General features: G+C 37.8%; 1 protein-coding gene across 6 annotated transcripts; it reads left to right on the top strand.

Annotated features, from left to right (window-relative positions):
• Positions 1 to 20,692: 20,692 nt before the first annotated feature.
• LOC131396784 (zinc finger protein 345-like) lies at positions 20,693 to 54,982 on the top strand. 6 transcript variants are annotated; one of them, XM_058529184.1, is made up of 7 exons: positions 20,693 to 21,004; positions 21,812 to 21,866; positions 38,932 to 39,014; positions 40,338 to 40,464; positions 40,745 to 40,840; positions 44,550 to 44,603; positions 52,794 to 54,982. In XM_058529184.1, exons 3-7 carry the CDS (start codon positions 39,006 to 39,008, stop codon positions 54,542 to 54,544), a joined length of 2,037 nt encoding a protein of 678 aa, XP_058385167.1. In that variant the 5' UTR covers positions 20,693 to 21,004; positions 21,812 to 21,866; positions 38,932 to 39,005; the 3' UTR covers positions 54,545 to 54,982. The 6 variants fall into 6 exon arrangements, with proteins under 6 accessions (XP_058385167.1, XP_058385169.1, XP_058385165.1 ...); XM_058529186.1 differs by having other exon boundaries at positions 40,742 to 40,840; positions 44,553 to 44,603; XM_058529182.1 differs by having other exon boundaries at positions 40,742 to 40,840.
• Positions 54,983 to 72,089: the final 17,107 nt, after the last annotated feature.

Raw genomic sequence — 72,089 nt, 5'->3', positions numbered from 1 at the left:
TTCCATTCAAATGGAAATGAAAAGAAAACTTCTGTAGCTATAACTCATATCAGATGGAATAGATTTTAAAACAAAGACTGTAACAAAAGACAAAGAAGGGCATTACATAATGATAAAGGGGTCAATACAGCAATAAGATATAACATTTATAAATATATATGCACCCAACACAGGAGCACCAAAATATATAAAGCAAACATTAATGAATCTAAAGGGAGAAATTGAAAGCAGTACAATAATAAGGGAACTTTAATACCCCACTTACAGCAAAGGATAGATCATCCAAACAGAAATCCAATAAGGCTATCAGCCTTAAATGACACATTAGACCAGATGGACTTAATAGATATACATATATAGAACATTCCATCCAAAAGCAGCAGAACATACATTCTTCTCAAGTGCACATGGAACATTCTCCAGGATAGATCACATGTTGGGCCACAAAACAGGTCTCAATAAATTTGAGAAGAATGAGATCATATCAAACATCTTCAACCACAATAGTATGAAACTAGAAAACAATTATAAAAAAATTGGAAAACCACCAAAACGTGAATATTAAACAACATGCTACTGAACAACCAATGGGTCATTGAATAAATCAAAGGAAAAATTAAAAAATACCTAGCGATAAACAAAAACAGAAATACAACATACCAAAATCTATGGGATGCATCAAAAGTAGTTTTAAGAAGGAAGTTCATAGCAATACAGGCCTACCTAAATAAACACAAAATTTCAAATAAACAATCAAACTTTACATCTGAAGGAACCAGAAAAAGAACAAAGGAAGCCTAAAGTTAGTATAAGGAAGGAAATAATAAAGATCAGAGCAGAAATAAATGAAATAGAGACTAAAAGGGCAATAGAAAAGATCAATGACTAAAGAGCTGATTCTTTGAAAAGATGAACAATGTTGACAAACCTTTAGCTAGACAAACCAAGAAAAAAAGAGAGAAGGCTCAAATAAAATCGGAAATGAAAGAGAAGTTATAATTGATACCACAGAAATACAATCATAAGAGATTACTACGAACAATTATACACCACAAATTGGACAACCTAGAAGAAATGGATAAATTCCTAGAAACATACAATCTTCAAGACTGAATAATGAAAAAATAGAAAACCTGAATAGATCAATTACTAGTAGGGATTGAATCAGTAATAAAAATCCTCCCAATAAACAGAAGTCCAAGACCAGATGGCCTCAATGGTGAATTCTTCCAAATAGTCAAAGAAAATGTAATACCTATCCTTCTCAAACTCTTTCAAAAAATTGAAGAGGCAGAGGGAATGCTTCCAAACACATTTTATGAGGCCAACATTACCCAGATAACCAAACCAGAGAAGGATACCACAAAAAAAGAAAATTACAGGCCAATATTCTTGATAAACATAGATGCAAAAATTCTCAACAAAACATTAGCAAATCAAGGGCTGGCCCTGTGGTGTAGTGGTTAATTTCAGTGCGCTCCACTTTGGTGGCCCACCTGGGTTTGGGTCCCAGGCGCAGTACTACACCACTCGTTAAGCCATGGTGTGGTGGTGATCCATATATACAATAGTGGAAGACCGGCACAGATGTTAGCTCGAGGCTAATCTTCCTCAAGCAAAAACAAAGAGGAAGATTGGCAACAGATATTAGCTCAAGGTGAATCTTCCTCAGCAAAAAAAAATATATATATTAGCAAATCGAATTCAACAATACATTAAAAAGATCATACACCACTATCAAGTGGGATTTATTCTAGAGATGCAAGGATGGTTCAGCATCCTCAAATCAATCAATATGATACACTACATTAACAAAATGAAGAATAAAAATCATATGATCATCTCAACAAATGCAAAAAAATCATTTGATAAAATTCAACATCCATTTAAAAAACTCTCAATAGGTGTCAGCCTGGTGGCACAAGTGGTTACGTGTGTGTGATCCGCTGCGGTGGCCTGGGGTTCACCGGTTCGGATCCCAGGCGCGCACCAACGCACCACTTGGCAAGCCATGCTGTGGCGGCATACCATATAAAGTGGAGGAAGATGGGCATGGAGGTTAGCCCAGGGCCAGTCTTCCTCAGCAAAAAAAGAAGAGGATTGGCAGATGTTAGCACAGGGCTGATCTTCCTCACCAAAAAAATAAAAAAATAAAAATAAAAACTCTCAATAAAGTAGATATAGAGGGAACATACATCAACATAATAAAGTCCATATATGGCAAAGCCACAGCTACCATTATACTCAATAGGGAAAACCTGAAAGCTTTTCCTCTAAGATCAGGAACAAGACAAGAATGCCCATTATCACCACTTTTATTCAACATAGTATTGGAAGTCCTAGCTATACCAATTAGGCAAGAAAAAGAAATAAAAGGCATCCAAATCAGAATTGGAGATATAGGGCCGGCCCCGTGGCTTAGCGGTTAAGTGCGCGCGCTCTGCTGCTGGCGGCCCGAGTTCGCATCCCAGGCGCGCACCGACGCACCGCTTCTCTGGCCATGCTGAGGCCACGTCCCACATACAGAAACTAGAAGGATGTGCAGCTAAGACATACAACTATCTACTGGGGCTTTGGGGGAAAAAAATAAATAAATAAATAATTTTTTAAAAAAAGATGTAGACTCAAAAAGCCTTAAAAAAAAAGAATTGGAGATATAAAACTGCCACTATTTGCAGATGACATTAAATTGAAAGAAATTAAAGAAGACATAAATAAATGGAGAGATAATCCTGCTCATGGATTGGAAGAATTAATGTCATTAAAGTGTCCATACTACCCAAAGCAATCTACAGATTCAATGCAACCTCTATCAAAATTCCAATAGCATATTTCACAGAACTAGACCAAATAATTCTAAAATTTGTATGGAACCATAGAAGATCCCAAATAGCCCAAGCTATCTTGAGAAAGAAGAACGAAGCTGGAGGTATCACACTCCCTGATTTCAAACTATACTACAAAGCTATAATAATAAAAACAGTTTGGTACTGGCACAAAAATAGACACACAGCCCAATGGAACAGAATTGAGAGCCCAGAAATAAACCTACACATATATGGACAATTAATTTATGACAAAGGGGACAACAACAGACAATGGCGAAAGGACAATCTCTTCAATAAATGGTGCTGGGGAAACTGGGCAGCCACATGTGAAAGAATGAAACTAGACCACCATCTTACACCATAAACAATAATTAACTCAAAATGGATTAAAGATTTGAATGTAAGACTGGAAACCATAAAATTCCTGGAAGAAAACAGACAGTAAGATCCTTGACATCAGTCTTAGTGATGTTTTTGTGTATCTCACTCCAAAGGTAAGGGAAGCAAAAGCAAAAATTAACAAATGGGACTGCATAAAACTAAAAAGCTTCTGCACAGCAAAGGAAACCATCATCAAAATGAAAAGGCAACCTACTGAATGGGAGAAGATATTTGCAAATCATACATCCAATAAAGGATTAATATCCAAAATCTATAAAGAAATCATACAACTCAACAAAACAAACAAACAACCCAGTGAAAAATGGGCAGAGGATCTGAATAGACATTTTTCCAAAGAAGACATACAGATGACCAACAGGCACATGAAAAGATACTCAACATCACTAATCATCAGGGAAATGGAGATCAAAACCACAATGAGATATCGCCTCACACCTGTTAGAATGGCTATTATCAAAAAGATAAGAAATAACAGTGTTGAAGAGGATGTGGAGAAAAGGGAATTCCCACACACTGTTGGTGGGATTGTAATTTGCTGCAGCCACTATGGAAACAGTATGGAAAGTCCTCAAACAAGTAAGAATAGAACTACTATATGACCCAGCTATTCCACTACTGGGTATTTATCTGAAGAACATGAAAACACTAATTCAGAAAGATATATGCACCTCTACGTTCATTGCAGCATTATTTACAATAGCCAAGACATGGAACAACCTAAATGTACATTGATGAATGAATGGATAAAGAAGATGTGACACACACACACACACACACACACACACACACACACACACAATGGAACACTACCCAGCCATGAAAAAGAACGAAATCTTGCCATTTGCAACAACATGGATGGACCTTGAGGGTATTATGCTAAATAAAATAAGTCAGAAGGAGAAAGACACCCTCTGATTTAACTCACATGTGGAATTAAAAAAACCAAAACAAAACAAACAAACAAAAAAAACAAACTCATAGATATAGAGAACAGATTAGTGGTTACCAGAGGGGAAGGGGGTTGGGGAGTTGACAAAAGGGATGAAAGAGGTCAATTGTAGGGTGATGGATGCTATCTAGACTTTTGGGGGTGATCACTTTATAGTGTATACAGATGTCAAATTATAATGTTTTATACCTGAACCTTACATAATAAAAAGAAAGAAAAAAGAAAATGGTGTTTGACAAATTTACAGCTCTACGTTCATGTGTGTATTAGAATACTACAGAAATTTAAAATAAGATGTCATCATCATGGGGACATGAGAGGATCCCTCTGTCTCTCCTCATCAATCTACAAGTAAAATATTCATAACTCAAGAAAGGCTACATTGTCCAACACACTAGGATGCCAGAGAGATCCATAAATTGGTATATACAAAGGTGGGTGGATTGGAGCAAATAGAAGAGGCAAACTGGGGGAACAGCAGAGGCAGTGCTCAGGATTCTGGTCTCCCAGCCATGGCAGCTGAGTTCTCCTCCTCCAGCCCCAGAGAACCTGGTGGGCGGCAGCGGAGGCATGCATGCCACTCCAACCTCCTAGCTGCAGCATCACCAGCAGCCATGGAGAGCTGAGCAACAGTGGAGGTGGAGCCCCACGATCCTGGGCCCCCAGCCATGGCTCAGAGCCTAGTAGCAGCAGTGGAGGGGTGCACAGGACTGTACCCTCCCAACCACAGCAGTGCTGGCAGCCACGAGGAAACTGGCAACAGTGGAGGCAGTGCCCTGTGAACCTGGCTCCCTCCCCACACCCCCGCTCTGCCATGGTGGTGGTGCCTCTGACCCGGGTGACCCTGGATGCAGTGCAGGTGACAGTCATCCCTGTACCCCTGGTGGCGAAGCCAGCAACTGCAGTGACACTGGCAACAGCAAGGCATCAGTGACCCCTGGAGGCACAGGCAGCAATGATGATAGTAGTAGCGACACCTTTAATAGAGGAGGCAGAGAGTGGTAAGTGCTCACCCTCAAATATAGCCAGAGGTAGCTCAGGTAAGAGAAATCACAAACTGGTGCTATAGCGCCACCTACTGAAAAACAAAAGAAAGACATCTAATCTTCAACTGGTTGAATAGTTAGAATCAAAACAAACAAAGCTATACCTAAATAAGTGTCCACTACAACAAATGCGCCAGCTAAGGAATAACTCATCAAGCACCACAAAAAGCCACAGTAACATGGCATCACAAAAAAGAAAATAATAATTCTCCAGAAACCAAACATAAAGTCCTGGAAGATTGTGACCTAACTGATAAAGAATTCAAAATAGCTGTCATGAAGAAACTCAACGAGCTACAAGAAACTCAGAAAGGCAGTTCAATGAGCTCAGGAATAAAATCAATGAAGAGAAGGAATACTTTACCAAAAAGATTAAAACTCTAAAAAAGAACCAAACAAATTCTGGAGCTGAAGAATTCAATAAATGAGATGAAGAATGCATTAGAAAGCACTGGAAATAGAGCAGACCATATGGAAGAGAGAATTAGCAAGCTCAAAGATAGAAACCTAGAAATGATGTAGGTAGAAGAGGAGAGAGAACTAAGATTTTTTAAAAATATAAAAATTCTACAAGAATTATCTGACTTCATTAGAAAGGGCAACACAAGGATAATGGGTATCCTAGAAGAAGAAGAAGAGAGAGAAGGGAGCAGAGAGCTTATTTAAAGAAATAAGAGCTGAGAACTTCCCAAACCTAGGGCAGGAACTGGATATACAAATCCGTGAAGCTAACAGAACACCCAATTACCTCAATGCAAAAAGACATTCTCCAAGACACATGATAATAAAACTGTCAAAAGTCAATGACAAAGAAAGAATTTTAAAGGCAGCCAGGAGGGAAAAAACCTATAAGGGAACCCCCACTGGGCTATCAACAGGTTTCTCAGCAGAAACTCTACAGGCCAGGAGAAAGGCGAATAATATATTCAAAATATTGCAAGATAAAAACTGTCAGCCAAGAATATTCTATCCAGCAAAGTTATCCTTCAGATATGAAGGAGAAATAAGGGCTTTCCCAGATAAACAAAAGCTGAGGGAGTCTATCGCCACTAGACCTGCCTTACAAGAAATGTTGAAAGGAGCTCTCCTATCTGAAACAAAAAGGCAAAGGTATACAAAACTTTGATCAAGGTGAGAAATTACATCTCTGTATCAGAATAAGTTGGTAAACATTTAATTATAATATAAAGGTTAAAGGGAAAGGTAGCATTAAAAATAACTATAACCACTTCAATTTGGTAATGAACTCACAACATAAAAAAGGATAATTTGCAACAACAAAAACATAGAAGGGGAAGAGGAAAAGGATGGAACCTGCATAGGCAAATGAAGATAAGATGCTATCAGCAGAAAAAGGACTATCTTATCTATGAGGCCTTTTATACAAACCTCATGGTAACCACAAGACAAAAATTCAGAGCAGAGACACGAAACATAAAAAAAGAGGAAACTGAGAAAAACATCACAGGAAACTACCAATCTGAAATGACAGACAGAAATACAAAGAAAAAGAAACAATGAAAATATGCAGGAACCAGAACACAAAAGAAAATGGCAGTATTAAGTCTTTATAGCAATAATCACCCCAAATGTAAATAAACTGAATTGACCAATCAAAAGACACAGAGTGTGGGGTTGGCCCAGCAACGTAGTGGTTGAGTTCACACGCTCTGCCTCGGCGGCCTGGGGTTCACAGGTTCAGATCCCAGGTGCAGACCTACACACCGCTTATCAAAGCCATGCTGTGGCAGGCGTCCCACATAAAGTGGATGAGATGGGCACAGATGTTAGCTCAGTACCAAGCTTCTTCAACAAAAAGAGGAAGATTGGCAACGGATGTTAGCTCAGGGCTAATCTTCCTTACACACACAAAAAAAAGACAGGGAGTGGCTGTATGGATTAAAAAACAAGGGCCAACAATATGCTCCCTCAGGAGACTCATCTCAGCTCTAAAGACAAACATATGCTCAAAGTAAAGGGATGGAAGTTATACTCCATGCAAATGGCAACCAAAAGAAAGGGGTGTAGCCGTTCTTATATCAGACAAAATAGACTTTAAGCCAAAAATGGTCAAAGATGTACATTATATAATGATAAAGAAAACAATCCATCAAGAAGACATAACATGTATTACTATATATGCACCTAAGATAGAAGCAGCAATATATATAAAGCAATTATTAACACACCTAAAGGGAGAAATTGACAGCAACACAATAATAGTAGGGGGCTTTAATACCCCACTTACAGCAATGGATAGATCACCCAGACAGAAAGTAAATAAGGAAATACTGGCCTTAAATGACACATAAGACCAGATGGACTTAATAGATATATAGAGAACATTCTATCCAAAAGCAGCAGAATACACATTCTTTTCAAATGCACATAGAACATTTTCAAGGACAGACCATATGCTGGGAAACAAAACAAATCTCAATAAATTTAAGAAGATTGAAATCATATCAAGCATCTTTTTTTACCACAACTGTATGAAACTAGAAATCAACTACAAGAGGAAAGCTGAAAAAGTTACAAATATGTAAAGACTAAACAACATGCTACTGAACAACTATTGGAACAATGAAGAAATCAAATGAGAAATCAAAAAATACCTAGAGACAAATGAAAATGAAAAGACAACATACCAAAAATCTATGGGATGCAGCAAAAGCGGTACTAAGAGGGAAGTTCATAGCAATACAGGCTTACCTCAAGAAACAGGGAAAGTCTCAAATAAACAATCTAACTTTACATCTAAAGGAACTAGAAATAGAAGAACAAGTGAAGCTCAAAGTCAGTAGAAGGAAGGAAAAAATAAAAATCAGAGCAGACATAAATGAAATAGAGACTAAAATGACAATAAAAAGGATCAATGAAACTAAGAGCTGGTTCTCTGAAAAGATAAATAAAATTGATAAACCTTTAGCTAGACTCACTAGGAAGAAAAAAGATAGGGCTCAAATAAACAAAATGGAAATGAAAGAGAAGAAACCCCAACAGATACAAAAGAATTACAAAGGATTATAAGAGAATATGACAAAAGGTTATACACCAACAAATTGGATAACCTAGGAGAAATGGACAAATTCTTAGAATCACACAACCTTCCAAAACTGAATCAAGAAGAAATAGAGAATCTGAATAGACTGATCATTGGTAAGGACGTTGAAACAATAACCAAAACCTCCCAAAACAGAAATCTAGAACCAGACGGCTTCTCTGGTGAATTCTACCAAACATACAAAGATTTAATACTTATCCTTCTCAAACTCTTCCAAAAAATTGAAGAGGATGAGATGCTCCATAACTCATTTTATGAGGCCAACATTACCCTTATACCAAAACCAGACAAGGACAATACAAAAAAGGAAAATTATAGGCAAATCTTGCTAATGAACATAGATGCAAAAATCCTCAACAAAATATTAGCAAACTGAATACATTAAAAGGATCATACACCACAATTAAGCGGGAATTATTCCAGAGATGCAAGAATGATTCAACATCCCCAAATCAATCAGTGTGATACACCACATTAACAAAATGAAAAATAAAAATCACATGATTCTCTCAATAGATGCACAAAAACCATTTGACAAGATTCAGTATCCATTTATGATAAAAAATTCCAAATAAAATGGGTATAGAAGCAAAGTACCTCAACATAATAAAGGTTATATATGATAAACCCACAGCCAAAACCACACTCAATGGGGAAAAACTGAAAGCTATTTCTCTAAGAACAGGAACCAGACAAGGATGCCCACTCTCACCACTCCTATTCAACATGGTGTTGGAAGTCCTAGCCAGAGCAATTAGGCAAGAAAAAGAAACAAAAGGCATTCAAAAAGAAAGGAAGAAATAAAACTGTCACTATTTGTGGATGACATGATTTTATATATGTAAAACCCTAAAGAATCCACCAAAAAAAATTAGAAATAATAAACAAATACAGCAAAGGTGCAGGGAACAAAATCAACATACAAAAGTCAGTTGCATTTCTATACACTAACAACAAAATAAAAGAAAGATAAGAAAACAATCCCATTTACAATCGCAATAAAAAGAATAAAATACCTAGGAATAAATTTAACCAAGGAGGTGAAAGACTTGTACACTGAAAACTACAAGACATTGTTGAATGAAATTGAAGAAGACACAAAGAAATGGAAAGATATTCCATCCTCATGAATTGGAGGAATTAACATAGTTAAAATGTCCATACTACCAAAAGCAATCTACAGACTCAATGTAATCCCTATCAAAATCCCAATGACATTTTTCATGGAAATAGAACAAAGAATCCTAAAATTTATATAGAACAGCAAAAGACCCTGAAGAGCCAAAGCAACCCTGAGAGAAAAGAACAAAGCTGGAGATATCACATTCCCTGATTTTAAAGTATACTACGAAGCTATAGTCCTAAAAACAGCATGGTATTGGCATAAAAACAGACGCACGGATCAATGAAACAGAATAAAGAGCCCAGAAATAAACCCACACGTATATGAACAGCTAATTTTCCACAAATGAGCCAAGAACATACAATGGAGAAAGGAAAGTCTTTTCAATAAATGGTATTGGGGAAAACTGGACAGCCACATGCAAAAGAATGAAACTAGACTATCTTATACCATACATAAAAATTAACTCCAAATGGATTCAAGACTTGAATGTGAGACCTGAAACCATAAAACTCCTAGAAGAAAACATAGGTAGTATGCTCTTTGACATTCATCTTATCAGTATCTTTTTTAATATCTCCCCTCAGGCAAGAGAAACAAAAGCAAAAATAAACAAATGGGACTACACCAAACTAAAAAGATTCTACACAGCAAAAGAAACCATCAACAAAATGAAAAGATGACCTACTGATTGGGAGAAGATATTTGAAAATCATACACCCAATAAGGGGTTAATATCCAAAATATATAAAGAACTTATACAACTTAACAACAAAAAAACAAACAACTTGATTAAAAAATGGGCAGAGGTTGTGAACAGACATTTTTCCAAAGAAGATATACAGATGGCCAACAGGCACATGAAAAGATGTTCAATATTACTAATTATTAGGGAAATGTAAATCCAAACCACAGTGAGATATCACTTGATGCCCGTCAGAATGGCTATTATTGTAAAGACAAGAAATAACAAGTGTTGGAGAGGTTGTGGAGAAGAGGAAACCCTCATACACAGCTGGTGGGAATGTAAATTGGTGCAGCCACTATGAAAAACACTATGGATATTCCTCAACAAATTAAGAATAGAACTACTATATGATCCAGGTATTCCACTTCTGGGTATTTATCCAAAGAATATGAAAACATTAATTCAAAAAGATATATGCACACCTACGTTCACTGAGGCATTATTTACAATAGCCAAGACATGGAAACAACCTAAATGCCCATCAACGAATGAATGGATAAAGAAGATGTGGTATATGTATACAATGAAATACTACTCAGCCATAAAAAAGATGAAATCTTGCCATTTGCAACAACATGGATGGACCTTGAGAGTATTATGCTAAGTGCAATAACTCAGATGAAGAATGACAAGTACTGTATGATCTCACTCATATGTGGAAGATAAAAACAACAAATAAACACACAGATACAGAGAACAGATTGGTGGTTACCGGAGAGGAAGGGGATTGGGGGAGGGTGAAAGGGGTAAAGGGGGACATTTGTACAGTTACAGATAGATTTTTGGGGGTGAACACAATGAAGTATATACAGAAGTCAAATTATAATGATGTACACCTGAAATCTATATAATGTTATAAACCAATGTTACCTCAATAAAAAAAGAAAAAACATTTAAATAAATAGTTTCAAGAAACTAATAAAAATCCCAGAAATACCTTAAGACAATAGAATATATTTGTAAAAATGAAGGCAAAAATAACTAAAATACAGTAATGAAAAGTCTAAATGGATGAACACTGCAAATGGTGTTTCTTGACAGGGAACAACGTAGAAGTTCTGGTTAAAAAAATAAAGAGATAAGCATTATGACTGAGAAATTGATATTACCACAAATTAGAGATTTTTTTGAGTAACACATATATCTTTCTTGCTAATTACTTTAATATTATTCAAAAATAGAAATCTCCAGAATTGAGTCAAGAGAATATGAACACTCAGTAGTCCAATAAAAACTAAATAAAGCAATTAGCCACTTCTAAAGAAATGGCCTGAGCGTTTTTATAGACAAATTCCCAAAACTTTAAGGGGATCCTCATAGTATATTTAAACATGGACGCTTGACATTTATTTCTATGACTCTTGCATAACCTTGATTTTAAACTTAAAGAGTAATACAAAACTTCTGGTACCAATTAACATATCCTAAATAGATCAGTAATTTTAATTCATAAGTCTATTCAGGAAAATCTAGATGATTTTTCACTCCAGAAAAAGTTGAACAATATTTCTATAGTTTATATCAAGTCCAAAAAATCCTTTTTAAAAATGTTGATCCATCTGGTATAACTTTCCTTCTACATCAAAATTTTCTTTTAGCATTTATTTTCGTGCAGGTATCCTGTCAGTAAGTTATCTCAGCTTTTGTTTGTCAGAATAAGTATTTTATCTTAATTTTTGGAAGATATTTTCTGGGTATAGAATTCTAGGTTGAGAGAATATATATCCTATTGGTTCTGTTTTACTGGAGAACCCTAATAAGTCCAGGCTCTGAACATCTTTGGGGGGGGAGCATTATCCTGCCTACCACATGATGCCAGTTTTGTGAAGTGGCTATATCATTTTGCTTTCCCATGAGCCATGTAAGAGGTTCTATCTGGTCTACATCCTCATCAACAATTAATATCGTTAGTCTTTTCAATTTTAACTGTTTTACTGGGCACGTAGTAGAATTACATTGTAGTTTTAATTTGCATTTCTTTGAGAAGTTCTGACTTTCAGCATCTTTTCCTATGCCATTCGTTAGCCACTTAGATATACTCTTTTGTGAAGTGTCTGTTCAAGCCTCTTGCCCTTTTTTATTGGGTTGCTTGTCACTTTTTCTTATTGATTTGTAGGAGAGTTCTTTTTATATTTATGGTACAAGTCCAAATGTGTTACAAAGATCTTTTCCAAGTCTGTGGCTTTTCTTTTCACTCTCTTCATTGTGTCTTTTGATGAAGAACACTTTTTAATTTAATGAAGTCCTACTTATTTTTTCTTTTATGGTTTGTACTTTTTGCATCCTGTTTAATAAATCTTTGCCTATCCCAACAACATGAAGATATTTTTCTTTTTTTTTTTATAAACTCTTTTAGATCTCCTTTTTTTCCCCCCGCAAAGCCCCAGTAGATAGTTGTACGTCATAGTTGCACATCCATCTAGTTGCTGTATGTGGGACGCGGCCTCAGCATGGCCGGAGAAGCGGTGCGTCGGTGCGCGCCCGGGATCCGAACCCTGGCGGCCAGTAGTGGAGCTTGTGCACTTAACTGCTAAACCACGGGGCCGGCCCAAGATATTTTTCTATATATTCTTCTAGAGTTATATTATCTTAATTTTCCATTTAAGTCTATGAACATTTTTTCAAAGAATATCTTGCGTTAATTTTGTGTGCTATATAAAGGTTCTTTTTTTCCCTTTTGGATTTGTAATTGTTCCAGCATCATTTACTGAAAAGACCATCCTTTCTCCACTGAACTGATGTGGAATTATTTTTTTAATAAATTGACTATCATTTTTATTTTCTATTGTACTCTCTTTGTCTATTTTATAATCCTTGTGCCAATACAACACTGTTCTGATTACCATAACTGTGGTAGGTAGAATTCTAAGAAGGCCCCCATGATCTACACTCCCTGCTGTTACTTCTATGATTATGTTACAATACATGGCAAAAGAGATTTTGTGGATGTAATTAAGGTGACTAATCAGAGACCTTAAGACAGAGAGCTTATTTGGGTTTGCCTAACCTAATCTAACATGAGCCCTTTAAAAAGTGTTTTTTTCTGGGGCCGGCCCGGTGGCGCAAGCGGTTAAGTGCGCGCGCACCGCTGCGGCGGCCCGGGGTTCGCTGGTTCGGATCCCGGGCGCGCACCGACGCACTGCTTGGTAAGCCATGCTGTAGCGGCGTCCCATATAAAGTGGAGAAAGATAGGCACAGATGTTAGCCCAGGGCTGTCTTCCTCAGCAAAAAAAGAGGAGAATTGGCGGATGTTAGCTCAGGGCTGATCTCCTCACACACACACACAAAAAAAGTGTTTTTTTCTGAATGGTAGCAAAAAAGGAAGTCAGAGAGATGTGTTCTAGTTGGCCTGAAAGAAAGCAAACAAACATGTTGTGAACTGCCGTGAGGGCCATTTGGAAAATACCTGAGCGTGGTCCTCAGCTGACAGCCAGCAAGGAAATAGGGACTTTAGTCCTGCAACACAAGGAACTGAAATCTGCCAACAAGAATGAGCTTGGAAGTAGTTTCTTCTCCAGATTCACCAAATGAGAACTCAGGCCAGCTAACACCCTGATTTAAGCCTTATGAAACCCTGAGCAGAGGACCAGTCACATCACGCAGGACCTCTGACCTACAGAACTGTGAGCTAACAAATGGGTGTTGTTTTAAGATGCTAAGTTTTTGTTAATTTGATATGCAATAATAGAAATCTAAAACAGGTTTTGGTACCAGAAGTGAGGTGCTGCTGTAACAAATAACTAAAAGGTGGGAGCAAGAGTGGAAGGAGACTGGAAGAATTTTGAAGAGCATGATAGAAAAAGTCTAGATCTCCTTGAACACACTGTTAGTTCTTACAGATACTTGTCAAGCTCATGCATACAAGACAAGGCAAGGCCAAGGCCTATTTCAACCAGCAAAGTACTACAAGCCACCCTTAGACTTGGACGTTTATTACTTAGGCAGACAGTGAAAAGACTAAGTCAAGCTCCCCATAAGCCTTGTCCCAGACACCGAAAAGGATGACACTGGAACAAAGGGGCCAGGTGACTGCAACACAAGTTGTAGGATACCCCACCACTGAGGAGTCAGTCCTAGACGCAGAGAAGCAGTTTAATATTCTGCAGCTCTATTCTTTTGTTGTTGTTTTGCAGCTCTATGCGGGGGGGGGGGGGGGGGCAGAAAGCCCCATACTTCAACGGAACCGGAAGGTGATGAGAAACTGTCTCAAAATAGCCTCCCAAGGTACGACATAAGGAGGCAAATGGGAAATGGCCTGGTAGCAGCTCCTTACTGGCCTCCCATCCTCTTACGTCCTGGGAGAATCACAAGGCATTCTGCCAAGACTCAGAGAAGCTGTATTTCAAGCCTTTGCCCCCGTGGGTACATGCAAGGTGGCCATGCTGCCATGGCGGAGCTGTTCCCTACAACTCCACCCCCTGACCTTTCAGTATTCAGCTAAGAATTCTCAGGATCCTAGGCTACCCCATCAGATACTCTAATTAATTGTATGGATATGGGCTTGGACCAAATATGTTGCATTGTCTTAAGCAACATAGTGATCACAACTATGACTTCCAGTAGGCCTAAGCTGGAGCCAAGTCAGCTAAATATGTCCCAGCTGTCATCAGGATGAAACTTAGAGAGCCATATTACCTTCTTTCTAAGGTGGGTAAGGGGTTGCTCGGCTTTCCCTGATTCATTGATCCAAGTGTGGCAGGAAGTGTTGGCAATCGCACATACAGCACCTGTACTGGCCAGCGGGAAGTCCAGGGCAACACAGTTGTCTATTTCCACTCATCCTAGAGAGTTTAGAACAATCAATAGTCTGAAAAACAAGAAAAAAGTCCAAGAACAGTCTGAAGAAAATCATATCAGTGTCCAAAAAGTAAGCTTGTTCTGTCATTTCAAGTGGAGGCTGTTCCTTTCTGAAGTCAGCAGCTGTTGGAAGGTTTGTGATTAAGATTATTTGTTGGTCAACAGTTAAGTTGAGGTGATGCTGGCAGTTTGGGATAAATTGGCCAGATGCCAGACAGGGATAAGAGCTGAGAAAGACTAATGGTCCCTCCCTCTACCCCGACCTCAAAGGGTCTGAAGCGTTCTCTACCTCTGTAACAACGCTCTATAATCAGCGTTGTTCCTCCTCTTCCACAGCCATTTGATTGGTCCCCACCAGTCTCTGCAGCAACCACTCCATTCTTTTTCCAGTCTTCCCCATGTCCTACTGATACCATATGGCATAAGTCATCCCTAGGTGCCTCAGCAGGTTCTTTCTAGACCTTGTACCATCCTAGAACCTCTTCCACTCTCTTGATATATGGGTCATGGCAGCACCACCTTAAGAGTCCTCACCTCATGATTACGATCATTATCATCAATATCCATAATTGTTAAATTGAGGAAGTACAGCCAGGAGACAAAAGTACTAGGTTAGAGTTTCCCAACCCCCTGTTCTGCAGGGGTAGATGTGGGAGGAAAAAAGGTAGAGTGAGAAGTTAATTATGTGGATTGGGGTCCTGACAGCCAGTCTGGGCCTCTTCCCTCCTCTCCAACCTTACAATTAAACATTCTATTTAAATGGAAGGTACCGTTTTGGGGGAATTACCACATTTAGAGCCCAAACTGCCTGTCTTAACTGTGTGCTCCACTGGGAAATGAGTCTTGGTTGTCCAATTCTCTTTTTCAGTTTCTCTTCTAAGAGTCCATTCCATCTTTCAACGGCCCTTGCTGCCTGTGTATGATATGGGGCATGAAAGGTCCAATGAGTATCCCAGGTAGCTGCCTGCTGCTGCATGTTTTTTGTTATAAGGTGGCACTACTGTCTGATTGGATATGGGAATCCAATCAGGGAATCCAAATAGAAAACAACATAACCAAGTCCATCTAAGAGCCCTGGAATAGTATGACCCCCACCTGCTGTGTGGACAGTGATGGCAGTGCCATACCCTGAAAAGGTGTCTATGGCAGTCAATGCCCAGCAGTACCCTTGAGTGGTGGGTAGAGAGCCTATATGATCTATTTTCCAGGACTGGTCACATCTGGTACCCCTGGCTAAGTGTCCCAGAGTTCTCTTTGCTATTCAACTGCATAGCTGACAGCCTGGGCATATTTGCCGGGCTTTCTTGACCTCTTGTGCTAAAATCACTATGTCTCATTTTGAGGCTTAGTCCTGAATTATAGATGGATTATCATCCCCTGTGTGATAGTGTAACCAGGTAGCTATGGTCTTTACCTTCCTTATCTAATCATCTCGTAGGTTCCATTGATGTTCATCCTCATAAGGTCCTTTTCCATAGGCATCCACATGGTCACAAACAGGAGATGTGGGGCCTTGTACAACCTGCTACCATAATGCTTCATCCCCACAGAGGCTGAAACATGGTCATCCAGTTGTCCCACTGCATCACACCACAGTGCCCCTCCATTGGCTATTGCCCCTGAGTCAGTGAAAATGTAACAAGGTGCATTTCAGGGGATATTTTCCAGGGGAAGCACCACTGCCTGCAGCTCCTCCCCTTAAGCAGAGTTCTCTTTTCCATGCATGGCTCCAAGCAGTTTTCTTTGAGGCGGCACAGCAGCAGTGGCCCACTACATCCCGTCTGCCTTTAATTCGCTGATATGTTCTTGAACCAGGCCCAGGAATACTCAGGAATCTGAGTGTACTGAAGCTCTCAAGAAGCCCAAGGTGCTGGCACAGACACTGCATCTGACATTAGCTGCAGCTGGGGGGTGACTCCTCACTTATTCATGGAGATGTGAGATGCCATGAATGACCAGTTTGCTTCCTCCTGACTATACCACTTCCACTTAAAATGGACGCTTGGTATGCAATACTTACTTTGTTGGTGTTCTCATTTCTAACCCATAATAGGGATGTCAGGGTGTAACATACCCTGCTGTTGCTTTGTTGGTCTCTCAGCATCAAGCGACCAATAATAAGCCAATAATTGTCTCTCCCATGGAGTATATTTGATGTACTAGGTTGAATAGTGGCCCCCCAAAATTCATGGCCACCTGGAACCAGAGAATATGACTTATTTGGGAATACAGTCTTTGCAGATATAATCAAGTTAAGATGAGGTCATACTGGATTAGGTGGGCCCTAAATGCAATATGACTGGTGTCCTTATAAAAAAAGGGAAATTTGGACATGGAGACACAGCCACATGAGAAGAATGTTATGTAATGACAGAGGCACAGATTGGAATGATGTGTCTACAAGCCAAGGAATGCCAAGAATTGCTAGCAACCACTAGAAACAAGGAAACGGCCAAGAAGGATCCTCCCCTAGAGCCTTCAGAGAAAGTATGGTCCTGCCCTGATTTCGGACTTCTTGTCTTCAGAACCGTGAGACAACAAATTTCTGTTGTTTTAAGCCATCTAGTTTGTGGTACTTTGTTATGGCAGCCCCAGGAAACTAATATATTGGTTGATGGTGGCAGGTACGTGCTACGTCCAAAACCCCAGGGGATGCCATTGCCTAGTGGCCACATCTCTTTGCCACAGGCTCCAGTCTGCATAAGTGTCAGTCACTGACACTTGCAGTTCAAAAGGCTAGTTAGGGCTGACTGGCAGAGTGGAAGTGGAAACTATATCTTGTTGGATAGTTTCTAGGGCCCGTGGTTGGCCAGTGCCCCTTTTGAGTGATTTTATGTAATGAGTGCAGCTGGATCCTCATGTGAGGTATGAAGTTCCTCCAACACCCAAACAAGCCTGTCAGATGTTGTGCCTCATTTTTGTTTGTTAGAGGTTTTAAAGCCAACAGTTTTTCTTTAACAAACCCAGGGCTTTTTCTCTGGGCATCATCAGCCCACATGGTTCCCAAGAAGCTTACTTGAGTGGTTAGCCCCTGTATCTTGTTGGGATGTTAATCTTCCAGGCCTGGTTCAGATAATGACTCATCTTATGAAAGGCAGTCTGTATGTTATCCTTAGCCCTTCCAATCAGAATAATGCCATCAATGAAATGGTACCAGGACACCTCTGGTGATATTTCAGCCTTTTCTAGGTCTCAGCCTATCCACCAGTAATGTTTAGGCAGCCTGTGGCAACATGATAAAAAATAAAGGTAATTAGAACTTTGTGAAGGCAAATTGGCTCTGATCTTCAGGATGCAATGGGATGCTGAGAAGGCATTAGCAATATCCACGACTGCAAAACAGACACTTTCAGCGTGCATTATGGACTCTGTGATTGTTAAAATTGGAACGGTGTGTGAGAGAAAGACTACTGTCACATTGAGCTCGTGGTAGTCCACAGTCAAGCAAATAACATTGTCTTTTTCCACTGGCCACTGAGGGCTAATATGTGACATGGTTTCTTTAAGCATCTCTGCCTCCGTTAGCTCCTTGATCAGTATAGTGACCTCTGACCTCTTCCACTCCCCCTATCTCCCTTCCCCTGCATCCTATACTGCTTCACAGTAACTACATGATTATACTGGAGAAGTCTAGTAGGCTCCACGTTGTGTACTTGTGCCACTACCACTGTTCCAATCGTGGCCTTTCCCTATTGGGAACATCCCTTATGATCAAGAGAATTATTACCTATAATTAACACATCTATTCCCACAATACATTCAGCAGTATCAGTGACAACCACTTGAGTGGCTATTGCCCCCAAAGAGCCCACCTATAAAGTTATACCAATCCATTGTCCAATCTGAAAATTACTTCCAAATCCAGTTCAAGTAATTTTTTTGACCATGCCCAAGGGCGATTCCTAGCACCACAGAAACTTACGTTCCAATGTCCAGAAGGGCTTAAAATGTTTAGCAACCTTGGTCATTGTCAAGTCCTCAACATACCTTGACCAGCACATGTGGCCCTGGGTCCCTCTTAGGGAAGGACAGACCTTTGCCTTTATTCCAGTCCTATTTGTTCTTAAAGTAGGTAAGGTCTGGAAAGAGGCAATATTGAAGGCATTGGATCAACATCAACCCAAACAGCACAGACCTCTGCACGGGGATCTAGGTCCTCTTGGTCCTCTTCCCGTTTGTCCACAATAAATGCTAAAGCTGGCTGGCTGGGTACCTCCCCTTTACAGAAGATATACAAATGGACACATCAGGGAAACTTAAATTAACACCACCACACACCCACCAGAAAGGTTAAAAAGGAAAAGACATACAATATTATGTGTGTTAGGATGCAGAGCCACTGGAACTATAATACATAGCTGGTGGATTTGCAACTGGAAAACCACTTGGGGAAACCACTTTGGAAAACTGGCAATATATACTGAAGCTAAACATATGTATAAGCTATGACCCAGCAATTCCCCTCCTAAGTATACATGCAACCAACATGCCTATATATACACAGCAAAAGATACAGACAGGAATGTTCATAGAGCACTATTCCTAGTAGCCCCAAGCTGAAAACAAGCCAAATACCATCAACAATGAGAATAAACAAACTTCACTGATTAATCTCACAAACAGAATATTTGGCGAAAGAAGTCAGACCAAAGGGGAAAAAAGTACATTCAACATGATAACATTTAAAAAGTTCAAAATCAGGCAAAACTTATCTATGTTGTTGTAAGTCAGATGAAGGATACCTTTGCAGGAGACCAGTAGGGGTCTTCTGAGGTGCTGCTCACATGGGTTTGCAACTTTATCCAGCTTTACTCTAATGATTTGGGCACGTTTTGTATGTTATATTCAAAAACTGAATTTGATACCGAGCAATGGGCTCACTCTGCTCACCACGATCTGAGCCTATTAATCACAAGTTAGAGATCGAGAAACAAAGTTTAATTAGATTGGCTGGCAAATCAGAAGACAGGTGACTAATGTCTCAAAGACCCATCTTCAAAGATTACAGAATCTTGAGGGCGTTATATGGGGAAAATGGGCAGTAAGGAGGGAGTCCAGGGATGTTGCTCTCCGGGCATCACATTGTTCCATTCTTCTGTCAGCTGTGATGGATACCTTGTAGTTGTATTTCCTGCCTGCAGTCAGCCTGTTCCTAGAGAGAAACTCATAGAACAAAGTTTTAATTTATCAAGCTATTGGGCAGTACATATCTAAATAGAGGCCACGAATCAGGAGAGCATGTGAATTTTTTGGAGTATGTGCCGTGCAGCGAGCAGTCACACGGAGGAGTGGCTGGAGCCATTTAATGTAACAAGATGGCCTCATTTATGCTCACTTACATACTTTAAACACTTAAAAATTTTTTATTTAAAAAAAATCATAAAAAGTCTCAGGCACGGCAGCACAATCACACCCCAATGTCACAAGCTGAAGCAAACGCCTTCAAACCAGCAGTAAAGAGTCACCCTCCTATGCCCTCCTCCCCCCCAGGCCTGGCTGCGGTCAGGGCCGAGGATTCCCCTCCTTCAGGCTCCTCAGACACCGCTCTATCTTCCCCTCCGCCGGCCGGGTCTCCTGGCCTCCACCACTCTGCGGCGGCATCCACGGCAGCCAGGCCTAAGCGCGAGCTGACAGATCAAGACTACCCGCTCCGCCCTCGGGGGTTCCCAGGCCGCACTACACGTCCCAGAAGTCCCCGCGGCGGAAATAAACTTCCGGCTGGAAGGCGAGATGGGGCGCCGCACCGCAAAGCCGCGCCTGCCGCGGGTCGAGGGGATTCGCCTTAGTGAGCCGCGGACCCGCAGGTCGCGGGCTGGCACCGCCGGAGGATGGCCGTGCTGAGAGGAAGCAAGAGGCTTGGGGTGCGGGCTCTCTCCCGGCTTCCGTGTTCTGGACTACATTTCCCATAGGCCTCCGGGTGTCACGTCACTTCCTTCTGCGTTGTCTTGGCTGTTGTGCTGGGCGAGTGGAGCGGCGCGGAGGAAGCGCGGCTTGTTGGTCTGTGTTGCGACAGCCGAGACCGGGCCGGATTACAGGAGAAGCGAGAGGTGAGGCGTGTCTGAGCCTGGGACGGAGACCGGCGGTGTCTGGAGCCTCAGGCGTTAGCACACCAGCGTGTGTGTGCGCGATGTGTCTGTGAGGCTGCATGCTTGTGTGTGTGACCACATGAGAAAGTGCTAATTGTGTCTCCAGCCGAGAGAGTGGTTGTGTGAAGCTGTGCGATGACCCAGTGACCCCAATGTCATTGACTGTCTTTATGTCCCTGTTCCTCCTCAACCGTGCCCAGCCAGGAGCCGATACGGGGCGGGCAACAGTAGGGTGAGAATTGCTCACACTGAGGCCATTTGTGAGTTCGAGGGTTTCTGGAAGCTTACGGTTGTGAGGTCTCTGTGGCTGACTGCTCCCTCTACTTGTAGCCACGGGGTCCCAGATTCCCTAGAAATGGCCCCGCCCGATGTGGGACGATAGAAAGGTGAGTCCCAGACTAAAGATTTCAGATAAAGAAACGTGTCTCCAAGTCGCGACCTGATCTCAGAATGAGAATTGTAGAGCCAGAAGCAGCCCCAAGTTCGGGGGGCTGAGAAGAAAGGAGGGAAAAATCGAGGTAGTAAGATGCCGCTCTCTCCCCTCAGGAGTCCACTTGGGGAGCCCTTGGGGATTCTCGACCTCCTGTGGTGCCCAGAGAGGGCAGCTTTGCCCAAGTCTCCCTCTGACCTTCCGCTGAATGGCTGCTTTAGCTCAAGGGGGTGGAAGTAGAAGATGTCTGTTTCTAACAAGTCAGGCTGGCCTCAAAGAAAGGCTTGGTGTCTCAGGATTCATTATCCCTTACCTACTAATGGCCTTCTCCTACACAGGCGACCAGAGAGCAAGGGAAGAGCAGCTGTTGGACAACTGAGAGTTTTATCCGAGGTGTGTTGTTATTTTCTTTTCTATCTCCGAACCGCTTTCTGGTTTTTTCAAGATAGGCGAACATTTGGATCCTTTTAATGATCTGGTCCTTGGGCCTTGCTATTCCAAAGAATAATGGGGGCAGAGGGAATGGACCCAAAAAGGCTCTTCCACTCCATTTCCGTCCTTTTCACCTGAGGTGCACATATTCATCTGGCAAATATTTCAATTCCGTCTCGTACTTAGTCTTTTTCCAAGATTTTTGAAGGAATAGAACACATCCCTCAGAGTGAAATTTGAAAGCCTTTATTTTTAGTATTTTCTTTTCAATTTTATTGTTTAAGAGATAATCCTCTTAAGTATTTAAAAGGTTCAGAAGAGTACACAGCAAATTCGCCCTCTCAGCCCTGCCCCTAGTCATGTGGTTTTCCCACTTCAGAGGCAACCAGTGTGTCTAGTTTCTTGAGTACTTCCAGGGGAATTCTATACATACATTAGGATATGAAGGGCTTCTTCACTTTTTATAGCTGCACAGTATTCCATGCTTCTATAATTTTTAAAACTGACCCCTATTAATGAACTTTCAGGTGGCTGTCAGTCTTTTGCTATTATAAATAATGGTGGGATAAATATTCTTGGTATATATGTCATTTAGCTCATTGATGAGTTTATCAGTAGCGTGAATGCTGGTTTCTGGGCCAACTTACATGTGGACATCAAATTTCAATAATTTTTGCTATATTGTCCCTCAAGGAGGCTGTACCATCACTTTCCTAACCAATATTTTCTGATTTTATGTTTTAGTCAAGGTATTTTGCTGGTTGTTGGAAAGTTTAAGGAAATTATTAATATGCTCTTAACAGAGTTTTTCAAACTATAGGGTTATTACCTGATTTTTTATGTATGGTAAAATCAATTTACTGAGCCATGATCAGCATTTTCATTAACTTTTTATTATAAAAAATTCAAACATGTACAAAAATCGACAAAATAGCAATGAACCTCTATGTACCACTTTGCTCAGCTTCAATAATGATTGACTCATGACCATTCTTGTTTAATCTATACCTCTGTCCACCCCAGGGTTATTTTGAAGCAAATACCAGACATTGTAGCATTTCATCTATAAATATTTCAACGCATATATGAATGATAGAAAGTCTTTTAAAAAGCTTAATCACAATACCATTATTCTCCCTAAAAAAAGTGAATAATACTTCCTTAATATCAGATGTCCAGTTACTGTTTGGATTTCCCCACAGGACAAATAACTTTTTTTTAATTTTAAGGTTTCTTTGAATCCAGGTCCAAATAAGATCCATGCATTGTGATTGGTTCATAAGTCTTTTAATAAAATCTTTTTAGAAGTCTGTAGTTTCTCATTCTCATTCTTTCTCTCTCTCTTTCCTTGCAATGAATTTGTTGAAGAAACTGAGTGATTTGTCCTGTACAGCTTCCCACAGTCTGGTATCATTAATAGATTTTTCTGTATTTTCTGTAGTTAGAAGTTATATCTAGAGGCTTGATCAAGTTCATGTTTCTTATTTCTTTTTTTTTTTTTTTTTGGCAAAATGACTTCAGTGATGGTAATATATACTTCCATTAAGAAGTACATAATGTCTGCTTATCTCTTTTTGTGATGTTTGCTGTTATTTCATTAAGGGTAGCTAAATAGTTATATGCTAATTCATTAGTTCATATCTTGATAACTGGAATACTTCTCTAAAGTGAAAATTCCCTTCATCACCTGGTTATACTGAGGTACAGACTGTTCCAGGTAAGCAGGACAGATTCTTTCTCTTAATTTTTAAGTTTTCAAACTGAGGAAATAGTGAACAATAATGAAATAATGGTTTGCTAGCATCCTCTCCTGGGGACCAGTGATTTTTATGCTTTACTATCATTATGAATGTATGGATTTCGATAAATTTACGTTTCAATCTATTGCAGTTGTTTTATTTCTGTGTACTTAAATTAGCAATTTTTTATATTTGACCAGTTGGAGCCTATTCAGTTTGGCTATGGGTCCTTTTGACTTGGTCCTAGTAGTCTTTGATAGCTGTCTTGGTTTTCAGTATATCTTTTTAGTCAAGAGTTGACAGGGGCTGGCCTGGTGGTGTAGCAGTTAAGTTCACGTGTTCTGTCTCGGCAGCCTGGAGTTCGCAGGTTCGGATCCTGGACACAGACCTACTCACCACTCCTCAAGCCATGCTGAGGCAGCGTCCCACATAGAAGAGCTACAGCTCTACAATTAGGATGTACAACTATGTACTGGGGCTTTGGGGAGATAAAAGAAAAAGAGGAAGATTGGCAACAGATGTTAGCGCAGGGTCAATCTTCCTCAAAAGAAAACAAAAAACAAAAACTTCTCTTATTCCTCAAAAACTGTTATTAAAAAAAAAAAGAGTTGACAGACTTTTCTGCAAAGGGCCAGGTAGTTAATATTTTAGGCTTGTGGGTCTCAGAGTCTGAGTTGCGACTACTCAGCTTTGTTGTAGAGTGAAAGCAGCCGCATATAATATGTAAACAAAGGCATGTGGCTGAGTTCCAGTAAAACTTTATTTCCAAAAACAGGCAGTGGGCCTACCAAATAGGAGCAGAGTTTAAAAGGTGAAATTTGATATCTAATTTAGTGGATGCTAATAGAGATGGTTTAGTTTTTACAAAGAATAGGTCCCAGCTCCAATTTTTAAGTAAACACCTCGCACATGCACACCTTCTCACACACACTTAATGGAAATCAAATTCTCTGGAACACCCATGGGAGAGAAATGCTATTACTGTTTCCAAAGCAGTTGTCAGATTTCTGGTTAATATCTCAAATAAGAGCCTCACGTTGTATGTGAAAAGGCCTCCTATAAACTTGATGATTTGTTCAGGAAAACAAATGAAATGGATAGATGGAATTTATTTGGAGTTAAATTTGAGAGAAAAGGAGAAGCAGAAGGCTCATTTTATTATGTGTTATTTTATTCTTATGCATTTTTATCCTGTTGGTGAGGTCATTGGCTGAGTAATGCCCCAAATAGGACTGGTCTCATTGCAGGTACCCAGAGTACTTGAATTGTATTGACTTAATGTTGAAAACAAAAACAAAAGCAAGCAGTGGGCTAGATTTGGCTAAGAGACCATTATTACTCTGTTCTAGACTCTCATACATTTCCTGATTCAGACTCCTTTACGTTAATGGGAAATGGTATTTCAAGACTATAGTCTAGTTGCTAGGATCTTCATTGTTACTGGGTTGTTCATTGTTTCTATGGCTTTACAAAGCTAATATATAGGTATTTTTTAAAAGATTAAAAAATAAACTTTCACAGCCCCAAGGAGCCTAAAGAGGCATGATGGCTCAATGTAATGTGGTATCCTGGATGTGAGCCTGGAACAGAAAAAGGACAAAAGTCCTCATTCTTTATTCCACACTTTATGAAGAATACTCAGAATAATAAGACCGATCAATGATTTGATTACTGAAAACAGTTTTTCGATTTTGTTTGTTTATTACAATCTTTTTGCTCTTTAGGGTGTATCCCACTAGGGAGGTGCAATAAAATTGCTGTATTTTAAAGTCATTTGGAATAGTTCCTCTTGAGAGGTTAAGCCACCAATTGGAATCACCAGTTTGTTTGTTTCACTTTCACTTTTTAGAGATTGGTCTTTTAAAATTATAATTTTGACCTATAATTATGTAAAGTATTTACATGGCCCCAAAGTCAAATATGCAAAATAATGTTTAATTCTATGTCTCTTCCCCCATAGCCTTACTTTCTACCTATAAGTAGCTATTGTTTTCTATTTTATAGTTTATTGCACCTTTTAAAATATATAGGAAAGTATATAGTATACAATGCTATAAGAAAGCATGAGTGTGTATTTGTGCAGCTGCTGTGGAAAGTAGTCTGGAGGAGTGATGACTAATGAGTGCAGGATTTCTTTCGAGGTAATGAAAATGTTCTGAAATTGATTATGGTGATGGACTCTGAACATACTAAAAGCCAATGAATCGTACACTTAAAAGGGTGAATTTTATGGCATGTGAATTAAATCTCAATAAAATTGTCTTAAAAAGTGTGCTCTTAAATAAAAATAAGGAAAAAAGAGTGGTGCACTCACTATCCCCACTTCTGTTCAATGTTTACTTCACATTGTAGGCACTGCAGTAAGACTAAGGGGAAAAATGGTAAAAAGTCTAACCATTGAAAAGCAACAGGAAATTGATGAGCAGATAATATGATTTTCTATAGGGAAATAACAACAAAAAATATGAAAGTATTCTAAAAATTAAGAAAAGAAAAATCAACAAATATATAAATAAGAAACAAAGTTCAGTGGCATTTATCTTTTGGAAATGTTGCCAGCTTATTTTTGAAAGGAATTGCTAGGAATGGAATACCTGGATCAATGGATAAATGCTTCTGTAATTTCCTAGTTACTGCTAAATCCTCCTCCTTTGAGGTTGTACATTCACTCAAGCAACATTTTGGTGCTGGTTTTCCCACGGGTCCTCCCACAGACTGTACTGTCAAACTTTGGGGTATTTTCCAATGTTATTGGTCTTTCAGTGTAATTTTAATTAGCATTTCTGTCATAATGAGCAAGGTTGAGCATCTCCTTATATACTTTAGTGTATTTGCATTTGTTTTTCTGTGAACTGTCCTTTTCTGTTTTTAAAGCTATTTCATATATTATTTATGTTACTCCTTTCTCTGTAATATAAGTTCCAAATGCCTTTTCCCATGTTGTCATTTACCCTTTTCTTTTACTTATGGTGTTTTTCCATTCAATTAAAATAAATTTTTTGTAGTTAAATATCCATCTTTCTCTTATGACCTGTATATTTGTCTCATGGCTAGGTAAATTTCTCCAACTCCTAATTTCAGAAAAATCCAGGCATTGTTTCTTCTTGTACTTATATGATTTCAATTTTTACATTTCTCTCTCGGCCCCATCTGAAACTTAATCTGATGTGTTGTGAGGAGTAGTGCAATTTCATGATTTTTCGTATGACTATCTACTTATCCCATCATCACCTTTTTAAAGGTCCATATATTCCCGAGTGATATGAGATGCCACTTTTATCAAATACAAAATTTCCAAATATTTGGGTCAATTTTTAAACTTTACTAATTTTCACTGGATTTTCTCGCTAGTATAATGAAGGAATTTTTAAAAATTAGGAGGGCTTCTGAAGGTTCCCATAGGATACCTAAATCTATATCTCCCCACATATCCTTTAAAAACCATACAAATGAACAAAGAGAACAATTAAAACTGCATGTAACAGCCTACACCTATGGCCTAATTCAGAGCTAGATGTTACTATAAACTTCGGTTTTTATGTAAGTGGAGAAATACATACCCAAAACAGGCAGACCTAGCTCTGGTGTCCACCCCAAACTGCAGAGTCAGGCAGAGACTTTGAAAAAAGGGATGTATTGCAGTGCTGCCAATGTTGGAAAATGGCTAACTTAATCCCCAGGAAGACAGAGTTCCCCCTTGAGTGGGGAAATATTAACATGACTGAGCCTGTTGGATTAGAGCATTGCCTTTTGGGGAGTTAAAAGGAAGATTCTTGAAAATGGTGAGATGAAATGTGGCAGTCTTAGGAAGTGAGCACTTCTGGAGGAGAGGGAAAGCAACATGAAAAGAAAAAGCATGCCTTAGGGGCTGATGGTGAAAGGAAAGAAGGAATCAAGTGATGGAAACTAAGTGCTCTTCAGAACCAAAAAAGTGTCACAGAATCAGAAGAGCCAGAATGTGTACAGTGAAGAATTTGGCCTTGTCCAAAGAGAGGCCTGGTCTTGTTTCTAGGCTTTTGGGAGATAATCTCCAGGCCCTTGAAATATGATGCCTGATTGGAGTCTTTGTTTGCCTGGAGGCCTTAGGTCACACAGTATAGTCTAACAATGTGATTTAGAATGGGAACTGGCCACACCTGTATAGTCTTAGGGTAGGGGCTAGCCATGCACGAAAGGACAACAATGTGACCTAGAGTGGGGGCTTTGGTTCACATGGTACCAGTTGACCTGGAGACTGACATCAACCACATAGTCAATTAATCAGTCATTCCCACTTATGGAGCCCCCATAAAAACTCTGAAAATTGAGGCTCCGGTGACCTTCCATGGTTGGCAGTACTTCATGCATTTTGTCACACATTGATGCCAGGAGGTAATACATCCTGACTCTATAGGAAGACGACATGGAAGCTCCATGTTTGGTATTTTTCCTGGACTCTGCCCTATGTGCTTCTTCCCTTAGTTGCTTTTAATCTGTATCCTTTTCCTTTAAACTGTAACTGTGAGTGTAATAGCTTTCTGCAAGTTCTGTGAGTCCTTGTCATCAATTATTGAACCTGAGGGTGGTTTAGGGAGCTCTCAGTTTGTGTCAGTTGCCCTTAGTTGGTTTTGGGAGCTTGCAATTGGTGTCAGAGTGAGGGCAATCTTGGGGACCTGTGCTTTCTAACTTTGTGATTGGTCAAAACTCATACAAAATCCCACTCCAAAAAAGAGACTAGTTACTAAGAACATTGCACATCATATAATCAAAGAAGAAAATGCCCTTGGACTAGAAATTCTATTAAACTACCCAAAACTTCACATCCTTCTTTAATAATACCTGTTATGCTGGTATAGAAAAATCTAAGACTTTAAAAAATCAACAGAAAATGGTAAGAAATATATGTGCAAAGCTACTAAAAATTACTAAAAGAAAACAGAAAATGAGAATCAAACCATTTTTAGCTACTAAAATACTCTGTACAAAACCAAACATGAAAACAGAGGAAAAGTAACAATCTTCTGGTATGAGTTAATATCAAAAAGGCTTTTATAAATAAGAAACAACACTTAAATCAGAAATTCAGAACTTCATAAAACACATGGAACAGGAAAACCAGGAAGAATAAAACAAGAATTGAGTGAATGATTAATGAAATTAAAGCAGAAACCAAAACAATCTTGATATTAAGACCTGATTATAAGGTAGCAAGCTTAGATTTTACATTTGAATGAAAAAAATTCAAAGAAATAATGGCTGAAAAACTTTCAGATCTGATGAAAACCACTGATCTAGCCATCCAGTAAGTTTCATGAACACCAAGTAGGATAAATGCAGAGATGTACACCCAGAGACATCATAGTCAAAATGTTGAAAGCCAAAAATAGATAATCTTGAAAGTAGTAAGGAAAAATGACTCGTCACATACAAGTGAACCACAATAAGATTAACAGCTGACTTCTCACCAGGAGTCATAGAGGCTAGAAGGCAGTGTGACAACATATTTAAAGTGCTGAAAGCAAAAAACAAAAATCCTGTATCCAGCAAAGCTATTTTTTGAACATGAAAGCAAATTAAAGACTTGCCCCCACACTGGAATTAAGTTAGTATACATCTGAAGTAGAGTCTGAGAAGATGGATATTGTAATGATTACCTAAGAGCAATCATTAGAAAATCATTTAAAAATATATAGTTTTAAAAATCATTAAAGGAATTAAACTGACGCGCTAGAATATATCCACTTTAGACAAAAGGTGGTAAAAAAGGAGAAACTGAGGAACAAAGTAGTAATGAGACATATAGAAAACCAGTAGCAAAATGGCAGACATATTCAAGCATATCAATAATAATATTAAAAGTGAAAGGATTAGACAATCCAATCAAAAGGCAGAGATTTTCTAACTGAATTTTAAAAATAAAAAGATGCAGCTCTACACTATCTACAGGAGATACTCTTTAGATTCAAAGACACTAATAGGTTGAAACTGTAAAAGGATAGGAAAAAAGATACACAGTGCAAACTGCAACCTTAAGCAAGCTGGATTGGCTATATTAATATCAGACAAAATAGACTTTAATGGGGCCAGCCTGGTGGCGCAAGCGGTTAAGTGCATGCGCTCTGCTTTGGCGGCCCGGGGTTCACAGGTTCGGATCACAGGCGCACACCAACGCACCGCTTGGCAAGCCATGCTGTGGCAGCGTCCCATATAAAGTGGAGGAAGATGGGCACAGATGTTAGCTCAGGGCCACTCTTCCTCAAGAAAAAAGGGGACGATTGGCATCGGATGTTAGCTCAGGGCTAGTCCTCCTCACACACACACACAAAAAAATAAACTTTAAGACAAATACTGTTATTGGATAAAGAAGGACATCTAACCATGATAAAAGAGTCAGAATGTCAGGAAGGTATAACAGCTACTAACAGGGCTCTAAAATACATGAAATAAAAATGGAAGTATTTCAGGGAAAATAGACAATTCAACAATAATAGCTGGGGACTTTGTAACTCCACTTCAATAATTGATAGAACTAGACAAAAAATAAGGATATAGAGAACTTGAACAACATTCTAAACTATCTAGAGCTAACAGACATCTATAGAACATTTCATCCGAAATTGCAGAATATACATTCTTGTTAACTGTACATGAGACATTCTCCAGAATAGGCCATATGCTAGCCATAAAATGAGCCTCAAATCATTTAAAAGAATTGAAGTAATAACAGCATATTTTCTGACCATAGGGAATTAAATTAGAAATTAGCAATAGAAAAAAATTTGAGAAATTCACAAATATATCCGCATTAAACAACACATTCATAATAACAAATGAGTCAATGGAGAAATCACAAGAGAAATTAGGAAATACTTTGATATGAAGGAAAACAAAAACATTATATACCAAAACTTGGGATGCAGCTAAAGGATTGCTTAGAGGGAAATTTATAGCTGCAAACTTCCAAGAGGAGAAAAATCTCAAGCAATAATTTAAACCTCTGCCTCAGGAAACTAGCAAATTAAACCCAAAGCAAGGAGAAGGAAGGAAATAATAAAGATTGGAGTTGAAGATAAATAAACTAGGGAATAGAGAAACAGTAGGGAAAAATCAACAAAACCATAAACTTGGTTGTTTGAAAAGATCAACAGGACAGACAAACTTCCACTAAACTGAAAAGTGAAGAGAGAATAGTTAAATTACTAATATCAGGAATGAAAGGGCATATCACAACCAATCTAACCAAAATAAGTATTATAAGGAAATACTATCAACATATGTATGCCAATAAATTTGATAATTTAAATGAATAGACAAATTCTTAGACAAATTACTGAAGCTTCTGACTTAAGAATAAATTTAAAAATCTAATTAGGCTTGCAACAAAGTTATTGATATTATAATCAAGAAACTTCTCACATAGAAAAGCTGAGGTGTAGGTACCTTCACTGGTGAATTCTATCAAACATTTAAAGAAGAATTAACACCATTCTTTCACAAACTCTTCAGAAAATAAAAGAGAGAACACTTCCCAGTGAAGTCTGTGAGACCAGTGTCAGCCTGAATCCAAAACCAAACAAGACATTGCAAAAAGAGAAGCTCACAGACCAATATCTCTTATGATTATAGATGCAAAAATCCTCAAGGAATGCTAGCAAACAGAATCCAGCAAACATGAAAAGGATTATGTACTATAACTAAGTGAGATTTATGTCAGGAATGTAATGTTGGTTTAACATTTGGGAAAAATATATATATATATCATATTAATAGAATAAGGGGTAAAAGTCATAATCATCTCAATAGATGCAGAAAAACCATTGACAAAATCCAGTGCCCTTTCATGATGAGAATACTCACCAAACTAGAAATAGAAGGCAACTTGACCTGATAAAGGGCATCTATGAAAAACCCATAGCTAGAGTGTCTTATTTAATGGTTAAAAACTGAATGCCTGGCCGGCCCCGTGGCTTAGCGGTTAAGTGCGTGCGCTCCGATGCAGGCTGCCCGGGTTCAGATCCCGGGCACGCACAGACGCACTGCTTCTCCGGCCATGCTGAGGCCGCGTCCCACATGCAGCAACTAGAAGAATGTGCAACTATGACATACAACTATCGCCTGGGGCTTTAGGGGAAAAATAAATAAATAAAAAATTAAAAAAAAAAAAAAACTGAATGCCTTTCCTCAGATCGGAAAGAATATGAGGATGTCTGCTCTCACCATTTCTATTTAACATTGTTCTTAAGGTTTTAGCCTGGGCAGTTATGCAAGAAATAGAAATAAAAGGCACCCACACTAGAAAGGAAGAAGTAACACTACCTCTATTTGCAGATGATATAATCTTTTCTATGGAAAATCCTAACGAATCTACAAAAAAAACTATTAGAGCTAATAAATGGGGTCAGCAGGGTTGCAGGATGCAAGATAAATATGCAAAAATGAATTTTTATCCAGTAGCAGTTAATAATCTGAAAATGAATTTAAGGAAAGAATTTTATTTATGATAGTATCAAGAAGAATAATATATTTAGAAATAAATTTAACAAAAGAAGTCTAAGATTTGTATACTGAAAACTACAAAATATTCTTATAAGAAGTTAAAGACCTAAATAAAGGAATGACATCCCGTGTTTATGCATTGGAAGACTTAATATTGCTAAGATGACAGTACTCCCCAAGCTGATCTACAAGTTCACTGTAATTTCTATCAGAATCCCAGCTGGCTCCTTTGCAGAAATTAATAAGATGATTCTAAATTTCGTACGAAAATTCAGATAGCCCAAACAACCTCAAAAAAGAAGGGCAAAGTTGGAGGTGTCACAATTTCCCATTTCACAACTTATTTCAAAGCTATAGTAATCAAGACAACATGAGACTGATATAAGGATAGACATATAGATCAATGGAATAGAATTGAAAGTCCAGAAATAAACTCTCACATTTGTGGTTAATTGATTTTCAGCAAGAGTTTCAAGATAATTCAATGAGGGAAAGAATTGTCTTTTCAACAAATGGTGCTGGGAGGACTAGATATCCACCTGCAAAAGAACAAAGCTGGCTCTGTTGTATAAGATTTCAAAATTCTTTTGATGGTAGGAAACAACATAAAGACGCTTGAGTAGGTGAAAGATGGAACTTTGTTACTTACAGCTGCGAACACCAGAAGGCTGCCACGTAAGGCCACACAGGGAGTTGCACCCAGGAGCAAACTGGAACTGTAGGAGGCCACTTATGTATAGCAAGTGGGGTGGGGTTAGCTAGGTTTTGTGGGCTTCCTAGGGACTGGATATTTTGTGTAATTCCGTGGGCCCAAGGAAGAAGGGGCCATCCTTAGGTTAAACATCTGGGAGGCTCTGGCTCTTGGGTAGATGCGTATTATAACCCAGGAGTGTTGGAGCCTGATAAGGCAAGTAGTTGGGTGGGATTTTAGCAAACTGCCTGTAAAGGGCATTAAGAGTTTTTAGCCATGACTACAAAACTGAGTCAAGACAGCGCTTGTGAAATATTATAATTGACCCCTTGATCTCTTTACATCAGTTGTGAGTTCAATTATTTGGGATATTTGTATGGCTCAAATGGTGGATGAGACTTCTAGGGAATAGGGCAAATGCCATCGTATAAAACAGTGAAGAAAACATTTTATTATGAGAGGAAAACAAGTAGAAATATATGAAATCCTTGTAGGCTGACCTGTAACCACCAAGTTGTGGTGTTCAAGGTTGGTGATGCAGGGTGGGAGGTTGTGGTGGAAAGCTGGAGGAGGAGGGGCAGTAGGAGAAGGTGCCAGGGAATGGAAGGTCCTCTTCCTAGGGGGTTTAGGGATGGATTGATATGAGGCGGTTACTTCTTGGGGGCAACAATAATCTCCGTTAATTGTTGCTTCCTGGGGGAAACAGTAGTCTCCATTAATTTTAATAGTGGCACAGATAGTAACTTCTACAAGACTTCCCTTTAAGTGTAGGAATGTGGGGGTGTTAGCAGGTAGAGTGAGAGAGGCATTGAAGAGACACTGTTTTTGACCCAATAGGGTTTACAGTGGATTAGGGTAGTTTCAGATTCATGGGGATAGAAACTTAGAGCAGGAAGTATAACAGAATCATGGGCTGAGCAAAGAGCAAGCTCAGGAAATGTAACAGAATATATGATGTAAAAGGAAGAAAAGCAGTAAATGTCCTGTGTCCAATTTGTCAGACCTTGGGAGAGGCACCCCATGGGTGTCGAGGGGGAGCTGGTCTCAGTGCCTGAGGTGAAGTTATCTCTGGTGCAGGCCCAGGGAACCCCTCCCATGTAGCCATCCGTTGGGTTTGCTTTGGGTTATGTCTTTGTGCTCTCTGGTTATATATAGGTTTTGAGCCATTTGTAGAACTTGAAGGCAGTGTTGGAGCTCTCTTTAACAGATATCTTTTAATTCAAGGGGCTTTGTTGGTGCACAGTTAGCAAAAGTGTTGCCAGTGTTTTTGATGTTGCTATAGGTGGACCAAAGTAGCTGGGCCATAACTGGCACAGTTGAAGCCCCATTGATGGTAGCTGAATCTCAGAGTTCCTGGCTGTCCAAGGTTTTGCCCAGATAAGTAATGAGAGGGGATTTGCTGCAAATGGGTTTTAGGTCATGTAGTCTGATTTGGGTGCATGTGGTCAATAAGATTTTAGACTGATTTCCACTTAAGATATCTGTAGCTGAGATTGGAGTCCTGGCACTAGCGTGTAGGCAGACCCTTCAACGTTGCCTGTCATTATGGGTCTTTTGTTTTAAGTGCTGGTGTGATTGCTGGTGGGCAAGCCAACAGGGCCTTTGGGCTGTAGGGCTTGTATTAGCTACACTCAAATGGCCTCAGCATTTGCCATGTTTGGTTCAAAAATGGCTTCCTTGGAGGGTTTGGGCCTCCAGATTGCAAACCGATGCGAGCACCCAGACCATTAGCAACAAGACCAATAGCCAACAGAATGGTGTGCAGTTTCACTTGACAGGCTTTTGCCAACTGATACTGATTTTCCTCTGGTATCTATTATCACCAAAGAGGATTCATTTGGTTTCATCGTTATGGGATATGCTGTTGATTTTATTATCTCTGAATGTGATTTTCATTTACTAAGTGGAGTTTTCTATCTCCCTTCTTGGTAGTCCACTCTGTCTATGGGAATAGCCCAGAGCACTAGTTTTAATTTCCTGGAGGGGATCAGGAGGAGAGCCCAGATTAATTTTCAGCCCCTTATAACCCAAATTTTGGGGAAAGTTTCTTGGGCAGGGAAAGTTCAAGCTCACATGGATCACATACCAAGTGGACACATGTCTGGCTCATGATAATCTATGATTAATGGTGCCAGGAGAGTATGCGCCCTCGATCTGATCTCCAGCCTTTATGAAATGGCAGCAGGATTGAAAATCCGTAAGGATAGAGGGAGACATTATTAAAGGGCCTCATATGTGATGAGTCTTCATACACATGGAGGGCAAGATAGATCCTTCTTTAATATAGGGCATGGTGATAGGGAGGTTTCATAAAATTTCCGTGAAATGTGAGTCAGCCAAGGGGCCTTAAATTAAGAGAGATTAAGACTTGGGACAAAAGAGAGACACGTTTGGGGTCCTTTTGCCAGACTGGCATTTAAGAGGGAGCTATTTGAAGATACATTATGTCTCTTAATTAAACCAGCTGCCTAGGACCTATTGGGAGATGAAAGCTCCATTGAATGCTTTTCCCAGGGGCCCAGCATTGTGTATTTTGAGAAGTGAAATGTGTGCCTTGGTCACTGTCAGTAATGTCTGGAACTCTGAAGGGAATAAGGAGTATCCTGGTGAGGCCTTGTATTGTAGCCTTAGTGTATGTAGAGACGTGTGCGGCTTTGATTTATATTTTGAGTATCTGTGAGGTGAGAGATTCCCAGAGTTCTTTACCCTTAAGGATGGGAAACTCTTAGGCCCAAGAGTTTGGAAAAATATGCAGATAGGGCCATTTGTTGGCTAGGACGTTTAGTGCTAAGATGACTTCCTAAAGTTTGACCACTTGTGCTGGCCCTTGGATCCCATCCTTTATCAGGGACATCCTAGTTAAGGAATGGAAAGCAGCAACATTCCACTGAGCTCCATCCCCTATAGCAGTGGCAGTGCTGTCCATACAGTCTGTGAACTCGCATTGCTGTTTACTCAGTTAGTCCCAAGGGCCTTCCCAGGTAGTCCGGGGGCCTGGGGAAGAGGTGACTTCCTCTAGCACCATGACACAGGCAAGAGACTAAGGATAGGAGAGCCCACTCCTTGCAGGTGGAATATTCCAGAGGACTCAGGTTTGGCTCCATCCTATAGGATGTATCAAGGAGGCCTCAATACCTGTGCTGAGCTTGTGGAGTGCTGCTTCAATGATTGCATAATTCCATGAAGCAATGATTCCATGATTCCATGATGGCATAATGGACAGCTGGGTTCAGAGGGTCCCAGGCTCAGGGTCTGTGAAAGCCTCTATTTCCAAGAGATCTCAGCATATGGCCAGCTAGTTGTTACTCTAATGATGTATACTACAGGGCCAAAAAGGGCAGTTTCTTGAATCATAAGCCCATGGGCAACTTATGGCCATCATAGGTGGTTCAGAGACTCCAGAGGCATGCGAGGAGGTTGCTACAGCCTCTACAGTGAAGGAGTCTCTGAGGGCACTAATAGCAGTGACTGTTGATTTTAATTTGAGTGGATTCTGGAGCCTTTTGTTGGAGGGGGCCCTGTTCAAGGTGGGATAATTTGTAAGTAACAGCATCAGTGAGGTTAAGTAAAATTTGTAAATGAGGATTATGTTGCCTCCAGAACCCAAATAAGCCTAAAAGACATTATGGGTGCTGAGTGGTTTAATTGGAGTTTTTCAACAGTGTTAGGGATAGAGCTGTCCCTTTTTACCAATAATTTTCAGGAATTTAACCAAAGTGTCAGGGCTTTGCACTATGTTTGGGACAATGGCCCATGCCTTTTTTGTAAGTATTTGTATGTCTTTAATGAGTATGTTCAATGAATCTCCTCAAAGGAGGATGTCATCAATGTAATGTCTTACCTGTGTTCCTGGAAAAAAGTGGATGCAGTTAAGATCTTGCCTTCAAGATTGCGTACAATGGCAAGGCTACTGAGGTATCCGTAGGTAGCCTGGTAAATGTGTATCATGTTAGGTCCTGATAAGGGAGATACTTAGGATGGGAGTTTAGTAAACTGCCTATGAAGAGGAATTGAATTTTTAGACATGACATCAGAATTGGGTTAAGACAGCCCTTATGACATGTTTTATCACAGGCTTATACTTCATGCCACACACAATTGACTCAAAATGGACCATTGACCTAAATGTAAGAGCTAAAACCATAAAACTCTTAGAAGAAAACTCCATCTCCATTACCTAGGTTAGGCAGTGGTTTCTTTTATGTGACACCAAAAGCACAAGCCATCAAAGGAAAAGAATACCTAAACTGGACTTCATGAAAATAAAAGACCTTTGAGCTTCAAAGGACACCATCAAGAAAGTGAACATATAGCACACAAAATGAGACCCAAAATGTGCAAATCATATGTTCATTAAGGGAATTGTGTCTTAGGATATATGAGGAATTATTACAACTCAACAATCAAAAGACAACCAAATTTTAAAAACGAGCAAAGCATTTGAATATACATTTCTCCAAAGAAGATATACAAATGGCCAATAAACACATAAAGATGTTCAGTATCATCATGGAAACACAAATCAAAATCACAGTGACATACTACTTCAAATCCACTGGGATGACTATAATCCAAGAGATGGCAAAGGTGTGGAAAAATTGGAACTTTGATATATATATATTTGGTGGACTTGTAAGAGGATGCAGCTGCTTTGGCACAGCGTTTGGCAGTTCCTTAAAATATTAAACATAGAGTTACCATATGACCCAGCAATTCTATTCCTAGGTATATATCTAAGAGAAATGAAACGTATGTCCACACAAAAACATGTACGTGAATGTTCTTAGTAGCATTATTCATAGTAACAAAAGGTGAAAAGAATGCAAATGTCCATCAGCCGATGAATGGAAAAAAAGGTGGTGTATCCACACAGTGGAACATTATTTAGCAATATAAAGGAATGAAGTACTGATCATGCTACAACATGGATGAACCTGGAAACATTATACTATGTGAAAGAAGCCAGTCACAAAAGACCACGTACTGTATGATTTCATTTATATTAGATGTCTACCTAGAATAAGCAAATTTATAGATAGAAAAAATAGATTAGTGGTTGCCAGGGTCTGGGGAAACGAGAGAGTGGGAAGTAATTGCTAATGGGTATGGGATTTTGTTTTTGGGGTGATGAAAATGTTCTAAAATTAGATAGTGGTGATGGTTGCACATCTCTGTGAATATACTAAAAACCACTCAGTTGTACTTTTAAAAGGATGAGTTTATGGAATGTGAGTTATATGTCAATAAAACTGTTGTTATAAGAAACAAATAGGAGGAAGATGCTATAGCTAGTGGGGGTGGAGAATGGTGGTAGTGGTGGTTAAATTCACAGACCTATTTGCTGATCAAGTAAGTGTTAATGTGTATAAAGCATCCGGCACATAGTATATGCTCTGTGGAAATTATTTGTTCTACAGCCGCTTTCACAGGTGATCCACAGCCTTACATTTAGAGGCAGAATGATGTTAGGCAGGATAACTGGGAGGTGCTGCTTCCAAAGTTGCTGAATTCAGGTGACGCTATGACTCAATACAACAGGCAGTTGTTTTCTGTTAGAGGATGCTTTGGACTTGTTCCTTGGTTACTTGATGAGTCTAGTGTGACTTCATGTAGCCTGGATGAAGCCTATGCTTTGGACTCATAATGCTTCTTGCACCTGGAATGTGAGAACCAGCCAGGGAAGTACCTGAGGTGTTTAGTGTGTTGGGCCTGGGGGAAAGAGGCAGATCTTAGTTGTGGGAAGCGTTTGCACCGGAATTGGCCTACATGGGTACGACCATTTCCGGGCCTGAGAGCCCCATCAGTGTCCTTGAGCTGGGTACTGTGTGGATATATTTGAATCAGGGCCCCCTAGGCCATAAAAGATGAACCACTCAGACCAGGTCAGAGAACCCCAACTGCATCACAGGGATTGGGTACTGCTTTAGCATAAATTAATTCTTCTACATCTGTGTTTTTGGGATTGGGGAAGAGATGAGATTGTTTAGACTTCTGCAGATCTTCTCAGTATATATTTTGGGACATGGAAGTGACCAGGTGCCATGAAGAGGGGAGGAAATATTTATCTCAACTTAGTCGTTTAGAAGCAGGCCTGTTCTCATGGTTTCCCGTTTCTTCCCAGACTGTCTTCTCAGGACTCTGCACTTCTGCACGAGAAGAAGCCAGAGGAGGACTCATAAGTTGCATTTCTGAGCCATGCCCCATGTGAGTTGGTGTTTCTTTTTCCCTTCATCAAGTAGTCATTGTTTTCTAAGATATGAATGTTCAATATCCTTATCTCCAGCCTTTCTGCCTCACCAAGTGTCTGCTGTCCTCCTCACTCCCATTCTAGTGAATGACAGGAATGAGCCCCAGGCCTTCCTCAACTGCCCCTGTCTTCTCTACCATATTTAGGGATCTATTTGAAAATCAGGAAATGTATTTGAGGAAAGAGTAGAACCTCTCCTGTCATAATGTGGTTTGATGAGAGGGGACTACACATGAGAAATTTGATCTTTCTCATTGACCTGAATTTTCTGGTTGATTAAGATGGAAATTGGTGTTAGTGTCAGAATGTGGTGAGATCTCCTGCTGTGTGAAGCTTTTAAGACTGGAAATGTGATCAAATGCAGGATTGAGAACAGAGAGATAGAGCATTGTGTCAGGGAATACCTCAGAGATTAATGCCAGTGACAAGGTCCATTTTGAATTTGAATAGTATGTGTAGGTCAAGGGCCACATCCATGTGAGTGTAGCTCATCTTTCATCAGCTTTCTCTTGCTCTAAATAATCAGAAGTGTACTGTGAGCAATGATGAGTGATCATATGATCATCTAGATGATTAAATGGTTGAGAATTTTAGAAACAGAACTGTGAAGGATGTTAGAGGAGGAGTACAAACTACCACAAAGTAAGAGAATGATTACGATCATAATGTGGAATATTATGTAGACTATAAAAATGATATCTGTGAAAGGATTTGCCAGGACAAGGAAGAATATTATTTCTAAATTATTCTGAGACTTGACTTGGAAAGAAATTCTTAAATTACATGTAAATCTTATTTTCTTTTTCTAAGATAAACATTTTAAAACACATTTTGGAATGTACCCATTAGGTTTATTTTTTTCTCCTTCCCTCCCTCCTTCCATTCCTACCTTCTTCCCTTTCCTCCTTTCTGTTGTTTTCAGTTCTTTAAAGGGAAAAGCGGAGGAAGGAACTTGCAATTTATTTGAAAATTTGCATGTGTTGTGTGCTTACACACATTATTTCATTTAATCAGAAAACTCCACTCACCTGGCTTTTGTTCGTTACCATAGCTGTTCCCAAGAGGCTGTGATAGAGTGATAGGAATGTTCAGGAACTGTTCAGGCGCTCTGCATTTATCACACTCACTTCCTTTCTGTTACCTACCCACATTGCAAGCTTCCAGCTTCAACATATTCGCTCACTGTTTTGGCCCCTTTATGTAATACTTCTCTCTTCCCCTCATTACTTCTAAAAAATATTTCTTTATTTTGCCATTAACACTTGGGTTTGTCATTTCAGAGGTTAGTGTTGTTCGAGGATGTGGCTATAGACTTTTCTCAGGAGGAGTGGGAATGCCTGGATTTGGAACAGAAGGATTTGTACAGAGATGTGATGTTGGAGAACTACAGCAACCTGGTCTCACTGGGTAAGTGTGTCTTCTCTTAATAATTTGACTTCAGTTTTTGTGAATTTTGGGAAACATATGTGCCTAGCTGAATTTCAGACCCCTAGTCCCAAATAAATTGTTTGTGCCTTATAGACTTTGATATGGACAGCTCCATTGGCTACCTTTATCTTCTCTATTCTCAGATATCCTTCCTCTGACCTTTTCTCTAATTGACCTTCTTAACTTGATGAAAAATGGACTCAATTTTAATTCTGGATAAGCAGAGCATAACCATATCCATTTCCATTCTTATCAGCAGGATTTTGCATTTTTAAGGCAGATGTGCTGTCCTTATTGGAGCAAGGGAAGGAACCCTGGAAGGTTGTGCAGGATGTGACAAGAAGTCAGAGCTCAGGTGAGTAAGAGATGGTCAGGCAAGGGGAGGCCATTGTGGGTAGAATCAAATTGCTTAAAAAGTTGGCCACACCTTTGAGATATTAGCTGGAAAGTTTCCACAAAGACCCAACCAAGGCCTGTGGAGTAAAAGCCTGAGCCCTAGAGGGCAAAACTGTCATCAATTACCAAAGGAAACCTCTTCTTCACCCCGTTTACCACTTCCCTGCTTTTCTTTCATTTTCCCCTGTATTTTCAGACGGGGAATAGCCTTCCATTTTACCTGTATTTTTGATCCAGTGAAACCTGTATAAGAGTCTTTATCCAACAAAATATTTTTTAAATGCCCTGTATATTCTAAGTATTGAGAATATAGCAGTGAACAAGAAAAATTCCCTATCCTGTGGATCTTTCCTAGCAGAAGAAAGAGTAACAGATAAGAATGTACAAGGAGTGATAAGTGTTATGAAGCAAAACAAAAAGCACAGAGAATAACGGAGTAGTTGGGGGAGGTGTTCTTCTAGAGAGAGTGGTCAGGGATGGCTCTCTGAGGTGCTGGCATGGGAGGAGAGACGTGAAGCAAGTGCTGGAGTAAGCCATACAAATTCTGAGAGAAGAGCACTTAAGGCAGACTAGCAGTTGCAAAGGGACTGAGGTAGGAATGAGTTTGATGCTTTTGAGGATTAGCAGATAAACAAGTGTGGCTAGAGTGAGTCAGGGAGAATGGAAGTAGTTGAAAATGAGGTCAGAGAGGAGGTGGGGCTAGATCACATAGGGACTCGTAGGCCATGACGAAGAATTGGGATTACAATTAAAGTACCATGGGAGTGATGGGCTGATTTCGAGCAGGGGAGTGATGTGATGATGTGATTAAACTTGTTATTTTTTAAAGCAGTGTGCTCTATATTAAGATTTTTTTGTGTGTTTTTTATTGGGTTTTTTTGAGGAAGATTGGCCCTGCGCTAACATCTGTTGCCAATCTTCCTTTTTTTCTTTTTTTTCTCCCCAAAGCCCCAGTACATAGTTGTGTATCATGGTTGTAGAGTTGTAGCTCTTCTTTGTGGGCCACTGCCTCTGCATGGCCTGAGGAGCAGTGAGTAGGTCCACGCCCAGGATCTGAACCAGTGAACCCCGGGCTGCTGAAGCAGAACACGCAAACTTAACCACTACGCCACCAGGCTGGCCCCTAAACTTGTTATTTTTAAAGAACGCTGTGGATACTGTATAGCAAATAAACTGGGAGCAAGAGTGAAGCAGGAAAACCAGTTGGAAAGCCATTTTTTTAGTCCAGATTAGAGATTATGGTGGCTTGCATGAGGGCAGTAGGAAGTGAAGGTGACGTGAAGGGGTCAGATTCTGAGCAGATTTTAAAGGTAGAGCCTCTTGCTGATTAATTGGAAATGGTGTATGAAGAAAGAGAAATCCAGGATAACTTCTTAGATTTCTGCCTAAGCAACTGGATATCCTTTTCTTAGGGAAGACAAGTGTTCAAGAGTTGTGTTGTGTTTTGGACATGATACTTTAGAGATATCTATTAGAAATGGGAAGAAGTCAGGAAATGACCTAGAAAGAAATAATATAAATAGTATTTAAACTTTAGGCTTAGAAGAAATCATTTATGAAGTTATAGTAGTTATAAAAGAGAAGGACCCAGTGTGCTCTGCAGTTTGGTCAGAAAGAAGGAGAAGGTTCAGCAAAGGAGATGAGAAGGAATATCCAGTGAGCTAGTAGGAAAATAAAGAAAATGTGTTATCTCAGAAGCCAAGTGGAAAAAGTTATTTAAGAAGGGCAGGGTCTTTCATATCCGAGAACACGAGTAAATTGAAGACTGAGAATTGATCACTGGAGTTGGTAATGAGGGAAAAGAAAGCTATAGATTGGTTCGGATAGAAGGGAAGAGAGGAAAATGGGAGATAGTGTAGCATAGAGGATGATCGGAAGAACTGGAGTCACATAGACCAGGGTTTTAGCTCCAGCTTTTTTTTGTGTGTGTGAGGAAGATCGGCCCTGAGCTAACATCTGCCAATCCTCCTCTTTTTGCTGAGGAAGACTGGCCCTGGGCTAACATCCATGCCCATCTTCCTCCACTTTATATGGGATGCCGCCACAGCATGGCTTGCCAAGCGGTGCTTTGGTGCGCGCCCGGGATCCAAACGGGTGAACCCCAGGCCGCGGAAGCGGAGCGCGCGCACTTAACTGCTTGTGCCACCAGGCCGGCCCCTCCAGCTTTTGTCTTAAGCAAATTACTTTACTAGACTTGAACACCACCACGACCCCCCATTTCCTCATAGTTTAAGAGGAAAAGAACACCTAACTGATAAGGTTATAGAGAAGATTTGGAATACTAAATGCAAGTACATCGCCTTAAGTTCTCAATAAGAGATAATTTTTATGGAATAAAAATTAGTAGAAATGGGAAAACTACATTTCTGCTGCATTTTGAAGTATGGACTGAAGATTTCAAAATAGAACCTGGCAGAATAGCTCCCATCAGAGAGCTAGAAGACATCCTAGGGGATGCTCTCTGCTGTGACTACCCTACAATCAAGTTTTTCCTGATGATTCTCCTAACTAAATACCTCTTGATTCTGTGTGCTCTCCCCACATCCACTGGCAGCACTTCAAACTAAGCCCATACTATTTCTTTTTTTCTTTTTGTTTTTTTTGTGAGGAAGATCAGCCCTGAGCTAACATCCGTGCTAATCCTCCTGTTTTTGCTGAGGAAGACCGGCTCTGAGCTAACATCTATTGCCAATCCTCCTCCTTTTTTTTTCCCAAAGCCCCAGTAGATAGTTGTATGTCATAGCTGCACATCCTTCTAGGTGCTGTACGTGGGACGTGGCCTCAGCATGGCTGGGGAAGCGGTGTGTCAGTGTGCGCCCGGTATCCGAACCCGGACCACCAGTAGTGGAGCTCGCGCACTTAATCGCTAAGCCACAGGGCCGGCCCCGAGCCCATACTATTTCTAATCTGGGCTACTACAGTAGTTTTCTAACTAGTCTTTACACAACAGCTAGAATAATATTTTAAAAAAATAGAAATCAGATCACATAATGGTAAAATCCAAACTAGAAAGCCCTGCCTAATCTGGCTCCTGCAGACCTCTACACTCGTACCTTAGACACCTCTCCCCTCTCCCATTAGGCTCCAGGCACAGTAGCCGTCATTCATGACCTCAGACACATCTAGTATCTGTGTACCTGGTCTCTAGTATATGCCCTTCCCCATTAGGGCACTCCCTCTGCCTGGAATGCCCTACTCGCCTGACTAACTGCTATGCTTCTTTAGGTCTCAACCTATATATCATTACATCCTGAGAAGTCTTTCCTGACCCTACTCTCAATAATAATAACCTGGTAGCTTTTCTTATAGTAATTTCCAAGCTATAATTATATAATTCTTTTCCTAGTAAGACTGTCACTCCTTTGGCTGCAACACTACACGTTACTATCTGTGAAGGAGATCTGCAGAGCTCTCTGTGCTCCTAATTAAAGCGAAGCCTTCAAAATCTCACATGATCCTGGTAAGACCAGCCCGACAGGCCTCAGCACTGCCCAGCAGAGTTTACAGGAGATAGGGTCACTTCCTGTACTAGCATGGCAGTATCTTTCTTACCACTAGAACTGTCTAAGAGACCAATTCCCATTAGCAAAATTATCCACCTTCCCCTAAGAGATTATTTAGGACTAATCTCAGTTTGTCCTACATCTTTGATTGCCTCACTCGCCCAGAAGTCCAGTCTTTCAAGGACACCAGTCATCAGCTGAACTCTTCTCACCATACAGGTCTGTATATGTATCTCCTAATCAGACTTAATTCTCCACCATTTCCTAACACTCAAATCCCTTTCACCATACTGTTTGAAACTCTGTAAGATATATCTCAGACTCTGGATATTCCTTTCACCTTTTGGCTTCAATGAACCCTTAGCCATGCCATGAACATACAACTTTCCCTTGGAACACTTGATAATGGTGGTGGTTTTGTTTTCCTCCACAGTCCATTATTTTGCCTCATCAAAGCCCCCAGCTCCTTTAAAGCACTTCAAAGACTGAACCACCCACTGTGCCTTCTTGTCCCATCATCTCCCAATTTCCTCTCCTTGAATAGACTAAGATCAAAACACTTGGCCCACTGACTTTTTCTCCTCCACTACACCTGTCACCATTCTTGGTGACTTCAACATCCTCATAATAATACATCTCAATTCCTTAACCTCATTTCAAATAATCTTTCTCCTCCAAATTCCTTCACTTATTCACTACCATAAGTGATACATAAACCTTTCAATTACCAGCCCAAAATCTCTGTTTCAGACATTCCCTCTCTCTGAGAGCTACTTCCTAACTTTTCAGCTAACTTACTCTTGTACCGCCACTTCAACCCATATGTTGTGATGTCTCCCACATTAAAAAAATAAATTGTGTTTGACCAGGTTACATTTTCTGTTCCATTACTTTGCTCTCCTCATAGCTGTGAATTATCTATACCTTCTCACTTTCCATTTTCTTTCCTCTTTCAGCTGTAGTTATAGCCATTGCTGAGTGCCTTTTCTCTTCCTCCCTGGATGATTTTATAGCATGCTCAAGAAAATGCTTTTTTTTTTTACTAGATTGCAAACACATTTCATACTTTAGACATGGTATAATTCCTCCATCCCTAATATATGCCAGAATCATTCAACAATTTGGATATCTCTTAGTCTAATTCTTTGTATGGATTGCCATCTCTTTACTTCTTGTTCTACTACCACTTTGGGCCAGCTCATCAGTTAGAGGAATACAAGCATTGGGTTCCAAGTTTGCCCTGGACCCTTACAGAGAGCATTAGGAGAGTCCAGGGTTTTTATTTACAGAGTTTTCATTTAGGGAATTTTGTTAACATTTAGAACAAAACTGTACCAACCACATGATTTTTAAAAATGTATTGTTATAAATATACAGAAAAGTACATAAAACGTGTACAGTTTGGTGAATAACCACCCATCACAAGAGATAAAACATTGCCAGCACTCCAGAAACCCCCTTTGATTGTATATATTTATTACCTATATATACATTTCTAAATAGGATTATTTAATTTTGCCTGCTTTAGGATTTTAGATGAATGACATCATATTATGTGTATTCTTGTGTTCTTTTGTGTCTTGCTCCTTTCACTCGGTATTATATTTGTGAGTCATCCATGTTGGTAGCTCTAGTTCATTCATTTTTTTAGAATTTCATTGTTTGAATATACCAAAACTAACTTTCGATTTTTAACTCTCAGTCTACTCTTGGTTAAAATTTGGGTCATTTCTAATTTTAGCTGTTATAAATAATGAAGCTATAAATGTCACGAGACATATTTACTCATATACCTGAGCATGGGATATACCTATACCTAGGTAGGGATATCTACCTAGGGGTAAAACTGCTGGGTCAGAGGTATATATATCTTTGATTTTACTAGATAATGCCAAACTCTGTTCTAAAGTAATTGTACCACCATACGTTCCTATCAGCGTATATGAGAATCTGGTTGCTCTACATCCTTAACTACACATAATACTGTCAAATTTTAAAATTTTTGCCAATCTAGTGGGTGTGTATTTGTGTCTCATTGAAATCTTATTTCCATTTCCCTAATTACTAATGAGTTTGGGCTCTTTTTAATATATTTATTGGCCATTTAGAACTTTTGTAGATTTCTAGTCAAGTCTTTGGCTTATTTTTCTATTGGGTTGTTAATCTTTCTCTTATTGACTAGATGGGTTCTTTATGTATTATAGATACTAGTTCTTTCTTAATTATTTGTGTTTCACATATCTTCTCCTGCTGTGTGGCTTGGCTTTCCACTCCTTTTCTAGAATCTTTTGATGAATAAAAGTTCTTAATTTTAATGTAGTGGAATTTATCAGATATTTCCTTTATGATGGAATTTTTTTTTTGTGATCTATAAAAAATTCTTCTGTACCTTACATTCATGAACATATTTTTCTATATCATTATTATTTTCTAAAAGCTTTTTAATTTTGCCTTTCACATTTAGGGTTAAAGTTAATTTCACTCATCATGTGTGAAATAGGGGTCCAGTTGTTTGTAGTTTTCTTGGCAAGATTAATTGTAAAGTCCATTTTCTCCCCACTGATCTAAAGTGCTTCTTCAGTCAAGTATAATTTCTATTTTTATGTGGGCATATTTCTGGACTTTCTATATTTTAGCTCTGTGCTAATAATACATTGTTTTAATTATAGTTGCTTTTAGTGCATCTTGCTTCCTAGTGGAGAAAATATTCTCACCTTCTTTTTCTTTAAAATGTGCTCACTTTTCATGGTCTTATGTCCTTTTAATTAGCTTGACAGCCCTCTCCGCTCCAATGTGTTTGGATTTTGATTAAGATTGCATTGAATCTACAAATCATTGTGGGAGAGAACTGACATGTGAACAATTTTGAATTTTCTCCATATTTTTCTTAATAATGTTTTCATATGTTCTTTCAATAATGTTTCATAAACATTGTATCTCTCTCCGTTTATGTAGGCTTTACTTATATTTCTCACTAAGGATTTAAATTATTCTCCATACAGGTCTTTTACATCTTTAGATTTGTTCCTAGATAATATTTATTTTTATGCTATTTTAAATGATATTTATCTTTCAATTTTCTACTATTCCATTTCCTTTTTCATTTGTTGCTTGGATAAAGGAATAGAATTTTTATTTGTATATTTATTTTGCGTCCAAAAAACTCTTTTAATTCTCCTGTTAATTTATCTATAGTTTCTTTGGGATTTTTTTTAAGTGTGATATCATCATCTATGAATAATGATGTATTTGTTTCTTCCTTTCGGAATTTTATTTTTCTTGTTTTATTGCACTGGCTAGGAACTGCCAGAGAGTTCTCTGGGATCTCTTTTATACAGGCACTAATCCCTTTCATGAGGGCTCCACTCTCATGATCTAATTACGTCCCAAAGACCCCATCTCCTAGTAAAATCACATTGGAGGTTACGATTGCAATGTGAATTTTGGAAAGATATAATCATTCAGTCCATTGCACCTAGGTATATCATATTCAAACTGAAAGAATCAAAGACAAAGAAGAAATTGTGAAAGAAGCCATAGGGGGAAAAATACTTTACCTACAGAGGAACAAGGGTAAGAATCAGACTTATCTTCAGAAACCAAGCAAGCAAAAAAAGAGTAGAATGAAATATTTAAAGTATTGAAAGAAAAAAACCCCATTCTGTAGAATTCTGTATCCAACAAAATTATCCTTTGAAAGTCAAGGAAAAATAAAGACTTTCTCAGAAAATAAAGACTAGGAAATTTGTTGCCAGTAGACCTGCTGTGCAAGAAATGTTAAAAGAAGTTCTTCAGGGAGAAGGAAAATGATATAACTCAGAGACTTTGATATACATAAATAGAGAGAATTAGAGAAGGAATAAATGAAGGTAAAATAAAATATTTTTCTGACTCTTAATCAAAGAAATAATAGTTTGTTCAAACTAATAATAGCAGCAATATATTTGATAGTTATATCTTATGCATAAGTGAAATGAGTGAATGCAACATTATAAGGTACAGAGGGAAGAGTGAGAAATACTATTAAAAGGTACTTGCACTACCTGTGAAGCAGTATAGTGTTATTTGATAGTGGACTTGGTTGGATTGTAAGTATATATTGCACACTCAACTACAAAAATGTTCTTAAAGAAGTATAATTGATATGCTAAGACAGGGAGGAAAAATGGAATCATAAAATACTCAAGTAAAACCAGAGAAGCAAAAGAGTAGAAGACAAAAACAAACACAAAACAAAGAACAAGGGCAACAAATATAAAACAGTTACCAATGTGGTAGATAATTAATCCAACTACATCAATAATCAGTTTCAATGTGAATATTCTAAATACACCAGTTAAACAAAAGAGACTGTCAATGTTGATTAAAAAAAAGACCCAACTATATGTTTTCATCAAGAAACCCATTTTAAATATAAGACATACATAGATTAAAAATAAAGGGATGGGGTGCTGGCCCGGTGGCGTAGTGGTTAAGGTCGCATGCTCTGCTTTGGTGGCCTGGGGCTTGCAGATTCAGATCTCAGGTGTGGACCTACGCACTGCTTATCACGCCATGCTGTGGCAGGCATCCCACATGTAAAGTAGAGGAAGATGGGCACGGATGTTAGCCCAGGGCCAATCTTCCTCAGCAAAAACAGGAGGATTAGCAACAGATGTTAGCTCAGGGCTAATCTTCCTCACCAAAATAAAATAAAATAAAGGGATGGCAAAAGATATACTATGCTAACACAAATCAAGAGAAAGATGGAGTAACTATGTTAATTTAAGACAAAGCATATTTCAGAGCAAGGAAAAATTATCAGGGATAAGAGAGGAATTACATAATGATAAAGGGGTCAATTCTCTAAGAAAATGTAATAATCCTTAATGTTACATGCCTAGTAACAAAGTATCAAAAAACATAGAGCAAAAACAGGTAAAACTGCAAGGAGATATAGATTGATTAATCCACTTATTATAGTTAGAGCCTTCAACACCACTCTATCAGTAATTGACAGATCCAGCAGGCAGAAAATCAGTAAGGATATAGTTGAACTAAACAGCACTACCAAGCAAGTGGATCTTAATTGACATTTATAGAATACTTCATCTAACAAAAGCAGAATACACATTCTTCTCAAGCTCACATGGTACGTTCACCAAGATAGACCACAGGGCTGGCCCAGTGGCATAGCGGTTAAGTTCCCACTTTCCACTTCGGCAGCCCAGGGTTCACTGGTTTGGATCCTGGGTGTGGACCTACTCACTGCTCATCAAGCCAAGCAGAGGCGGCGTCCCATATAGAAGAGCTACAACTCTACAACTATGATACACAACTCTGCACTGGAGCTTTGGGGAGAAAAAAGAAAAAAAAAAGAGGAAGATTGGCAACAGATGTTAGCACAGGACCAATCTTCGTCAAAAAAAAAAGACCACATTGTGGGCCATAAAACCCACCTTAACAAGTTAAAAAGAATAGAAAGCATACAAACCATACTCTCAGATCATAATAGAATTAAACTAGAAATTAATAGCAGAAAGGCAACTGGAAAATCTCAAAATACTGAGATTAAACAACACACTTCTAAATAACATATGGATCCAAGAAGAAGTCTTAAGAGGAATCAAAAAATATTTTATGCTAAATGAAAATGAAAATACAACTTATCAAAACTTGTGGGAGGCTATGAAAGCAATGCTTAGAGGGAAATTTATAGCATTGAATGCATGTTAGAAAAGAAGATTTAAAATCGATAATCTAAGCTCCACTGTAGGAAACTAGAAAAAGAACAGCAAATTATATTGAAAGTAAGAAAAAGAAAAGAAATAACTGAAATTAGAGCAGAAAGCAATGAAACTGAAAACAGGAAAAGAATAAATAAAATCAATGAAACCAAAAGAAAGTTCTTTGAAGAGATAAATAAAAATAATAACCTACTAGCCAGGCTAACCAAAAAAAAAAAGGAAATTACTAATATCAGAAATGAAAGAGGGGCCATTGTTACTGATTCCATGGACATTAAAAAGATAATAAATGAATATTGTGAACAACTCTCTGCCCAGAAATTTGATAACTTAGATGAAATCAACCAATTTTTTTAAAAGACACAGATCTACCAAAACTCACACAATAAGAAATAAATTACCTGAACAGGCCTATATCTATTAGTGAAATTGAATCAATGATTAATTACGTTCCAAAATAGAGAACACCAGGCCCATGTTGTTTCACCAGTGAATTCTACCAAACATTTAAGGAACAAGTGATACCAATTCTCTACAATCTATTCTAGAAAATAAAACAGGGAACACTTCCTAACTCGTTTTATGAGGCCAGCATTACTTGTCAAAGACATTACAAGAAAGGAAAACTACAGACCAATATCTCGCATGAACATAGATTCAAAAATCCTCCAGCAAATAGAAAGGAAGTTAAACAATGCTTAAAAAGAATTCTACACCATGACCAATTGGGATTTATTCCACTTATGCAAGGCTTCTTCAGTATTCGAAAACCAATGAATGTAATCCATCACATTAACACACTAAAGAAAAAAATCATATGATCATATCAATAGATGCAGAAATAGCATTTGACGAACAAACACCTATTCATGATGAAACCTTTCAGCAAACTAATAATAGAAGGAAGCTTCCTCAACTTGATAAAGAACGTCTATGAAAAAAAATCCCTACAGAGAGGATTCTGGGAAGATGGCAGAGTAGGAAGCCCCAGGAATCTGCCTCCCCACCTAGACATCAGTTGTACTGGCAGAATCTGATATAACTATTTTGGGAATCTGGAGTCTTCAGAAGGCTTGCAACTTCCAGGAGAAGGCTTGGATGGTAAATTGTGGTTAATTTCAGTTCTTAGCACAGTAGCAACTATTCATCCCCCAGCCACAAGACAGGCAGCTGTGCACACGTTCTTGGAGCACCTTACACGCACCTTGGGAGAGCCAGGGTGGACAAAAAGGAACTGTCCTCCAAATATTGGAGATCTGCTTTTGATCACAGAGTGGCAGACAAAGAGGGAGTGACCATTATTGTTGCACTTCCCCTGATTGCTGCAGCCCGTCCCCATCTGGCTGAAGTGACTTCTAGGAGATTTAATGGCCCAGCACTCCTTTTTTCTTCACATTTATTTTTCTTTTTCCCATTTTTGGAGCCAGACGTTAAAGACTAGGACATTCAAAAATGACCACATATATGGGACAACTCATATAAATGTAATTATATAACATGTAGTCTTTTGTGACAAGCTTCTTTCACTAAGCATAATGTTTTCAAAGTTTATTCATGTTGTAGCATGTGTCAGTATTTCTTTTTATTGCCAAATATTTCATTGTATGGATATACCACATTTTATTTATCCATTCAGCAGTTAATGGATGTTTGAGTTGTTTCTACTTTTTGCTTATTATGAATAATACAACACAATGTTGTGAACATTGTGTACAGATTTTTATATGGACATATGTTTTCCGTTCTCTTGGGTATATATCATGAGTGGGATTTGGGGTTATTTTGGACATTTCTATTGGGTATATAAGTAGGAGTGAAATTGCTGGGTAATGTGGCAACTCTATGTTAACCTTTTGAGGAACTGCAAAACTGTTTTCCAAAGCAGCTGTACCATTTTCCATTCCCATCAATGTATGACAGTTCCACTTTGTCCATATCCTCCATATTCTCCCTGTGTCACCTCTCTGTAGTTTTAATTTGCGTTTATCTTAAAAAGTTTGAGTATATTTTCACATGGTTAAAAGCCGTTCATATTACTTTTCTATCAACTGTCCATTTCTCTAGTCCATTTTTATATAATGTTGGTAGTCTCTTTCTTTCTAGTCTACTTTTAGAAACTTTATATATTAGGGATATTTCACCTTTGCAAATATTTTTTCCCAGTTTGTCATTTTACTTGCCTTATCATGTTTTTGACATGGCAGCCTTTTTTTTTCTTCTTTGAATGTAATATGGTCATTTTTATCAAGTTGTGATTAGGAAAGTTTTCCCCATCCCTAGGTTACAGAAGGGAAGTCACCCAAGTTTTATTCTAATTATTTGTATGTTTTCATTTCTGTAAATGTGGACATCTGATCTATTTGGAATTTATCTGGCTGTATTATCTGAGGAATTAATGCAATTTTATCCTTTTTCTATATGTTTATTCTTATGTTTATCACTTCATTTATTAAAAAGAGTCCATCTTTTCCCTACTGAGTTGAGCTGCCAGCTTTATTGTATACTAAATTTGCAGTTGTAATTCTGTCTGTTTCTGGATTTTTCTTTTCTTCTACATTGATTCCATTGATATTTTATGAGTGTGAATATAATATTCAATTTGAATCTACCATTTCTACCTTACAAGTTTCATTTTTCAAGGAATATGAAAATAGCATTTGTTTACTTTCTTGTTATCCTACAGACTGTGGATCCAGCAGTGAGACCAAGAATCTATCATCAAAAAGAGAAATTTGTGAAATAGAATCATCTCAATGGGAGATAACAGAACAACTTGCAAGCCATAAGTGTGAGTATAAAAGTTTTCAAGATGATAGGGAATGCAAAGACCAGTTTGAAAGCCAATTAGGAAATAAAGAGAAACTTTTCAGTCAGTTAGTTATCACTTATGAAGAAATTTCCAATTTTAGCCAGATCACATCCCTTACATTAAAACAGAGAATTCATTCTACTGAGAAATCCTATGAATGTAAAGCGTGCAGAAAATACTTCATCCATGGCTTTCAATTGACTGAACATCAGAAAATTCATTCTGATGAAAAATTCTATGAATGTAAAGAATGTGGAAAGGCCTTTATTCAAGGCTCACAACTTACTTACCATCAGAGAGTTCATGTTGCTAAGAAACCCTACAACTGTAAAGAATGTGGAAAAGCCTTTATTTGTGCCTCGCAACTTACTTATCATCAAAGAATTCATACTGGGGAAAAACCTTATGAATGTAAAGAGTGTGGGAAGGCCTTTATTCGTGGCTCTCATCTTACCCAGCATCAAAGAATTCATACTGGTGAAAGATCATATGAATGTGATGAATGTGGGAAGGCCTTTTTTCGTGGCTCCCAACTTACTTACCATCAGAGGGTTCATACCGCAGAGAAACCCTATCAATGTAAGGAATGTGGAAAGGCCTTTATTCGTGGCTCCCAACTTACGGAGCATCAGAGAATTCATACTGGTGAGAAACCCTATGAATGTATGAAATGTGGGAAAGCTTTTAGTTATGGCTCACAGCTTACTCTACATAATAGACTTCATACTGGTGAAAAACCCTATAAATGTAAAGATTGTGAGATGTCCTTTATTCGTGGCTCACAACTTACTGAACATCAGAGGATCCATACAGGTAGGAAACCACATGAATGTAAGCAGTGTGGAAAGGCCTTTAACTATGGCTCACAGCTTATTCGACATCAGAGGATTCATACTGGTGAGAAACCCTATGAATGTCAAGAATGTGGGAAGTCATTTATTCGTGGCTCACAACTTACTGAACATGAAAAAATTCACACTGGTGAAAAACCCTTTGAATGTAAGGAATGTGGGAAAGCTTTTATTCGTAGCTCACATCTTACTCAGCACCAGAGGATTCATAGTGGTGAAAAACCCTATGAATGTAAAGAGTGTGGGAAGGCCTTTATTTATGGCTCACAGTTGACTCAACATCAGAGAATTCATACAGGTGAGAATCCCTATGAATGTAAGCAGTGTGGGAAGATCTTTATTTGTGCCTCACAACTTACTCTACATCAGATTTTTCATACTGGTAAGAAACCATATGAATGTAAGGAATGTGGTAAGGCTTTTATTCGTGGCTCACAGCTAACTTACCATCAGAGAGTTCATACTGGTGAGAAGCCCTATGAATGTAATGAATGTGGGAAAGCCTTTATTCGTGGTTCACATCTTACTCAGCACCAGAGAATTCATACTGGTGAGAAACCATACAAATGTAATGAATGTGGGAAGGCCTTTAATCGTGGCTCACAACTTACTCAACATCAAAGAATTCATTCTGGTGAGAAGCCTTATAAATGTAATGAATGTGGCAAGGACTTTAGACGTCATTCACACCTTACTCAACATCATAAACTTCATAATGGAGAAAAACTGCACCAAAATCTTAGTTGGGTACATCCTTTACCTGTCTGTCCCTGACATTCAGCTTTGGAATGTTTGAAAATTCAGATTATTAATGTGGGAATCCTTGTTTATTTTCACTCATAAGTAATTCACTTTCAGAGAATTCACAGTGAGAAAGGATAGATTAATATAAATGCAGAATCACTTTTCATTATATTTCATTCTTTGTTAGACATTAGTGAATTTATTATAAGATCACAACCCTAAAATGTAGGCTTCTCTTGTTCAGCATCATTCTCTTCAGCATCATCTGAGCTCTACCATTTACTATGTGTGTGTTCCTTTGGGAAAATTACCTAACTTTTAGTTTGCTCATTTATAAAACATTAATATCATATTTCTCATCATAGTGTTTTGCAATTTAAAGGAGTAAATACAGATAAAGCCTTAAAGCAATGTGTAATACATAGTTTATGCTTAATAAATGTTAGCTATTATTGTAAACATTTTTATTTGGTATTTTAATCATATATCATTACAGAATTCAAATGAGAGGGAGACTTTACAAATACAGTACATAAGGTAATCTTTTCATCATTTTTACTAAGCATCAGATAAATTATTTTGGAACAAAAGATTCTAATATAATTAATGTGAGGTTATTCCTTGCTCTGAATCATAAAATTCTTACTAGAAAGAAACCCTAAGGAAAAAAATAAGTATTTGGCTGTTACAAATAAAGCTGCTTATGAACATTTGTGTATAGGTTTTTGTGTGAACATAAATTTCCATTTCTCTGGTATAAATGCCTAACAGTGCAATTTCTGGGTCTTACAGTAAATGCATGTTTTCTCTTATAAGAAATGGACAAATTATTTTTCAAAATGTCTTTACCATTTTACATTCCTACGAGGAACAAATGAGTGACCCAGTTTCTCTGCATGTAGCATTTGGTGTTGTCACCACTTTTTATCTTACCCATTCCGATAAGTGTGTAGTGATATCTCTTTGTGGTTTCAATTTGCATTTCCCTAATGGCTAATGATATTGAACACCTTTTCATGTGCTTATTTCCCATCCATATATCCAGTTTGGTGAAATGCCTTTTCATGTCTTTTACTCGTTTTTTAATTGTACAGGCATACCTCAGAGATATTGTGGGTTCGGTTCCAGACCACTGCAATAAAGCAAATATCGCAGTAAAGCAAGCCACATGAATTTTTTGGTTTCCCAGTGCATATAAAAGTTATGTTTACACTATACTGTAGTCTGTTAAGTGTGCAATAGCATTATGTCTAAAAAAACAATGTACATACCTTAATTAAAAAATATTGCTAAAAAATACTGATCATCATCTGAGCCTTCAGTGAGTCGTAATCTTTTTGCTGGTGGAGGGGCTTGTGAAAAAAAGCAGTATCTTCAGATCACAATAAAGTGAAGTGCAATAAAATGAGATATGCCTGTATTTTTTTTTTTTTACTGTTGGGTTTTGAAAGTGTGCTTTCTGTATTGTAGATGATACTAGTCCTTTGTTGGATACATGATTTGCAAATATTTTTTCACAGTGCATAGCTTATCTTTTCATACTTTTAACAGGATCTTTTGAAGAGCAAAAGTTTTCAATTTTGATAAGGTTTAGTTTATCAATTTTTCCTTTTGTGGATCTTGCTTGTGGTATCAAATCTAAGGACTCCTTGCCTAGCCTCAGCTCCCAAAGATTTTCTCCTATGTTTTTGCATAAAGTTTTCATGGTTTTATGTTTTACATTTAAGTCTATGATCCATTTTGAGGTATTTTTTGTATACATTGTATGCTTTAGCGTGATGTTCTTTCTTGTTTGTTTTGGCTTATAGATGTCCAATAGTTCCAGCACCATTTGTTGAAAAGAATATTTTTCCTCCATTGAATAGTTGTGCACCTTTGTCAAAAATCCATTGAATATATTTGTGTACATCTATTTCTGGGTTTTCTCTTCTCTTCCATTGACCTATGTGTCTGTACCACTGCCAATACCACCTTGTCTTGATTATCGTCACTCTGTAGGATATCTTAATATTGGGTAGAGTGATTCCCCCCACTTTATTCTTTTTTGAAATTGATTTAGCTATTCTAGGTCTTTTGCCATTTCATATAATTTCTAGAATAAGCTTACCTATATCTACAAAAAAAAAGCTTGCTAAGGTTTTAATAGGAATTCAATTTGGGGATAATTGACATCTTTACTGTCTGAGTCTTCCAATCCATGAACATGGTATGTCTGTCCATTTTTAGGTCTTTGTTGTGGGTTTAATTATGTTCCCCAAAATATTCAAGTCCTAACTCCCGTACTTGTGAATGTGACTTTATTTGGAAATAGGGTCTTTGCAGATTTAATCAAGTTAAAATGAGGTCATATTGGATTAGAGCAGGCACTGCTCTAATGACTGGTGTCCTAATAAGAGGGAAATATGGACACAAACACAGGGAATGCCATGTGAAATCAGAGACAGAGGTTGGAATGATACATTGACAAGCCAAGGAGCACCCAGGATTACTGGTAACCACCAGAAACTGGAAGGGGCAAGAAAGGATCCTCCCCTAGAGCCTTCCGAGAGAGCATGGCCCTGCCAATACCTTGATTTTGAACATCTATTCCCCAGAACTGTAAGAAAATAGATTTTTGTTGTTTTAAAACCCTAAGCTTGTTGTAAGAAAGTAGATTTTTGTTGTTTTAAAACCCTAAGCTTGTTGTAATTTGTTATGGCAGCCCTGGGAAACAAATACAATCTTCTTTGATTTTTTTTATTAGGAGTTGTAATTTTTGGCATACACATATTATACACAATTTGTAAGTGTATACCTAAGTGTTTCGTTTTCTTTGGAAAAGTTGTAAATGGTGTTGTGTTTTTAATTCCAGTTTTTACCTATTCATCACTAGTATATACAAATTATACATATATCTGTATACTGATTTGGTAATCTGATCTTGCTGCAGAACTCACTAGTTAGTTCTGGAAGGTTTTGTTTTTTTTTTTTAAGTAAATTCCGTAGGGATTTCTACATAGACAATCATGTCATCTATAAGTAAGGACAATTTTATTTCTTCCTTTCTAGTCTGGTTGTCTTTTGTTTCTTTTGCTTGCCTTCTTATGCTGGCTGTAACTTATACTGCTACGTTGAATTAACACTAGTGAGAACAGACATCGTTGCCTTGTTCCTGGTCTTATGAGGAAACATTCAGTCTTTCACCATTAAGATGTAAGTAGGTTTTATGTAGATGCTCTTTTTTAAATTGAAGGAGTTCCCCTCTGTTCGTAACTTGCTGAAAGGTTCTTTTTAAAAAAAAAAAATCATGTATGGATGTTAGATTTGATCACATGCTTTTTCTGCAGCAATTGGTATCATCATAAAATTTTTCTTCTTCAACCTATCCATATGTGGTGAATTACACTGATTGATTTTTGAATGTCAAACCAGTCTTGTATACCTGTGATAAATCCCACTCAGTCACGTTATATAATTTCTTGTTGGAATTGACTTGCTAACGTTTTATTGAGGATTTTTCTAAGATGGTGAGAGATATTTCTCCATTTTCCTTTTTTTTTTTTTTTTTTTTGTCTTTGTGTGGTTTTGGTATCAGTGTAATAGTGGCCTCATAAAATGGGTTGGGAAGTGTTCCTCTGTTTTCTGGAAGAAGGTGTATAAAATTTGTGTCTGTCCTTCAAATATTTGTGAAAATTTGCCTATGAAGCCATCTGGGCCTGAGGATTTCTATTTAGGGAGCTTTACAATTATAAATGGTGTTTCAGTTATCTGGCTATTTGAGTTATATGTTTCATCTTAGTTGATATTTGGTAGTTTATGGTTTTTGAGAAATTTAGACCAAATAGTTTTACACTTGAAATTTTCCATTCCCCTCACCCCTAAAAAACTTTTGAAGCTCATTCTGTGAGGCTAGTAGCATAGCCCTAGTCTCAAAATCAAACATGACCAGATTCCCTTATGATGATAGATATAAATATTCTAAATAAAATATAAATAATATCTACCAAATAATTAAAAGAATACAGAGGAATACCACCTGTCCAGAATGTCCAAGATTTAATCTTTGCTAGATTAATTACAATTCCAGAGTTTAGAAATTATATTTCCAAGAGATGATTTTGATGGAAAAATGACAATACAGCCTCAAGTCATTTCCATTCTCTTAGAGTATGGTTTTAGAATATGATGTGTTTTTCAAGGTTCTTTGAGGGCTACCCAAATGAAGAAATATATTGTACATCACAATCCACTATGAACAAAATTTAAATGAAAATTTCATAGTACAATTACTTGCAGAAGTTTGTCAAAAACACAATTTGGCTGCATGCTTAGTAGCTAAGTTTTTTAAAATTAATATTTGCCTTAAGATAAATGCACTACTATGGAATCAACTTCTGACATACAAAAATAAATCTGAAATTTTATTTTTTTATGATAGATTTTGTTAAATAATTTCAGAGTTTTTCTCATGAAATTTTGAGGCATTTTATGTGACATTTTGCTTTTAATTAATTTTTACAATATAAGAATTCCCAACTAGGACTTTTTGTTCAGATTAATAGCCAAAGTGAAATTAAAATAACATTAAGAATTATATTTGATTTTTAGTTGTTCAAACTATCAATGCTAGTATCTACACCAGTTCTACACAGATTTCAATTATGATCTAGTCTATTAATTTGCCTTTTTGTTATATGAATTATAAATTCATTGGCTCTGAAAAAATAACTCCTAAAGTTATCGAGCTAAGACACACTCCCTTAATATTTTAGTTAACTGTTATCTGTCTTACTATTTAACAAAATTTAAATTAGGGCCGGCCCCATGGCTTAGCGGTTAAGTGCACACGCTCCGCTGCTGGCCGCCAGGGTTCGGATCCCGGGCGCGCACCGACGCACCGCTTCTCCAGCCATGCTGAGGCCGCGTCCCACATACAGCAACTAGAAGGATATGCAACTATGACATACAACTATCTACTGGGGCTTTGGGGGAAAAATAAATTTAAAAAAAATTTTTTTAATTACTGATACCCACAATTTAAATACCCTGTGTGTGACTTGCCAAATTAAGTTCAAAGTTTAGTCATTATACACCAAAAAAATATTAGAGAATCATAATTCATGCACACTCAGCACGATTGCTCTGGAGTCATAACAGCCTTCCACTGTCACCTGTACCGTCCAGCCTGTTTTGCTCAGGTTTTGTAATTCATTACATCGTAAATAAACCTTTCACCAGTTCTCAGTGGCTTGCATGATTGCCACATATGAAAAATGTTTTTACAATGATTTAATTGTAAACTACCATGATTTAAGCTCCATGTGCTAGCTTAAAATTATTTGTTTCTAATTCCTTTACTTAGGACCATATCTGTGTGTTAATAATTGAATTTCAGAGATATATGTTAACCTAAAATTCCCCATACTATATTTCAAGTAATGCTAGAACTCAGATGATATTGGAAAAAAAGATTCTGTGGTCAAAGAAGCCTGTAAATCATGGCCTATTTCACATCACTTCTTAGAGCAATAAGTTCATTTTATTTCTTCAGGGCTATACTAAACATTGCACTGAAGCTTTTTTTTTTTACTTTAACCTATTGTGTGCCAAACTTATTTGACCATGAATTCTTTCTTATAATAAGTGTTAATATCTTTTGTATGTGAACTATTTTTGTAGATGCTGCTCTAGCTAAAAGAAAGAACTTCAGGGGTAGAAATTCTAAACATAGCTGGTGGCCAACTAAGTTTAGGAAAGAGCAAGGTGCTTTCTCTGTAAACCAATCACAATATGGACCTTTGTTGTCCTAAAGAAAAAAATCTCTCTAGCTAAGTAAGGATCTTCCTTCACAGTCCTTTCTTACCCTCCCCCACCCCTTCATCTTAATTCAGCTTAATGAAATTTTAAAAAAACAAAAAGAACAGGTTCCTGGAATTTTAAAGGTATGGTAATGAAATAGATGGCTTTATCACAGGGATATTTAGTCCATAAATCAAGTTTTCAGAATTGGAGATTCTAAGGTGAAATATACAACAAACAGAAAAATAAAGATGGTCAAATGGGCCATTATTCCATTACTTTGTTCTCTACTTCTGTTTTTGACCTATTCTCATAAAGAATGTTAGAAATTAAACTTATATTTTTATGTACACATTCATTCTTTCCATATTTGACTAAATTGCCCTTCTGAAATTATATAATGCATTTCCCTGCAAAACAAGAAATTATAGCAAATATACATAAAGGAAAAATGCCTGACTTCCTACACTAACATGTTAAAAGCCTCGTGAATACCTTTCCATACCTTTCTTTATGCTTAAAATGTACATGTTCATAGGTGGGTCTTTTTTTTTCTTGGTTGTTTGTGGGTATTTATATATTTAAACGATCACTGTATGGACATCAGTGTGCAACTTTTCCTGTAAAATACATCATGGATATCTTTCCAGGTACATATAGATCTAATTACTCATTTTAGTATTGGTAGCTGCAGAATACTACATGTGTAGTGTCGTCATATTGTTCCTCTGTTGATGAACATTCATGTTGTTTCCAGTTCTTTGCTATTTCAAACAGTTGTCAATAAACATCTTTATACACAAATACTTGCATATGTGTTTTTGTTTCTGTAAGATAGATTCCTTTGTATCAGGTTTGTGAATCAAAGAGTATGTGTATTTTTTATTGTCATAGCTTATAACTGATTATGTTTCAGATACCGTACTTTCAGTCTCAACAACAGTGTTGAGTTGCCCTTTTCCCTACAATCCAACAGCACTTGATGTTCTTTGTCAGTCTTTCTGATGAAAAAGATGTCATTGCTTTAATTGGAATTCTTATAAATGGGAGGTAGATTGAGCATGCTTTCATTTGCTTACTGGTCATCTGAATTTTCTGTAAGTTACCCATTGATAACCTTTGCACTATTTCTATTGTATTATTTTTCTCTTTCATTAATTTGTAGAAGTTTTTGTGTGTTTTTGGCTATTATCTTTATCATATGGGTGATAAAAATAATTTCTCAGCCTACTTTTGTGTTTTTAATACATCCTTTGTCATAGACTTTAGTTTTACTTTTCTAGAATAAAATATACCTATGTAGAATGTTTCCTCCCTCCCCAAGATTATTCACATTTTCCTAATATTTTTTGTATTTTGAAGTCTTCTTTAGCTATATTTTCCTTCAACTTTTTCTTTTGAAGTTTTCTAAAACCATAGAAAAGCTAAAATAATAGTACAATGAACACCCATTATATCCTAGATTCACTAGTTGTTAACATCCTGCCACATTTTTTATCTTTATTAACATTACAGTTTGCTCCTAAATACTTCATGCATCATCTAAAAATAAGGAGATTGTCTTAATCACAGGACCATGATGTTAGAAAATTAAAAATAATTCCCCAGTTTCCCAAATTATCTCAAAACTGGCTTATGAAATGTTGTTTTCCCCACTCAGGATCTGATCAAGGTTGTCATCTTTTCATCTCTTTTAATTGAGAACAGTCACAACCAACACTTTTTTGGGGGGGGATGCTACCATTTTTAGAATCTAGGATTAGTAGAATATCCTACTTTCAGGATTTATCTGTTTCCTGATGATTAAATGCAGGAGAAGCAATTTTGGCAAGAAAACTACATGACTGATATGTACTGATTATTATAGCAGGAGATGTACTGTGCATAATATAAAGCATTAAACAGGTCATTATAAAAATAAATAAGTTGTCCCACTGTTGGTATTGCTACGTTTGATCACTGATTAAGGTGGTGACTACCAGACCTTTCCATTGTAAATGTACTTTTTAACTTTCTACTCAGTAAGCATTGTGTGGGATGGATAAACGTTTTTTGAATAGTTCAAAAAATATGACAAAACACTCATGTATTGCCATGTAGAATTAATACAAGTTAACATTGTATAATGTTTGCTTCATGTTTTTATAGTGAAGATATAAAGATGAATGTCAAAAACCCATTTTTTCTCAATCCTATTCCCTTCTTATCCTTGAGGCACCCCTACCACAGATTTAGTGTGTGTAATTCCAGCCCATATACAGGTATCTATCATTTTTTCAGATCTAATGTATTCTCTAAATGTGTTGGATGGCTAATTTTTAGATAGCAGGAGCCTATATATTTCATTACTTAGCACTGTGTATCTAGCTCATCCCCAAACTCCAGTTTCCTCAATGCCACTAAAACACTCTTAAGTATCTATAAAATAATCCACTAAGGACTTCTGATTAACATAAAGCATTTAAACATTATATAATTCTTTAATAGAAGAAACTCAATAAAGTTGAAGTTTCCCTTTTATAATGCAAGGGGACATGTTTTATAATGAAACTAAACGAAGAAATAATGTTAAAAATAGTCTCTAAATTAAACAAGGTTGGTAATGCTCCTAGGCACCTAGCGGAAATGAACTGGGATCCATGAGGGGCTAAATTCTCGGAGAAATGATAGCGATAATGCACATGTTTAAACTGTAGAAGTGGGAGGCTTAAACAAGGTTAGCTGAGATGTGACCACAGTACCTTCTACATCCTCTCACCCAGACTTGCTTCGATTTAAACTTTTTACACAGTGCGAGAACCAAGTTACATTATTGAGAGGTTTTTATTCAGATGGTGAATTTGGGGTAAAAAAAATTTTTGTAAACGTTCACAGTGAATATTTGGATAAAACGTTCAAATATGAGAGAGACATGTATGTGTACCTATAAACGTTATTTTGCATAGTTTTTAATTCCCTCAAACGATATTATGTTTCCATAAATTTATTAGTTTTTGAGACCCATTCAGGCTGAAATATACAGATAGACTTCATTTATTTTTATGTCTGTACCAGTATTCCATTATATGAATATATCACATTTTATCTATTTCGCCTTCTGTCAGTTTTTAGTTCATAACACAGTTTGTTGTAGCTAGTTTGAGTAGAAAGAGATTTATTAAAGGATAGTGGATAGTTTTCAGACTATCAGAGGTGGGGGTTGGGTGCAAAGGACTAAGGACAGTGAAACCAAGAGAAATGCTGAACACACCATTGGACTGGTGGAAAAACCACTGCCACTGTCACTGTCCCGGCTACTCAGTCCCTGTGATTCTAAGAACTGGGTATTACAGTTTCCACCACGGCTGCAGCCAATGAGAACCAAAGACTTTTGCCACCATATTGATAGATCTAATGTCCCTATGTGTGACTCGCAGTGCACACTTGGTCTCCAAGTTTCCGGCATTGAATCAGCTTGGTCAAAAAGAGATCATGTATGGAATTGTTTTTTTGTTTGTTTGTTTATTTGTTTATTGCAGTAACATTGGTTTATAACATTGTATAAATTTCAGGTGTACATCATTATACTTCTATTTCTGCATAGAATACATCATGTTCACCATGGGTGAATTGGGTTAATTACAACCCAATTAATTGGGTTAATTACAACCCATCACCACACACATGTGCCAAATTACCCCTTTCGCCCTCCTCCCTCCCCCCTTCCCCTCTGGTAACCACCAATCCAATCTCTGTCTCTATGTGTTTGTTTATTGTTGTTATTATCAACTACTTAATGAAGGAAATCATACAGTATTTGACCTTCTCCCTCTGACTTATTTCACTTTGCATAATACCCTCAATGGGAATTCTTACTACAAGAGATTCTAGGATGTATAATGGCTATCATTTATAGAATGTCTTAATATGTGCCAGACAACGAACGTTCCTTACAACATTCTACTTACCCTTTATATATAAACTCATTGAATCCTCACAACACCACTATGCATAGAAACTGTTATCCTCATTTTAGATGAGGAAAGTGAGGCACAAAGAAGTAAAATAACTTGGCAAAGTTTGCACAATTACAGTGGCATAGCCCTGATTCAAACCAAAGTAGAGATGCTTATGAAAAGGTGGGCAACCATGTAGGACAGGAGCCTCCCTATTTCCCTTAGGAAGCACAACGCTTCTGGTGACACTGTCCATGTGAGGTAGTGTTTGGATCTGTAGTGTTGGAGGTAGTTGCTGGATCTGAGAAAATACAAGTTTTTAGAGCTCAACTTGGAGAGTCTGGCTCAAGTCTATACACAACCACTTTTTTGTACAGCCTCTTTACTGTATGTAGGTAATTATTAGGTTGAAGCCTTGGCAACTATTTTTATTGCCTGGTGACCACTTAAATTTATTCAGTGAATTCATTGAGGTTGGTTCTTCCGCTGAATGAAAACCTAGGAAGTCACCTGAGTGTTTTGGTCACTGTTAGGTAATCCAGTATAAGGAAACAAACTATTTATTGAGGCTTCTCCTTAGTCACATTTCAGACTGTTGGAGGTGAAAAGCATACCATCGGAGAAGGAGAGTGATAGGAGTAATTTCTCTCTTTACCAGGGTGGCACTTTTACTCATCACTCAGCTTGCTAACTAGTTTCTGACCACTTCAAGATAAGAAGTGGAAAAGCGCGCAGATTACTTGACTGCTACTGTTGTGATTCAACATCGCCATTCTCTGCACTTGGCAGATGTTTAAAGGTGACCACCTAATGGAATCCTTTTGTGGTTACTTTGGAGAATACCCAAGCAGTTGGGAACCTACAGTTCCTTTGACTCAGACAAATGTATCTGTATTCCTCAGCCTTTAGGAATTTAGCAGTACCTCTAGATTGTCTGTGCTAAAGGCCCACTTCTCCAACTGGCCCTCCTTCATCAGACCTAGGACCACATCTGGTCCTTGGGAAACACTCATGCATTCTTTTTCTGGATACACTTTGAGATTGCTGGCTGATTGAAAAGCAGCACTATTCAACCCTTCTCTTGGTGTTTAGATTTCTCCAGGAAGTCAGACAGCATTCCACTTTGTCCCCCAGGTATGGTGATCTCAGTGTAGCCCCTCCCAGTAAGCATGGCAAATGGGCAGGCATTCTCTTCTACCCTGGAAGAGACAAGACTTATAGCACACAAAGAGCTCTCCCCAAATTCTTCCCTAATCTCCACAATCTGATGCTTTGAATATGGTGTATGGGGGTTTTGTAATCAGTTTTTGGCAACCTCCTTTTTCAATCCTACAAGGTGCTCTATTTTTAAATCTGGTATCTCTTTCCCTTAGTCCTTAAGACTTAGAGTCTTAGCCAACATTTTTTCTTTAGTATCCTATTACACGTAGGTTTTTATTCAGCCTCTAGCACAGGAAGAATATATGAGATAGAAGTCAGAGTGGTTGTTGAATGAGCCAATTTTTGGTATCTACCACATTCTTGTTCAGAAATATTTGTTTCCAATATTTTTCTACTACAAATGTTGCAATCAATATCCTTGTTGATGTCTTCCAGCTCACATGTGGAAAAGTATTCTGTTAATACTGACAAGTAGAATAACTGTTATTTTCTATGTGTTTCCAGCTGTACTTAATATTGACAAAATTTTCTGCATAATTGTACCAAAAAGCACCCACTGAACAGCAAAGTGTGATTACTTTCAATTCTCATTATTCCAAAAACTTGTAGTGTTTCAGTGTTGTTTTGCTTTTCATTTGTTTCATTTGCAGATTTTAATGAGGTTGAGGTTTTTTAGTCTACTGGCCATTCTGGCTTCTGATGCTTTATATGCCTATATTACTTATTGTGTCCTCATATTTAAAAGACACTGGCTGGATATAAAAGTCTTGTGTTGAAACTTTTTTCATTCAGTACTCAAAAAATATAACTCCATTGTCTTCCAGTGTTGCCGTTAGAAAATCTGCTGATTCTTATTGTCATTCTCCACTCCTCCAAAATATTGTAGAATGTGCTGTTTTAAGTTTCACTATAATGTATCTAGGTGTGGGTTTTCCCTTAACTATTTTATTTGGTACTACAGTAGCCCTTTCAAGCCAAGATTCTCCTTCTATCTTCATACTTAGGAACTGATTTTTCAAATATTTCCTTCATTTTCTTTCTCATTCTCCTTTTCCCCCTCTCTAGGACTTCTATCTGAATATTAGCATGTCCACTTCTATTCTCCATATTTATCTGCTTTTACTTATTAATTGCTCTTTTTAAATTTTTGCTGCTTTCTAAGAACATTTTTATGATACTCTAGCTCATTCATTCTTCTGTAGTCATCCTATCTGTTGTACTTTTTATTTCAATTATTATATTTTTCTTAACATTTCTACTTTTGGGGGGGGGGGTGGTGAGGAAGATTGGCCCTGAGCTAACATCTGGTGCCAGTCTTCCTCTTTTTGCTTGAGGAAGATTGTCCCTGAGCCGACATCCGTGCCAATCCTCCTTCACTTTGCACGTGGCATGCCTCCACTGCATGGGCCAATGAGCGGCATGCAGGTCCACACCCAGGATCCAAACCTGCAAACCCCAGGCCGCCAAAGCAGAGTTCGCAAACTTAACCACTAGGCCACCAGGCCGGCCCCAATATTGCTACTTTTTTATGACTTCTGGTACTTGTTAAATATTACAGATATCTTCCCTTCTCTTAGAGGATATGCATTACGAATGTTTTAAGTTCTTAGTTCATCTGAACCAATAATTCTGCTTCAGTTGCTGTATCCTGTTCAGTTTATCTATTATAGTAACTAATTAGATGTTTAGTTACTTTGGCCTGTGAGCTAATGTTTCTATGGGGTAATTGCTGTCTTACCTAATAACGTATGCTGAAAAAGACCCCAAACCAGGCACTTGTTTAAAGAGAGGAGAGGATGAACCCCTGGGTATAGAATGCTAAGTAACACGCAACCACTGACTACACTGATTTGCTGCTGTTTCTTCCAGTCAAGGACTCCTTTAAACTCTTAGAAAGCAGCAATTTCTTTAGGTAATCAACCATCCCTGGGGGGCTGGAATGAAAGTGGGTGAATACATGCTTGAAGGTAGCTGATTAACTCAACACTTTCATGCCCTGAAATTTCCCCACTGATAGAGTGCTGCATGGATTGTTGCTGCGGATTTCTTTGGCAATGGGGCAAGCAATGATAATCCCAAAGTAATGTGGGCAAGAAGCAACAGCAGAATTTAAAGCTTTCCTAATCTGTTCCCTTACATCACCATACAAATGCCTCTGCCCCATGTTGCCAATCTCTCCACTCCCATTTCTCCCACAGAAACACACCCAACAATCTCAGAGTTGTGTTTTGTTTTTGCTGTTATTCCTCAGATCTTGTTTTACTTTCACTTCTGTAGTGTCTTGAGAATTGATTTTTTGAGAAGGACCTAGCAGCCCACGCAAGCTCACCATTTGTCAGGAATTGGAAATACCCTGAAGAAAGAGCCCCACCCCTTTACCATTCCACCACTGGTAGGACTGATACTTCCTATTGCTATTTGTGTCAGTCACCTCAAATAGCCAAGGATTCCCAGCTCATCCTTAATCCCTCAGACTTTTACTCACAGGCTCTGTATAGCCCCCTTTTGGACTACATTTTCTACCCCTGCCCAACTCTAGAAACCCTGTGCTCTCTGGAACTCACAGTGTCATCAACAAAATTCCCCATGTCCTCAACAATTTCTCAGTGTTTCCCTCTTGCTCTGAAACCTGGCTCTTCCCTGAAGACTCTGCTTCCACTGCCTCCTTCCTCCCATGGTAGCTGTTTTCTTTTCCCATCCATCATGCCAGTGGGCCTTGGGGGATGGGGGGGGAACTGGCTCTCTTGCTACTCATTTTTGCTTCCACATGATTTTCTAAAATTTTTCTACTTTCTAAAAATGCCCAGCTTTGACTCTTAAGACGTCAGATACCACCGCCTATTACTACTCCATGAATCACCTCTCGTGTTCCTTAAAGATTTTAGCCTCTGGTTCAGTTAGTCTTTTCAATACTATTTCTGTCATTTTAATATACATGACCTTTCCAATACCCTTTTCTCTCAGTTCTGTGACCTCCTATTCTCCTGTGTTTTTGTCATCCATCTTACCTTAGCCACTCATTCCCAGATAAATACCTAGATCTGAACATTATCAATAACTACAATGCCTCAATCAACTGAATTTCAACCACACAACTATTTGAACATCATCCCTATCTTTCTAGCTCACTCACTCTAAAACCCTCCTAACTCCAAAACTTCTTGAGTCCCACCTAGATCTACAACCCATTGAATTTTACAACTTCTTCACTGTCCTTCACCCCCTCACCCCATCACTTCTCTATTTAAATTGTGGCCCATTATTAAAACCCTTGCCTTTTATTGCTTACTTTACCTTTTCTCTGATTAAAACTATAGATAAACATAGCAGGAGAAAAACACATAACCATAAAAATGTAATAAAATTATATGCTAGGTGCATAACCAATTTTACACAGTGTATATCTCTCATTAAATATATAAGAAAAGTTTGATCATAAGTTCTGACAAAAAGGAGTTATATCTGATCTTAAATACTTAATTATTCAAAAAAGTCAATCATATTTTGAAACATGCACACACATTCACACTTACCAAGGAACTATCATACTCTGCTTCACCAAAAAAACCTTGAATTTTTTTAGCCGTATGATAAATTGCACTATTACAAATAAAGTTAGTAAAACCTTGCTGTAAGTAGAGTCCAAAAATTCAATTACATAAAATGCAGGTTTTAGCTATTGTGAGGTTAATAAAATACAGTGTACAGTATATTTAGTTGGTGTGTACTATCTCAAAGAGCACAAAATATAGCTAATAATACACTGTACTGAGAAAGTCCCAAATGATCCTGAATCTGTCACTTCTTCACCTCTTTCCCCACAAAAAGAAAAAAATTTTAGCCTATTCCCCTTGAAAAGGAGACTGGGTAGAAGAGAGTACCCAAATGCCAATTATTATATCTAATGCTTCATTACTGGACATATTAATATTAACGTGGGCTTTTGTCATAAGAAAAATCATATTTATCTTGTTTTATAACTAGAGAATGAATAAACATTACATCAAATCTACATTATTTTAATCTTGAGTGCTTTTAGTAATCTATCTTACAAAATGTTCTGTAATTTATTTCTCAGTTTTTGTAAAATTCTTAAGAACACATTAACACATTATTGGAGTGAAAAATGAAGTGACTTTCTTTGCTAGAAAGTAAGTATGATTTGGCTGATTGGCTTAAAAATGAGAATTTGCTTTGCTCCAAGATACATGGGGGATGCTTTCCATCAAGTAAACATGATAAGTCTGCAATGCCAAGATTTTGATGAAAATATTTCTAAAATAGATGACAAAAGCATTTTAATCCAAAAACATTATATTGGTAAAGACATAATATAATTAACAATATTTCAATGTTTCCAAGCCTTCCAAAGTATACTATGCTAAACTAGGTGCCTCTAAGAGAAAGAGTAACAAGGCATAATTAATAGTCATTTGATAAATATTGATTAAAGCTTTTTGGTATATTTCTCAGAAACTGAGAAAAAAGATGACTGCATAACAAATCCTTTTCCAAGTCTGATGCCTTCCAATTTTTTGCTCACAACACAGTTAAAGGACAGCTTACTTGAGTAATCCACTGATTATTAAAAGTATTTTTAATCATAGAGCACTAAGTGATTATTTTGTATATATCCAGGAAGGAGTTGAAAAAAAAATGAGTAATGTTATAATAACAAATCCCTTCTATTCTTATTTATATGAACATGGTTTCTGGGTGCTTTCAACTATTGAAAACAAAAACACGGGATTGGAACTGATGCTCAATTATCTCATTCTAACAATAAGATATATTCGTTTACTAATACATGAACCATATGAAAAATAGCCCCATTCATTTTTAAGAGATGTATATTTAAAAAATATTAAACATACAAAGTAATTTTAATACAAATTTATACTACTTTATTTTGACCTATTGCTTATGTCCACAGAAAACTTTTAAAGTTTAAAATTTCAATTTATATACATTTTTATTACATAGAATTATGCTATAGTGATCAATAAATAAGAATTTGAAGCATAAAAATATATGATAAAATTTTGTGAGAAAAGAATACAAATATGATTAAAGAGAAAAAGGAATATAAAATTTGTTAAAGAGCTTATTCATGTCTGATAGTGTCCAATCATTAGGTGTTTAGATTCCCTTGGGATATTTAAAGTAGTGCCTTACTAGTTTAATTTTAAAATGAAACATAACATTATGCCAGAAATTAGAAACTTTGCATCTGTTTAAGCCCATGATGAAATATTTATACATTAACTTTAAAAAATTTACAAGGTATAAATAGTTCTTCAAAATTTCCTTAGGAGACACATTAGCTAAAAATGTTGGAAGACTCCTAAGTCATAGTCTCAGAGTGGAATTGATGAGTCTTACTGTATCTTTTGTTTTTTCTGCTGAGGAAGATTCACCATGAGCTAACATCTGTGCCCATCTTCCTCTATTTTGTATGTGGGTTGCCACCACAGCATGGCAGCCAACGAGTGGTGTACATCCATGCCCCAGAACTGAACCCGGGCTGCCGAAACAGAGCACCCCAAACTTAACCACTAGGCCACAGGGCTGGCCCCTATTGTATCTTCTCAAAGAAATGCTTCCCTCAAGTACTCTTAAAATTTTAATGTAATTTAAAAAATCAGTTCCTCAGTCACAGTAGCTACACCTCAAGTGCTGAACAGCCATGAGTGATTAGTAGCTACTATAGAGGACAGTGCGGATACAGAACATTTACATCATTGCAGAAATTTCTATTGGACAAATGCTGTTACAGGAATTCTATCTTTTCTTAAGATAGAATTTTGGTATAATACGTAAAGCCCATTATCCCAATACCATAGGGTGCATAGTTCATTATTTCCACATTTTTGCGATGTCACCTTTATAATATGCAAAGGTCCTAAAATTATATGGTTGTTCCTGGGCTCTCTATTCTGTTTTACCTATTACTATACCAATAATAGGGTTTTAATTATTCCAGCATTACAATAAATTTTGATATCTGATGGGGGTGTCTCCTTCTAATCTGTTATTTAAAATTTTTTTCTGTTATTTATAGATCTTTTCCTATAAATTTTAAAATCAGTATGTCAAGTTCTGGGAGTTTTAATTGAGGCTGCAATGAATTTACAAATTAATTTGGAGGAAAACTGACACCTTTATAATATTGTCTTTCTATTCCTTTATTACTCAGGTTTCTTTTATGACCTTCAATGTTTTATAACTTTCTGCACATATTTTAATTAGGTTTACTCATACACATTTTCAAGTTTTGTTTTGGGTTACATTTTTAGTTTGATACTGTTGGCATAATGAAATGCTATTGATTTTTGTATGTTAACTACCTCATTGGGAGTTTGTCAACTGGGCTTTCTATATATATGCATATCATTTGCACATAATGACAATGTTAATGCCTAACAATTATAGAATACTAAATGATATCATGCGCTGTGATACGTCATTTGTAGCTATTAGCTCATGTAATCCTTTTAAGAATGCTGAGGTGGGCACTATTATTATCCCCATTTTATACAGAGGTTAAGTAATTTACAAAAAGTCACACTGCTATTAAGTGGCAGAGCCAAGATTCAAACCATGACCTTAACCTTTGTTTTACTTTCAATCTATATTATGTATTTATTTTTCTCATGTTTGTTTCATTGACTAGTTCCTCTAGTACTACTGGACAAATAGTA

This window comes from Diceros bicornis, chromosome 34, assembly GCF_020826845.1.
Source record: "Diceros bicornis minor isolate mBicDic1 chromosome 34, mDicBic1.mat.cur, whole genome shotgun sequence".
NCBI classification, from domain to species: domain Eukaryota; kingdom Metazoa; phylum Chordata; class Mammalia; order Perissodactyla; family Rhinocerotidae; genus Diceros; species Diceros bicornis.
This window is presented reverse-complemented; position numbering and strand designations above follow the sequence as displayed.

Excerpts from the sequence above, each read along its gene's own strand:
- LOC131396784 (XM_058529182.1), top strand. Across the intron at positions 40,465-40,741 it reads CAGCAACCTGGTCTCACTGG|CAGGATTTTGCATTTTTAAG; the intron begins GTAAGTGTGTCT and ends CATTCTTATCAG. Across the intron at positions 44,604-52,793 it reads GAACTCTTCTCACCATACAG|ACTGTGGATCCAGCAGTGAG; the intron begins GTCTGTATATGT and ends GTTATCCTACAG.